The sequence below is a fragment of the Mchenga conophoros genome, linkage group LG20 (genome assembly GCF_057382185.1).
Source record: "Mchenga conophoros isolate Kocher_MC1m ecotype Shallow Benthic linkage group LG20, M_conophoros_male_GT1.1, whole genome shotgun sequence".
Classification (NCBI taxonomy): domain Eukaryota; kingdom Metazoa; phylum Chordata; class Actinopteri; order Cichliformes; family Cichlidae; genus Mchenga; species Mchenga conophoros.
The window spans coordinates 9,529,096-9,601,184 of record NC_140545.1 but is presented as its reverse complement, the minus strand read 5'-3'; the positions used below and the strand labels follow the sequence as shown (position 1 = coordinate 9,601,184).

Genomic DNA, 72,089 nt, shown 5'->3' with positions numbered 1-72,089 from the left:
GCATCCATATTATATGTTTTTATAAGGTTGTTTAAAGTGCTCTTCATTTTAAAGCATAAATCTGTTAAAGCAAATAACAAGCAATTAATAAGACAATTTGTGTTGAAGAGAAACCTGTGAAGGTTTTGTGTTTAAACTATTACGTGGGCATCTAGCTTTGACAGTGTCCAAAGAAGATTTCATGATGATAAATATGTACTTTGACAAGGACAAATTGCTGTATTACAATTAGGGCTGGCAGCAGCTACTCATCAGTCACAGACAACAGTTTTGATCTTGTGTGCTCTGCCATTCAAACCAAAACCACATTGACTTCTCGAAGCCATCTATGAACTACTTAGACACAAAGCAAGAAAGTTTTCTTTTTACTCAGGCATGGTGCAGTTTCGAAACACACACTTTCTATCTCACACTGTAGCTCTCTTTCAATAGTTTCTTTTGGTTTAACAGTCTGGCAGTGTAGGAGTAGTTTGCTGTGCTGTAGTTACAAATATTTTCAGCAGAAAGGGGCAGGAAAACTCTGAAGAGTACTTACTCAACACTAAATGGTGAAACTAAGCAACAAAGTGGAGCACTTACCAGATAAGGAGCTAAACTATTTTGCTCCTTAGAGTTTGTGAAACCCAAAACCTCGATTCATCATATGGGCATGAACCGTTTCCGTCAGATGATTACTGTAATTCTGGAACCCTTATATTATTATTATTATTAATTACTGTCTATAAATATAAATTGTAGTTGCTTTGATTTTTCTTTTTTTAATTTATTTATTTTTTTTACGATATAGCAAGGAAAGTATCAAATGGTTACACATTGTTATATACATGGAATCCCACCAATTCACCAACCAGGCAAAACAAAACATGATATTGTCTGAAAATAGATGTTTTCTCTCAAAAAGATCGTTGTAAAACCTATAAACATATAAATTATCCAGGTCAAATTGAGCCACATCGTGAAGGAACAGTATGTAAGGCTTAATATCCCTCTGATAAATGTGCAACCATGTTTATACTGTGTTAACTTCTGTTGTTCACTTAATGATGTTTAGTCTTCTTCTGTTATTTTTTTCAGTCTCTTACAATGTCACACACTTGACTGACACCAGCTGTCAATATGATAAACTGATCCCTGCAACAATGTAGTAAAATTTCCATTACTTTTATGCTGTTGGTGTCTGTTCTAGTGGAACACAAGATAAAAGATATAAAGAATATCTTTTTTTTTTTTTTAAATCTTTTATCTCTGCAGAACTACACAGTGGATAGAAAGCACTAAAAGGAATCACTAGTTGTAGACCTTAGCCATTTAAAGCTGTTGAGAATCTCCAAGTGACCTCGTGTCATCACACCAAAGTTCACAAACTAAAATTATTTTTCACAGTGATAGGAAGCAAACAAGTAAAAACACAAATAGACAGCAAATCTGGAGGGAAAGCAACAGTAAGTCTGCACTCTAACACGCACCCTGTCAATTAAATGTAACTGACATGTTTTCAGTGAAGATAAACCTGACCTCTCTGTGCTTCATCTACCCTGCCCCACCCACACATATCCATCTCCAGTTATCTCATGGGATGCCAAGCACACTGGCCTGCCATCTACAAATAAGCCTGTTTAATTACAGCTAAATGTTGCTTTCACGCAGATTCATAAATTACAGTCCATATTATATATAATAATCGCAATAAATTAGTTTGATCTCATATGATAAATTGTAACAAATATGACTTGTTAAGAACACACAAACACACACAGACGCAGACAAAACCATCTGTGAAAGTGGGCTGCTAAACCCAAGATTTCTGCACATTTTAAGATGCAAATTTTGTTTTATTTACATTATTAAAACCTTTGCAATTTATGTCAACATGAAATGTGTTTTTACAAAATGTGCTATTTGTTTTTGGAAACCACTTCTTAGATTTTGTGGTTATTAATTCACATGCAAAAAGGTGGGTATGTACAAAACAATGCAATTATGGATATGAAAGGATTTTCTTTTATCATTTAATTGAAAAATGCAGAAATAAAATATATCAAAATGATTAAAAAAACATATTAAATTTTAAATTTGTATCTGTAACACCTTTTCCTTGCTTTTTTTGGACATCATTGTGTTTACTTGTGTAATGCACCATTGCTTCTTTTGCAACACTCTGCAAGCATTTATGAACTGAGGAGCCCATTAAAGCTGAGCTTTAATTTGATACAAGATTTTTGCTGCTCAAAACATTACAGCAACTATCAGATGAGGCCACATATATAGCACGCATAGCAAGTATTTATATGACATTAGATTTAGGGAAAAATTGCAAATATATCCATTCATACATCATTAAATTCTCTCCAGCTTCAGAGATCCAGTTCTGATTAAGGTGCATCAACTACCACTGAGACAGGATGTAATTCAACTTAATAGACTCCCTGCTGAAGCATAAATCTCTGTGGCTTTAGAATTCAAATTCAGTTTGACTGCAGCTATATAAATACAAAAGTATTTTAATGCAGACTGAGACGGTGTAAACCAGCCTAACAGCCACACAACAGCTTGTGTTTTCAGCTTCACCTGCAGAATGGTGGTGCAGGGAAACATTACCATTGGGGAACAGCACATAGAAAGAAAACACTGAGCAGAGGTTGAGATAAGGTAATGTGCTTCTGGCTGCTCTATCTCAGTTCTGCCCTCCAGTCCAAAAGCAGCCTTCCAGTCTTTCATCTGATTGCATATGCATATCAGTGTCACAGACAAACAAGCACTTGTGCTGCCTACAGAGCTAACTTTGTTTTGGGGTTGTTTTTGTGTCTCTTCCATAAGATTGCGACTTCATGCGCTTCCAGCCCTCTAAAACAATACTCCCTCAGTAGGAATAATTTAATTTGTTGCGATTTTCCCACACAGAACATTATCTTTGTGAACAACACTTGAGCAATCACTCAGTAATTTTGTTCAGGCTGTCCAAAGAGATTAAGGAAATCACATCTTGGAGGAAGCACGACGAGTGCAAGGCTCAACATGCAGTCGCAGTGTACGACTTCTCCGAGCGCCATGCTTAATTTGTGTCACTCCCAAAAGTTGGTGGCGATTTCTTTTCCTCCACCCATTTGCAACGCCTCAAGAGGAGGGTGGTAATCACTGCAATTACGTTTCTCTAATTAAGGCTTTGCTTGGTGGTGTCTTAATGGACCGCACAATACTGACAAATTAATCCATGCTCCGATAATAAATCTGATTTGACAAAGCACAAAATCATTAACCTCATGACCCGCTGACAGTATCCAGCAAAGTGTGTGAGATGCACTGATTGGCTGCAGCTGGGTATAGGGCTCTCGCTGGCATCCATCACTGAAACAATTACATTTTTACTCGCAGGTCTTTTGTGTTTCCATGATATTTAACATGTTATCACGCTGTCAGCAAAGCAGTTAAAGCATTTTTAACACTTGATTAAACACTTTCTGTTTTAATCTCAAGAATCAACAAGAAAAAACATTTGCTTTTAGGTATTAAAACCTAACATAAATTAATAATAAATAATAAATAAATTAGTAAAAGCAAGAGTCAACAAGTGATAACACGAGGAGGTCAGATGCACAGGGTAGCAGGAACACATCCACTCTCACTGCCGCTCCACCGGGACATGGTCCAAAGTAAGGAGCTGAGGGTCATCAGAATTTCCCTGATGGCTCTTCAGCTAAACATCGTAGCACAGATGGTGGTGTAGCAAACCTAGAGCGAGGCGAAAGGCACAGTTACCTTTATCCATGTAGTTTAAATGCATCTCTAGAGACAATGATTACTGCAATTAGAACCACACACTGTTTTACTCTGTCTTTTAGAGATTTACCCATGGCACTTCAAAGACCAACACGTCTGTCTCACTGGGAACATGGCCATATGTGGTGGGAACCCAGGCAGATCTCATACAAGTGTCAAAATCCCCTTTGAACTCTGTCACTGCTGCTCAGCTACAAAATACACAGTTTTAAGATTGCCTACGACCATTCTGACCCCCACTGGTGGATGTAAAATCCATTTTAATAGATACAATATGGATCAAAATTGAAACAACTGTAATGAATCACCATTAGGAGCAAAATCTGGGATTTTTTTTTTTTCACTTTCTGTATTTTGGGTAAATTGTCTGATCTTCAGCTAAAAGAAAAGCACATCTAATTGTTTTTTTGACTGTCAAAAGTCAAATGGTTTGATCCAATTTAACCTGGGCCATAAAGATGATAATTTCTTTAAGGATGTGGACCTTGTAACAAAGGTGATCCCATCATCAGAGAATACAATTAATGGACAAAAGCATATGGAGACAGAGGCTTTGCCTGTTTGGATGTCAGGTCTGGGTTTCCTTTGACCCTACTAGCCTGAGCAGGAAAAGTTTTATTTTAGAGGGTGAACAGCAGTACAATTTCATGCCATTGTTCTCTTTTTGCGTCTCTCTCTCTCTGTTTTTCTCCGACTTGCTGCAGTACTGCTATCACTCTCTCCACCTACATGTTTACAGCACAGGGAACCCTTTTGTTGAAAGCTGTTAAAAGCAATTCTGGGAAATACAAGAAACTGCTAACTGTGGCAAAAGTTGACAATGGAGGCTGAGAGGAAATGGGTACACGAAAAATGTAAAACACAACAATTCAGCTACAGGATCACAAGTTGGATATCAGACAGCTCTGAAGGAGAACAATGTCATGGTGTCTGAGGGTGGTGTACCTGACTGTCACTTGAGCCCAGATCAGAAGGACAGCTCTCATCCATCCTGCATTATTACCTTATCATTTGACCCTGTTGGGAAAAGAGTTTTAATTCTGATAGGAATTAAAACTCTTAATTCTGATAGGAAAACATAGCATGATAAGTTGACACATATCATGCTATGTTTGCATTGTACTTCATGAAAACAGAGAAATTACAATGCACGAAGATGGAGAACACAAGCCCCAAACAAGTCCTGTTATATAACTGTATATAGGTAAGTTGAAATGAGCTATTTTTAGGATAATTAACCAGAATTTGATCACAATTCTTCATCTTCCACTGGACTGTAATCACTAATTTAAGCAGTGTTGTGCTTTGTGGGGAAAATGGCTTCATCTCCAAAAGCAGGTCATCTTTCTGGATGACCTGCTTTTTAGTCCACATCATGCTTCCCATGCTTCTCACAGTTTAGTCACTCTCTGTGTTACTGCTCGCGCCTGTGTTTCCTTTGGGCTCCAACATTTCGGTCCAAGTTTAAATGAACCGCCTCTCCAGGCTCTCTTCTACCTGCTACCTGCTCTCTGCTCTAACTAGAGATCACAGTGTTGCCTCAAGGAGTCAGATAATATAACCAAAAGAGGGGGTAGCGTGAGGACTCATTCACAAACTCAACAAGGATGAGGTGTAATATCACACAAGACTGAGGGGGGTATCTTATTGGTTTGAAGAGGGCACGCAGAAAGATGATTGGACTACAGCTATGATGCTAACATTGAGTTTTACAGCGTGAGAAAGTGGAAGTAACGTAATGGATAGACTAGCAGCCAAACACCTGGGAAAGCAGACAGCTGAATGATTACAGATCTTCCTTATTGAACGCACGCATAAGCTTCATCACTAAAAAGAGAAGGCAAGGCAAGGCAAGGCAAGTTTATTTGTATAGCACAATTCAACAACAAGGTGATTCAAAGTGCTTTACAGAGACATTAGAAACAAGAACAAATAAAAAGCATGATTTAAAATTGATTAAAACAAGCAAATAAACTAACTAACTAATTAACTAACAAACAAACAAACAAACAAACAAAACAGTATATAAAATCAAAATCAAGGAAATGAAAGGCACCACTGCCTCCCTCTGTCTCACAGTATGAGACAAAGGGAGACATGAAGAGAAACACTGGGGAGGCTATTACTACTACCGGTACTAGAAATGAAGAAAAATACCAGCAAAACACAGAAAAATAAAACTCATCTAGAACAGGCATGCAGTAAACAGAGCTTGGACTCTGTGATGTTACAAGGAATCAAAAACAGTTGATTATAAAGAAAACAAAACAGGAATCTAAAACTGAAAATCTTAACAGAAACTCAGACTAGAATATATAAACTAAGAACTAACTTCAAACTAGACAGCAAGGATCAAACAAGGACCATGACATAGATGGCTAAAACCTTAGCTTTGGTGATTAGGTTATAATTGGACTGGAAAGGGAAACAGGGAAGGAAATCCATCAAATCAATGATGGGGCCGCACAAACAGAGCAGTACAAAGATGCATATAGAAGTTACATAGAAAATCTGGTCACGTTTCCCTACCACATGGACCCCGAGTGGATGAGCATAAGTGAGCTTGGACAGAATTGGATTGTGGATTGTTTGATTGATTGAATCTTTATTTTGAACACGTTGAAAAGGTACAACAACATAGAATTAAAAAGAGACAAATGAACAAAGCAAAACAAAAGGAAAACAAGCAACCACAACTACAAATAACTTTCATGTTCAAAGAGGAGCAGGAAGAAGCATGAACTTATTTAATCCCACCCCTTTTCCACTACCTAGTAATCAATAGACTACAGAAATACCTCCTTGCAATTACATTATATGTTACATGTATTTCTCTCTCTCTCTCTCTCTCTCTCTCTCTCTCTCTCTCTCTCTCTCTATCTATCTATATATATATATATATATATATATATATATATATATATATATTAGGGGTGCAACGATATTCGTATCGATATTGAACCGTTCGATACAGTGCTTTCGGTTCGGTACGCATATGTATCGAACAATACAACATTTGTAATTTATTTTATCAATTTTCCTTCTGACGATGCTGTCTGTGTTGAGCGCTCAGTGAATCTGCATTTGACTACTCCGCCTAGGCTGCACTGTCGAGCGCAGATCCACTGAGCGCTCCACACAGACAGCATAGTCAGAAGGAAGAGCACAGGGCAAGCTAGCGAGACAGAAGTTAAGCTCTCCTTGCAACAGGCAAATTGACCCTCATTCAGATCTGGCGTTTGGAATTATTTTGGTTTTCATGTGACGTATGACCCTGAAGGTAAGCGAGTCATGGACTAAAGTAAAACAGTATGTTGGATGTGCCATGCAATGCTCAATTACATTGGTGTGAACTAGTGTGTTAGCGCAGTTAGCTCGTTAACGTGTTGGCCGTCTAGCCCCATGCACGGAGCGATCGGCGGTAGCTCGTTAACGGAGATTTGCCGTGTTGTGGCGTTAAGGTCATTTCAACGAGATTAACCTGAAAGCACTAGTGGGAACACAACGAATATGACTGCACATTTACACCGACATCATCCTAGTGCAAAGACAAAAACAACAAGCATGCTACTAACTTTAGCCGAGTCATTTAGACAGCTGTTAGCACATGATTCTCCTTATGCTGCTGAGAATATAGCCCAGAAGAAGCGGATAGTATAGCTTTTATTTTGGAAAGAGCCATTTCTCTGTAATAAACTCTCTTTTCCAAAGATGAGTGATTCCTCAATCAGATACAGGGCTTGCAATATCGCTAGCCCGACGTCCTGGGGCTAGCGACTTTTTCAGTCGGGCTACCAAAATCTATCTCTTCCCTGCCCGTCGGGCTATTGTAGGAAAAATATATGTCAATGCTTTTGCATTCTTTCAGAAATGTAGCTGGGTAATTATGTCATTGGCATCGGTGAGCCACTGTCAATATGTGACATATTGAAGTCGCGTTTGAATTTGCGCTTGTTTTTTTGCTTTCACTTTGCAATCGTGCGAACTGTGTATAGAGAGCGACAGCACTGATCTGTGAGTGATGATAATTTGTGCACCAATTCCTCTGACATCGTCTTATTAATCGTTAGCTTACTATGCAAACATGACAAGTGAAATCTCCCGCAGCAAGCTTAAACATGTGAGAGGTTGATCGCGCAGAGAATCGCTGAGCTTATGTGAGTGCATGTGTAAAAGCATTTCAGTTCTGCTGAGCCAAATAAGACAGGTCAGGGTGAAGAAGTGACAGCCAAAGAAAAGCTTACCACAAAACGGAGAAGTTATGACAAATCAGACTATAAGGCAAAAAGAAAGTGCAGCTTTATGGTTTCATGGACAAAATAATTTCTGTGGCTGCAATATGACGAGCTAAATAACCAGGGCTGCACATAAGTGGTCCGCAGGTGCGCATTCGCTGTCAAAATAAAAAACGCGCACAAGGGTTAGGGTTAAATTTAAAAACTGTACTTTTGAGTTAAAATATATATTTATAATTTTAATAAATGACAAATTAAAAATGCATGAACATTTTTTTTGTATCGAAAAAATATCGAACCGTGACACCAAAGTATCGAACCGAACCGAACCGTGAATTTTGTGTATCGTTGCACCCCTAATATATATATATATATATATATATATATAGAGAGAGAGAGAGAGAGAGAGAGAGAGAGAGAGAGAGAGAGAGAGATATTAGGGGTGCAACAATACCCATACCAATATTGAACGACAAAATAATAAAAAAATAAATAAATCTATCTGATGGAGAAATCACTCATCTTTGGAAAAGAGAGTTTATTACAGAGAAATGGCTCTTTCCAAAATAAAAGCTATACTATACGCTTCTTCTGGGGTATACTCTCAGCAGCATATTAAACATATCAGGTCCCCATAAGGAGAATCACGTGCTAACGGCTGTCTAAATGACTCGGGTAAAGTTTGTAGCATGCGTGCTTGTTGTTTTTGTCTGCTTCCACTTGTCTTTGCACTAGGATGATGTCGGTGTAAATGTGCAGTCATTATTGTTGTGTTCCCACTAGTGCTGTCAGTGTTAATCTCGTTAAAATGACATTAACGCCATAACGCGGCAAATCTCCGTTAACAAGTTACCGCGGATCGCCCCGTGCGTGGGGCTGGACGGCGTCAACACATTAACAAGCTAACTGCCTAGGCTGCACTCGACAGGTTCAATATCGATACGAGTATTGTTGCACCCCGAATATATACCCATACCAACATACCCGTGCACCCGCACACACATGAAAATATTGGACAAGAACACCCTATCAAATCTCAACCTCCTCCCTGTACCCTGCAAAAGTTGTGAGTTGTTGTGAGTCACTGGCTGTGAGAAGAGGAGTTTGGACCTTCCCTACACGGATCTTTCTATGGCTGCCCTGGACCCCTGTTTCTCTCCCTGCACTGTATACAGTATATTCCACCCGGTGTCACCATTGTAAATAAACCACCTTTTGACTTTTACCCAGGGTGAGTCCCGCACTTGAAACCTTGACACTAAGTATGGAAGAACGATAAAGCAGACTAAATAGAAAAGTCTTAGTGGATGAGAAATTTAAATGTAAAAATGTCATTTTTATAAACCTGTTCTATGTTTTCCTTTCCTATCTTTCACCTCTTTTCAAATTATAAATAAACAGTATTTGCATGGAGAGGCATTACAACTTAATGAATTGGGTTATATAAATCAGTCACAGGAATATATATCATAGAAATACTAGGGAGCCAAATGTATGACTCACTAACACAACACAGTCACATTCATTTCATACATTTTGCTAAGGTCTGAGCCTGAGCCAGTAGTCATAATAGGAACACTTTTGCATTATACAAATGTCATTAGCATCAGACTCCCACACAGTTTGCATAGTTTTGTAAAACTGGCCTCTCTTAAGAGATTGTTGCAGTCTGATATTTTACAATAAATGCAGCCTGTGGTGATGTTTGCAGCAAAGGAACGATGATCTTGGTTCCTTTCAAAGTAACCATGCTCTGCACTCACACACATACACTTTCTCAGTAATTCAACATGCTCCCAAGAGACGTTGACAGAGGAATGATCTACAGTGTGGTCTGTTTTGGGAATAGCACTTAGAACTCATCCTAGATATTGTTTGTTTGGTGCATAGTCAATACGGTGGCAGCTCTATCTCTGTGATTGATAAGGCTCTCAGTAGAGGGCCCAACTTTCCATTAGAATGCCTCCCACTGATTTATGCCGTCATGCAAGCAACTCATTTTCTTCTAATCCTTTGGGGTTTTTTAACCCTGTTTACAGTAGGACTTCCATCTTTTCAACCAAAAGCTGCTTTCAATATTCTTTTTCTTGTTCCTTTTGTCTTTCAACATGTTTTCACTCTTGGGAGGCAAATTAAGTGTTGAATACACTTCTTCATTTCATTTTATTTACTCATTTGTGCCAAACACGCCTCACTGTGCAAGGTAACATTGTGCGGTTGTGGCTTGCCACGCACATTTTGTTTGGCAGAGAGCCACAAGGGACGCCATTGAACAGCTGTGACTGGAGTGGTGAGTAGTCCCAGCAAGGCAGACGGAACTACCAGTGCTACAGCGTGTGTGCACGTCTGAGTGTGTGTCTGTTCGGTAACTTAGCAGCCAAGAGGCCATATGGACACTCTTAAAATTGTTTATTTATTCTAGGAAGAGCTGGGCTTTTGCTGTCATTAGCAAATCCTGTAACAAGTTCAGCTAATTCCATTGTCTCGCTGTGCCATTGTCACTGTGTCATCTCTGTAGTGAAATGTAACAACATGCAAGACATTTTTAGGTAATATTGAAAGGCTTTTAGTGAAAACTTTGTGTTTTTTTTTTTATATTTAGCAGTCATCTGTGTGAATGGAACTGCCCATAGAAAATTTCAAACTCTGCCCCCTTAAGCTCTTTTTGTCATCCACCAAACCCTCATTTAAAAAGAGACAAATTACAGCACCAAGAGTAAATTGCTTGTATGTCAAATTCTGTATGGATGTGAGAGTGTGGTGGACCACAGGGAGCTAAGAATTGTAAATGCATTTCAGTATATTGATGCATGTTGCTTCGCGACACTCTAAATTCATTGTGCACAGTTGTAGCTGTAAATGATGTGTCATGTTGCAAACAGCAAAATCCCAACAAGGAGCATTTTTTCCTTGATGCAGCAAGTGTAAGTGGGCAAGAGGAAACTAAGTTAATTACATTTGCCAGACGAGTGGTGAAGATAGGTGCATAATAGTAGCCTAATTGCTGATACTTGAATCATCACAGATGCAAAATCACACTGTCACAGTCGGGTTCACATGTTCAAACTTTAAATTCCAACATGCAACGTATTGTATTATGCTATTATTCACCTTTGCATTCTTCTTCATATTTCTTTGAAATCAAGCTGAACGTTTAACGCAATATTACAACTCTGCTTTTGTGCTCATCTTATGTTCTAGTGCTATCTATTTTCCCTGTAGTTTACACATCTAAACTCTACTCCTCCCCTGGTCACTCATGCAGCAATTATCACAGTATGTGATCATATCAGTAGTGCTTAGGGTGGCATGGTGGTTAGCACTGTTGCCTCACAGTGGGTTCAAATCCAGTCTGGGACCTTCCTGTGCAGAGTGCATAATCTCTGCGGGTACTCCAGTATCTTCCCACAGTCCAGAGACATGCATGGGGCTTAGTTAAGTAACATGACTGTAGGTATGAGTGTGAGTATGAGTGGTTGTCTGTGTTTATGGATCTATTTTTTTTTTTTAAAAACCTTGAATGGGCAAACAAAAACTTTCATGATTGATCTTTAGATTGGTTGCCTACAAGGTCTTCTTTCACCATGCAACTCCTCTGCCTTCCTCGTTCTACAAACTCTCTGAGGAAAATGAAGCCTGGGTAGCAGGAAGAACAGGAAGAGCAGACCATTTTTGTTTTATCCAGGAGGTATTGGTTGTTTTCAAAGGTAGCTGAAAATGGTTGATGCTGGAAAAGAAAAAAGAAGATGAGTCCAACTGTCTAAGGAAGTAAAGACAGTGAAGAAAGAGAGAAGGAGAGTCCTAAAAGCCAAAAGTAAAATAAGAGTGACCTATAGACAGCAGCAGAGAGAGCTCTAGAGCTCAACATGGCTAAAAATATAAATATTCATTAGCATTGTTTCTCAAGTAAATCACATAGAACCAGCCAAGCATGCAGGATGAAATGAGATCTTAACAATAATACTATTACTAATAATAATATTAACATTCATGTTGAATATTATGTGTACAATAAGCACAATAAGCATAAGTGTTACAAGAAACATACATTTGCTTCACGTCTAAGCGTCCTCTTTAAGAAACTTAGAGCAGTGGCGCCCCCTACAATCTCGAAGTGTATAGCTCACAGCATTTTCATTCACATGTGAATATCAGCTCTAGGCTTACAGGCGGGGAAGTTAATCCCCAAGCTTGTCAGTTGCCACATATTCCATTTACATTATAAATTCTAGTTAACAGTTGTGAACCAGCACTCCCACGGCAGTGCATCTTACTAACAGAAAGCCCACTTTTTATGCAGTGAATGCTCCTTGCAAAATTCTTCGGAGTGTTTTGAAGCTGGCCTAGCTTGCTTACAGTCTGCTGCTGGTTTTCTTTGAGATGTTAAATTCAGTGTAAACTTTTGTAATGACTGAGCCTACACAGAGGACTTTAAACTCTTTAATTGCCTGCAAGGTTTATGACGTGCTTTGTGAATTATACATTGTCTTATTGGAGATTCATATATTATGCACTTGCAATATTCCAGAGCTCATTTCTCATTTTATAAAGTTTTGACTCTTATGTCTCAAGTTTGAGACCATGTGTAAAGAAGTTAATATCAAGCCTAATTCAAAACAAAAATGAGAGTGGTTGTTTATGAGATTTCCCCTGCCACTGGAAGAACCGATGCCCTCAGGTGGTGTGTAAGTATTACATAACACACAATATAGGGCAGTGTGGGATGAAGCTAGGAAAATACTTGAGGCAAGAAAGCAGGCAGTGGCTTTCTCCAGGGACCCACATAAGAAAATTGAGAAATGCTCTTCGCGTTGCATTGAAATAGGTTGTTTGATTTTCACATAATTGAAAGAAAAAATATCCAGTAAAGAATGAAAACATTATTTTTTCATAAATAAGGAGCATTGCGAGGTTGTTGCTCTTATATCAAACTCTTTCCAGTAACTTCTTTAGCAAATATATGTCAAAAACTGTACACTAATGGAGTTGCTTAATGTGTTTGCAAAAGTTTTTGCATTCAAAGACACACAAGGTGTTGACGATTTTCAGTTTACTCATCCATTCTTTTCATCGTCTCGCCAAGACAATCAATGATGAGCAGGCTAAGAGGAGGAAAGTGTCCATGTTTTATTCACTCTCACGGAGTGATATCAGGCCTTGCTGGAAACCCCATCCCTCGTCCCAGGGGCAGAGTGTTGTGGTGTGCTAATGGATTTTGCAACAAGGACGCATCTCTGGGCGGTTTGGAGATGCAATTATGCCGGTAATGGTAGTGCCACTGCAAAATGAAAGCATCAGCAGGAGCAAAAATGATCATATACACAATCCCAGCAGCATGTAGCATGACAAGCTTAATCGCGTGTCTCTAATCCTAACCTCGAATAACATTCTCTTTACGCTGCTGGAAACACATTGTATTGTCCTGATGACCAAGAAAGATGACTATTTTGAGATTATAATCATCGTTTCCGACACCAGAACTTGATGTCTTGTAGTTGACTATGACAAGGTGGGTGTAAAAGGAAATTATGCTGAAATTTTATTGCACCTAAAGTCTATAATTCACGTGACAATCCATTTTCTTACTTATTTTGAGATGAATGTTTTGAGAAGAGGGCTTTTATTGTGAACAGATGATGGATTTCATTGTATTTGTCTCTAATGCAAAATGTACCCCGAGCTAGAAAAACACAAGAGCGAAAAAAGGTTAATATTTCACACTGAGGTTTACTTCACTTTACAGCATGTGAGAGACAGAACATATTGTGTAAAAGACCAAATACTACAGGCAACCTTCAAAGGCACAGAAGGTATAATAATTCTAAGTACAATAGCAGCAAAATGCCTGACATGAAGTTATAATATCTGATCAGCTTTGATGTTAAGTGCACATCTCCTCTCCGACCGTGTGTTCACATGATAAGCACTGTGCCAGTCTGGGAGCTCTAGATGCAGCCACCCTTCTAATCTGCGCACAATGTTTGTTTTCCAACTTTTGTTTTAATGGAGATAAAAATCAATACAAAATTAGGTCAGCAAAGGAGACTCGTTTTTATGGAACTGTTTTATCATCTGCTCTGTAAGCTAATCATCTGTGTATTTTTGGGACACTGTTATCTATCCTTTTCAGAAGATTTAATATGTATAGTATGCACATAAATGATCCACAGCCTACTACAAACAGAATTCAATTCCAGTTTAATGTTATTCAACTGCAGTTTAGCATAGATTCAAAATGATTTTAATTGTCTGGAAGTCCTGTATTTGTACAGACCTGTTTAATATAAGATATAATATATAATATAATATAAGTCTACCTACAAGAGCTGCTTGGCCCTTGGGAGGAATGGTCTGCCCAGCTTGAACCTGAATGGTGTTTTGTTGTCTGACTTCTGTGTTATCCACAGTGTGTGCATCACTAACACTTTGTTGGGTTAGAAAGATTTCTGCATGGGGCACCATAGGCCAAAGGTCAATGATTGATTTCCTAATAGTATCCTCAGATCTGTAGTGGTATGTTCTGGACACTGAAGTGAAGAGGGAAGCAGAGATATTAGCTGATCACCACCTTCTAGTAAGTTAGATTAGGTGGTGGGGGAGAATGCTGGATAGGCTTGGTGAACCCAAATGGACAGTGAGTAGGTCCTGGGAATTTCTTGCAGAAACCATAATGGGGAAGTCCAAGTTGACCATGTTCTTTGCCTCCATTGCTGAGGTGGCTGTTTAAAGCGCTGGAAACATGGTGGTTGATGTGGGTTGTGGTGGTAATCCCCCAACCAGATAGTGAACACCGGAGGTGAAGGGAGCCATCAATCTGAAGGAGTTCTATTGAGCATGGTTAGTTTGCAAGACTCCAGATGTGGCAAAGAGGTACCAGCAGGCAGGCACTGCTCTTGCAGTAGCCAAGGAAAAATCCTAAGTGGAGGAGATAAGTGAAGTCATGAAGCAACCCTTTTAGTTGGCAAACCATCACACAACTCAGGAGGGGGAAGCAGTGTCCTTCCCACACTGTATATAGTGAGGTCTGAGGGACTCTGTTGTCTTCAACTAGTTGTGAAAGGAATACTTTAATGAGCTCCTAAATCTCACTCACACAAAGTCCAGACACAAAGGGGTGATTTGCCCATCACTGGTGGAGGTCATCAAGATTAGGATATCAAATTAATCAGAACCTGAGTGGCAAGATTCACCCTGAGTTTCCCCGGATGTTGTGGTTGTTGTAGTTGACATGCCTCTACAAGATTTTGTGAAAGACAGGGACAGTGCCCCTGGATTGGCAGACTCGGGTGGTGGTACCCCTTTTCAGTAAGGGGGACCTGAAGGTTTGTTCCAATTTTAAAGGGATCACGCTTCTCATCATTCCCTCTATAACAGTCTATAACAGGTGTCGAACTCCAGGCCTCGAGGGCCGGTGTCTTGCAGGTTTTAGATGTGTCCTTGATCCAACACAGCTGATTTAAATGGCTAAATCACCTCCTCAACATGTGTTGAAGTTCTCCAGAAGCCTGGTAATGAACTAATCATTTGATTTAGGTGAGTTGAAACAGGGTGATATCTAAAACCTGCAGGACACTGGCCCTCAAGGCCTGGAGTTCAACACTGCTGGTCTAAGGTGTACAACGGTTGCCAGAGCCTGGTGCGGGACCCCACCAGGGTGGCCCTTTGTCACAGTTATTTGATTACTAGGCACAGCCAAGGGGTGCAGAATTTCATTGTTTTTTGGTAGATGATGTGGTTCTGTTGACTTCCTCGGGCAATGAAGCAGCTGAGGTTTTGGCATCTTTGCAGTTAAACGGCAGAGGATGGAAGGATGGATGGATGGATGTTATTAACCTCTGTCTCTCTTCCACAGCATGTCTTATATCCTGTTTTCCTTCTCTCACCCCAACCGGTCACAGCAGATGGGCGCCCCTCCCTGAGCCTGGTTCTGCCGGAGGTTTCTTCCTGTTAAAAGGGAGTTTTTCCTTCCCACTGTCGCCAAAAGTGCTTGCTCATAGGGGGTCATATGATTGTTGGGTTTTTCTCTGTACCAATGAAGCACCTTGAGGCGACTTTTGTTGTGATTTGGCACTATGTAAATAGAATAGAATTGAATTGAATTGGATCAATGGATGGATCAATGGATGATTTTGGCCATCATATAATATGCTCAACTCTAGCTACACTCTAAACACTGAACTGCATTATCTACTTCCAAGAGGGGTCGTAGTCCAGATACTGACACCTAGTGTTTGATGGAAAACTTCAGTCTGCTGGTGGGACTCAAGCAAGTGGCACACCACCAAAATGGGTCACTGAAAACTGCAATAAGGCATTGTGAAACGGTTCACAACAGACTGAATGCTCCCAGAGAAATATGATTACCATAAAGGGAGAGCAACAGTCTTTGATTGCGACCATTGAACTCCTGGTACACAAAATTACTATTCAGTTCAGAGAAATAGTCTACCTACGTTGTAATTTTCTTTCAGTTTCGTAGCAATACTACAACAAAACTATAAACACTGTATTTTACAAAACCCAAACGTGAAATTCAGTTTAGAAGAGAAGCAGCATTTTTGTTTTCTGTGTGTACATGATACTCCATAAATCAGTGAGAGGTGGAGCTGCAGATATTCTTAAGTGCTGAATGGAGTTTGAGGTCTGATGCAGAATGCACACGAGGTGTAATTTATTCTCTTCCAGGCTGGCCAGTTTCAAGACAAAAAATAGCAGTTGCCCAGAAGTTTTATCATTTTATCTTTGCAGGGATAAAATTACTTCCATGTCGAAGTGGGAACCCAGTTTTACACCCTTTTCAACAGACTACACAATTACTGTCAAGGCTGCAGTCAGAGCAGTGAAAAGTGCTGGAATACAACCTGTTCTTGGCTTTATCTTGGTGTAAAGTAGCTGAAGGAACTGTCAGTGAAACATGAGCCCTCACAAAGCTAAGATGTGCTGGAGTTGTAATTTTTAAGTTCGTTGACTCAAATGTAACCATGCGTAAAAGAAATGGCAGTAAGTACTGGTACGTGCAGCCTTAAGTAATGCTATAGAAGCGGTTGGCATTTTCTCTGTTATTCAAATAATTAACTTTTTCTGATAAACTAACACTTTCTTACAAGTTAAATTAGAGAGCATCTTTACTGGAATATTTTTATTTTTATATTGAAAGAGAAATGTTCTGAGAAATGGCACTTGACTGTAACAATACCAAAACTTTAAAGTAACTTTGATTCCAACTTTTATACAGTAACCCAAAGTGAATTCAATATTCACTTTGGGTTACTGTGAATAGAAGCGATGGCTTCTATTCACAGTAGAAGAAGCCATCGCTTTTTATTTGTTCATACTGTGATAAAATAAATCAGTTTGTACCCTAAACATTACTTTGCATAAAAAGTAATTTTTAGACACAAGTGTCTAAAAAAAAAAATCATTTGTGAAAAAAAATAAAATTTTTTGAAACAAATTAGATGTGACGCACCAAACTAGCCTAAATAAGTTTGGTCTTGCAGTGGACTGTTCATTTGCTGAGGATAGCTTTTTAGGCCTGTCCTTCTTTTCTTTTGTTCGCCACTTGTCCAGAACTTTTTTCTAACGACACACTGCACAGCATGCTGAGTTATATTAGTTTTCAGCTAATAGCTCTTTGGGAATCTCTTTGTTGGTGCAAAAGTACTCTATGTCTGTCAAAATGTGTTATCTTTATCCTTTTTTGTAGATTTGAATAAAGAAATGGAAGAAAATTATATGTTTTAGTAGAGGTTGCTAGTAACAAAGTGCCTAAAGCTGTAACCCCAGCATTATTTGGACTGAGCCCTAGTATCGTGTCCAAATTGAAGGCCAAGTTCCATACAAGATGACACTGTAAAAAGATCATTTCCTCACCCTATCAGCACTTAGCACCTAATCCCATATCCCCACAGTCTGGGAGCGAACTCTATCCTCCAAAATGACAACACTCGCTCCCACAGAGCAGGGTCTATCGGAGATCATCTCCAAAATTTAGAGAGGAGGACAGGAGAGGATGGAATGGCCTTCAGTCCTGACCTCAATCCCCGGTGAACATTTGTGGGATCAGTTTGGGCATAATGTTCGTCCCTGAGTGTCCAACACATAATGAATGATGTTACAAGTAGTATAAGCTTCTTCCCCACACCCTCTCATGTCTTTCACAAGGCTCAAGATGAACCTGATTGCATCTATGAAAAGCACACTTTTCCACTGGACCTGCCAATTCTGGTATTCCGTGGCCATCTGTGCTCCATGGTGCAGTGAGCACAGGGCCCACTAGAAGACTAGCTGTACAACCTCTGTAGGGTCCGGATATTGCCTCCTGCTACCGGTGTTATCACAGACCCTGAATGTTGTGGAAGTTTTCCATTAAATAAAGCCTGCAGACGAGCGGTGAGCGGTAGCTAACATTCTTTAAAATGAAAAGAACAGAATTAGAATGAGAAGAATCGAATTTGAATGAAAACAACGGAATTTGAAAAGAACGGAATTTGAATGAAAACAAAAGCATTAGAATGAAAGCACGGGAATTTGAATGAAAACAACGAAATGTGAATGAAAAGAACAGAATTTGAATGAAAAGAACAGATTTTGAATGAAAACAAAAGAATTTGAATAAAAAGAGTAGAATTAGACTGAAAAGAAGAGAATTTGAATGAAAACAACGGAATTAAAATGAAAACAACGGAATGTGAATGAAAAGAACAGAATTTGAATGAAAAGAAGAGAATTTGAATGAAAAGAACGGAATTAGAATGAGAAGAATCAAATTTGAATGAAAACAACGGAATGTGGATGAAAAGAACAGATTTTGAATGAAAACAAAAGAATTTGAATAAAAAGAGTAGAATTAGACTGAAAAGAAGAGAATTTGAATGAAAAGAACGGAATTTGAATGAAAACAACGGAATGTGGATGAAAAGAACAGATTTTGAATGAAAACAAAATAATTTGAATAAAAAGAGTAGAATTAGACTGAAAAGAAGAGAATTTGAATGAAAACAACGGAATTTGAATGTAAACAACTTAATTAAAATGAAAACAACGGAATTAAAATGAAAACAACGGAATTAAAATGAAAACAACGGAATTTGAATGAAAAGAAGAGAATTTGAATGAAAAGAACGGAATTTGAATGAAAACAACGGAATTAAAATGAAAAGAACGGAATTAAAATGAAAAGAACGGAATTAAAATGAAAAGAACGGAATTTGAATGAAAAGAACGGAATTTGAATGAAAAGAACGGAATTTGAATGAAAAGAACAGAATTGGAATGAGAAGAATCAAATTTGAATGAAAACAACGGAATGTGGATGAAAAGAACAGATTTTGAATGAAAACAAAAGAATTTGAATAAAAAGAGTAGAATTTGAATGAAAACAACGGAATTTGAATGAAAACAACGGAATTAAAATGAAAACAATGGAATTAAAATGAAAACAACGGAATTTGAATGAAAACAACGGAATTTGAATGAAAAGAAGAGAATTTGAATGAAAAGAACGGAATTTGAATAAAAACAACGGACTTTGAATGAAAAGAACAGATTTTGAATGAAAACAAAAGAATTTGAATAAAAAGAGTAGAATTAGACTGAAAAGAAGAGAATTTGAATGAAAACAACGGAATTAAAATGAAAACAACGGAATTTGAATGAAAAGAACGGAATTAGAATGAGAAGAATCAAATTTGAATGAAAACAACGGAATGTGGATGAAAAGAACAGATTTTGAATGAAAACAAAAGAATTTGAATAAAAAGAGTAGAATTAGACTGAAAAGAAGAGAATTGGAATGAAAACAACAGATTTTGAAAGTAAACAACAAATTTTGAATGAAAACAATGGAATTTGAAAAGAACGGAATTTGAATGAAAACAAAAGCATTAGAATGAAAGCACGGGAATTTGAATGAAAACAACGAAATGTGAATGAAAAGAACAGAATTTGAATGAAAAGAAGAGAATTTGAATGAAAACAACGGAATTTGAATGAAAAGAACAGATTTTGAATGAAAACAAAAGAATTTGAATAAAAAGAGTAGAATTAGACTGAAAAGAAGAGAATTTGAATGAAAACAACGGAATTTGAATGTAAACAACTTAATTAAAATGAAAACAACGGAATTAAAATGAAAACAACGGAATTTGAATAAAAACAACGGAATTAAAATGAAAACAACGGAATTTGAATGAAAAGAAGAGAATTTGAATGAAAAGAACGGAATTTGAATGAAAACAACGGAATTAAAATGAAAAGAACGGAATTAAAATGAAAAGAACGGAATTTGAATGAAAAGAACGGAATTTGAATGAAAAGAACGGAATTTGAATGAAAAGAACGGAATTGGAATGAGAAGAATCAAATTTGAATGAAAACAACGGAATGTGGATGAAAAGAACAGATTTTGAATGAAAACAAAAGAATTTGAATAAAAAGAGTAGAATTTGAATGAAAACAACGGAATTTGAATGAAAACAACGGAATTTGAATGAAAACAACGGAATTTGAATGAAAACAACGGAATTTGAATGAAAACAACGGAATTTGAATGAAAACAACGGAATTAAAATGAAAACAACGGAATTTGAATGAAAACAACGGAATTTGAATGAAAACAACGGAATTTGAATGAGAAGAATCAAATTTGAATGAAAACAACGGAATGTGGATGAAAAGAACAGATTTTGAATGAAAACAAAAGAATTTGAATAAAAAGAGTAGAATTAGACTGAAAAGAAGAGAATTGGAATGAAAACAACAGATTTTGAAAGTAAACAACAAATTTTGAATGAAAACAATGGAATTTGAATGAAATGAACAGAATTTGAATAAAAGCAACATAATTTGAATGAAAACAACAGGATTTGAATGAAAACAATGGAATTAGAATGAAAAGAATGTAATTTGAATGAAAACAAAAAAAATAGAATGAAAGCACGGGAATTTGAATGAAAACAACAGAATTAATCAAAACACACAAAGAACAGACAACCAAGCTTGTGGAAAGCCTACATGACCGCGGGGCAGACGGTCAACAGAGTCTCCCCCTGATCTAACATGGCTCTCAGTTAAATACCTTCTCCAGGAACAAAAGGCAGTACACAGCTGTTTCACACCTTAACGTTCACACTCCCTTGCTACCTCCCAGAGTCCTCAAAGAGACAAAAGATTCTTCCTGTGGAATTGTCTGCTTCCCCCAACTTCCTAACTAGACCCTCACCATTTGTCTTACTGTATGAGTGTAAGACATGTTAAAATCCAGTGGCACCAAGGCATTATACAATAAAATAATGTGATTAATACATAAGTAAAAGAAATTCCTATACATGACCAAATGCAAAACGAGTGAAAACTGGTAAAAAAAAAAAAAAAAATGTCAGTGGGTTCCAGCTGTAAAACCATTCCTGTTTGAGGGTTGTCTCATTGTTGTGCACCTGTGGTTAATTTGATTAACATGAAAGCACCTGAAACTGATTAGCAACCCCCTCTGATACTTAACTGACCAGATCAATATCCCAGAGAGTTAACTGGCTATATGCTGCTATACTGATTACATTTGTTCCTTTATTTATTTATTTATTTATATAGATATAGATATATATGGATAATGACAATACTAAAATTTTAATAATCTATTTTTAGAGTTTTAATTGAAGGACACATCTGAAGAAAAAGAAAAATTGGACTCAACCCACATATGAAATGATCACAGGGAAAGTAAAATTGCTTCATTCCTGTCATTTTGGCGAGACAGCCGTGGTACCTGAGGCTGCCTACGGGCCAGGTCTGCTCCAGTGGAGTTTCCCCAGGGCGTCTTCTCGCCACCTGTTCTCCCAGATGTGATGGAGCTCCAAAAGCTCTCTTAAGCATTTTCCTGTCTATAAGTAACAGAAAAGAACTTTCTATTTGTTTGTGTAACTCAATATAAGACATGACTGAAATAAATAACTTGAGAATAAAAGAGGGAGCTCAAGGATGCAGTTATTTGGCAGATGCAGGTTTATTTCCAAATTTGGGAATCTGAGTTTAAAACAAAGCAAACTAAACTAAACTAAAACACAAACAAACAAACAATGATTTCCTACTGTAATGATTTATATTCTATATTTAAAAATATTATGAATATTATGAATATTTGAAGTACAGACAACATTTAAAATATCGAAACTGAGAAACTGTATTGTTTGTTTTTTAGTAAAAATGTCTGCTTATTGTGATGCCAGAAACACATTTCAAAAAGTTGGGACACAGGGAGTGTTTACCACATTGTTGCATCACCTTTTCGAACAACAGTCTGTGTTTGAGAACTGAGGAGGCTGCCACTAGAGTTTTAAAAGTGAAATGTTTTCCTAATGGTTCAAATGAGCTACTAGAAGTTTGAGGCCTTGTTTGTCATATTTTTTTCATTTTACGATCTTCCTTTGTCCATCAAAGGGTGACAGGTCTGGACTTAACCACCGTGGACTTTCGTGCAGAGCCGTGGGTTTGCAATAGATGCAGAATGTGGTTTGTGGTTTTCTTGTAAATAACCAAGTCTGACTGTTCCCCTCCTCTTTAGCAGGGAGGATGCAGTTTGTGAAGATTTCTAGAAAGGATTTAAATTTTTGATTTGTCAGCCCACAAGAGTTTTCCACTTGACCTCCATCCATCTTAAATGAGTTTATGACAGGAGAAAGCTTTTGTACCTTATATGTGCATTTTTCTTTGCATGCAGAAGTTTTACCTTTTTTGAGGATGCAGCAGTCTTGCTGAGCACATACAGTGTTCTCGGATGTTTTTGGAAGTTGTTTTTTTTTCAGCTTTGTGGCTTCAAATGATTGTTTATATTTACTTTTTTTTTAAATGATACTATGTACCATATATGATGAAATTGCCAAATTCTTTACAATCTTCTGTTTTGTTGCAGTTTGCACACTCACTCTTTCCCCACTTATTTCTTTTTTACTTCAGATCATGTTACCAATAAACTTAATGTATGTTTCACCTTTTCCAATTATTTGGATCATTGTTTCTTTATGGCATTTGTTCCTGGCATTAAACACAAAATAAATACATAATACAGAGAAAACGTATTTTAAAAACAACTTTTATTTACTTTTATGATACTGACAAACACGATCCCCTATGATACACATTATTCACAGCAGGAATTCAATCTCTTGAGTGTGAAAACAGTGCTTGGCCTATACTCAGCCTGCACTGTTAGACTGGTTATATCAACTGCCTTAATATGCCGGCAATGTGAAATGTATGTTTTTCTCAGGAAAGAGCAACCAAAGAAACTGAAAAGGTAGAGCAGTGAATTTCCCGTGATTTGTTACTTTTTCTGCTGATGATTTGTTTTCTTTTGTTTTCAGAGGAAATGGTTTTCAGTTTTTCAGTCAGGAATTACACGGTCAACTCTTACATGCTGATCTTTCTTAAAACTATTAAAACTGCATAATACTGAGAAAATACATGTATTTTTAAAAATCTACTGCAGAATTAATCATTTTAAAGCCACTTTATGCACTCCTGTCCAGATCTAATTCATCATTCTTCTTCTCCCATTGTGAAAGTTTCCTACCTCTAAAAGTAGTCCAAGGTAAAAGAAAATACTATTTTCAGGCGACATCACAAGCAGTTCTCAATGTGAAAACTTATGGCTCTGCTAAAGTTTTTTTAATTCTTAAATTTCTGCTTAATAATTTCTATTATTTATAATGCTTTAAAAAGTTTATATTATGTCAGCTTTTACTCACAAAGTAATGAACAGAGTTAGATTCAGGTGTTAAAGTTATTGAGTTATTGAGTAATAAAATCTGATAGGTAGATTAGTGCATATTACTACTGAATGAGTTCATTTTTCATGTGCTGCAGCCCGGTGTTGCTTCCAGTGACTGTATGGAATGACTTTTTTAGTAATAAGAAGATAATTTACATCCCACTGCGCATTTACACCTTCACCACCACATCCTTTTTCCTTTTTATCTCTTCATTGCGTTCATCCAGATATAAAGTTAAGGTTGCTGCATGTAGCCAGCTACAGAAGGGACCAAGAATTAACGAATAAAATCCACCTTTTCAAAATGAAAAATCACCAGATTCAAACTGATTCCGTGCATTTTGTTATAATGTTAATGTGCCACACTAAGAGATGGAGAAAAACAAAAGGAAAGGGAGAGGACGATACAAGATACCTTTGAAAGGTGACATTGATAACCTGGACTTTAAAATCTTACATGTAATCTCCTTATTCATTTTGGAGCTTGTAATCAGATATTTAGTCTGCACATGATGTTTTGCCGAATCGTGATTTTGTGAAACATCTTGTAAAAAAAACCTGAAGTATACTCATTCTAGCTAAACTGGCCAGTTTACGATCATCTTCTGTTATTGAGGCTACATCAGGAGAAAAAAACATGAATTTTTATTTAAGGCAACAATGCTGACTTGATACATGTACTGAATTGTATCTTTTATAGCAGCTTTATCTCTAGCAATGGAAAATTAGCCATGCAGCTGCTGTAACATCTGCTTCTATCTTGTTGAAATCAACTGGCAAAATGGCACAGGACAGCCTTACACAAAGAAAAATAAAGAGTAATTCTTTTCCCCAACCTGCCAAATTCCATTTTAACTCCTGGTATATTTTATGAAGATGACAACAAGAGACTTCACTCCTTCATCTACACAAAACCATTGTCTCTATTCCTGTACATATGACTCAAGCTCTATTGAACTTGTGTCACAAGTTCATTGTGAGATGTGTGTGACTGATAGCTGGTGTGGTTCATTTGATGCCCACAGCTACTTTAGTTACCAGCGTCAGCAGCTCCTGGTTCTGGCACCTGTAGGAGCTGCCCGAATTTTCAATAAATGAAAAAGCAAATTGCTTTTCTGCTCTAAGCTAACTTCCAAACAAATTATCACTCTCCTACATTTCTCTCACCAATGTGACTAATGTTAGAAACTTTAGTGCTGTGAAGTAAACACATCATTAGATATGTAAGCTATCATTATCTAACAAAGGCAATTTCCAAACTCTAGAGTCTGGTCCATAATTGTAAGGTCTGATTCCTATTTCTTATAACTGTTTCAATTGTCAGTGTAAATCTATTTTGTAATGTATTTTTTTTTTTATTTAATTGGGCTTCATTTCCCTACACATTAAATCACATGAGTCAGTCTGAGTCTTAAGTAAATTGTTGGCCCATCTTTGGTTCTACATGGGAAGTCATCTGCATTCACCCTGGCAGCTACGACTGAGGAATAATTACATTTGCTTATGAATTACTCACTTCTATTCTCTATTTAACTATTTAAATATTTGCCTCCTAGACGTAATGTACTAAGAGTTCCCACTGTACCTTACAAATAATTCAGGAAGTGCAAAATAGTACTAGGTAATAGGTCATTTATCAGTCGCTCTTTGTGATTACACTAATAGCCATTGTTCGGAGCTATTTCAATGTGGTTCACCTGTTGCTGTCTCGTGTCTTTAGCTTTTTACAATGTTTACAATACAATGAGCGAAGCCGAGACACTGCAGAATAAATTTGACTGGGCAACTGCTTAAATTCCTTTAATCACCCTAGCATCATCTCTAATATTTATGTGTTATAAAATGTAACCTAAATTAGTCATTTGTCATCACCATTAAATGGTGATGACAAATCAAACCCTTATTTTGTCCCAAAGCCTTTATGAACCGAAGAACCAAAAATGTGACAGTTTGTTTATGAAGTCACTATCATAGTGCAAAGCTGACATTTCCCCAGCAAAACTGAGTTCTAACCAATTTCTTTCTTTCATCATTCCAATAAGATCCGCTCTGCACAAACAAGAGGCACAGGCTTGCTTTCCAACTGCTCATTTTCCATCGTTATAATTGAAGGAGCCCTTATTAAAATGTTGAATGTACAGGAAGAATTTATTGGCAGCAAACTCACAATAAATGGGAAGATGTCCACCCATGCAAAAAGGGAGTAATGAAGCCAATAGAGTCTGCGCGTCCAGCTCGTCTCTCGGCTCCTTTCACACTTGCTGCTATGAGGCTGGACAGGGCCCTAATGGCAGCTAAGGGACTGAGCTCAAACACACAAAGAAGCCAACCCTGCGTTGTAACAGGGAGCAGGCTTATTACTGTGGGCATTAGTCTTTCACAGCACAAATCCACGGGTGAATGGGGGTGAAATATTCTGTATGTCTGCCTCAGATGTGTTTTCACCTGGGGAACAATTCAGCCTTTTTAGCCTGTGGGCCAAAGCCAGCAGGTGGGTGACACATCCGCTGACATACCTGCTGGGTAATGGTGGGAGGCTTAATCACAAGCTGAAAAACAGTGATATTGTGAATCACATCCGTTGTTACAACTATATCAGAAGAGGCCCTGGTGTACATTGTGCCTCCTGCCTGAAGACAGTGACGAGTCACTCTGATCTCAGCTATAAGTTAGAACTGATTATTATGCAAATATGCGGTCACATACCGGGGGTTATCCCTTAACTTTCTTCCATGGAAGTGACTAGCTATTCATTACTGTATAGACCGACATCACCATTCTTTACTGTCTGCCGAAGAACTTGCAGACTTTCCAAGATAAAATGTGACCACAGCAAAAGTCTGCATCCCATTTCTGTCATGCTGCAAAGTACAAAAGCAAAATATACATTTAAGAATCATACTCAGTTGCGTTGGGTTGTGTCTGCAAGCCCAAACTTTATTTATGCACCAATCTGTAGACCTTTCCAGAACCCCCAAACTATTCTACACGATAATTTGAAACCTACATTTGTGTCACTGACGCTGTGTTTACGGTGGTACTGGAAGAAGCAATATCTGTTGTTAGTGAATGCTTTAAGATATTTACTGTTACTGCAAGTCAGCTTTGGAGCCAATTTGTTCCTGACTGTCATGATTACTGGAAAAAAAAAACAACAAATCAGTAGAAAAATTTACAAAGAAAACTTTGTGTGTGGGTATCTGTGTGTGTGGCAACATTATGACTACTTTGACTATGTGTGGGCAAAATGTTTGTGCTGTTTGCTTGAACAGCTTCACTTTTCTGTGTTCAAATTTAGTTGAGCAGAAAGATTAGCTTCAGTCACGCTTTCACTGCAGATCTGCAATGATTTACAATCAATGTTCAGTCCTTTATGCTTTCCTGTGCACCAGTGCCCACTGTGGAACCAGTTGCACACATTTCCACCAAATGCTAATGCCAAAAGCATTAGCACCAGACCATGCATACTTCCCCAACTTTTACTACTTAATGTAATATTACACAGTCGGGTCGGGAGCCAGTCAAACACCCCTCCTGTTTCTTTTCTTAATGAAAATTACTTGACTCTGCTGGACAATGTCTGTAATGAGGTCAAGGTGAGATTTGACCGAGAACTCAGGACAAAGGAAAAGAACACTTGATAGATGTGTTAAAGCTGTATGTCCCAAACACTGCAAAAACTGCATCTTAGATACTTTGCCCCTTTTTGGATTTATCCCAGAAGGAAAAGTGGGCTAAACCCCCAGTTGCCCTGTACCCCTTGGTGCAAGTGAACCCCTTTCTATATATTATATCATATATATAGAAAGCACTTAAACGTACTGAATCTTTTTTAAATGTAGTATAAAAGTGGGTAAAGTTAATTTGTGACCCTAAATTGCCCTCAGGGGTGAATGTGACTGTGAATGGTTGTCTGTCTCTCTTTGTTAGCCCTGCATCAGACTGACGACCTGTCCTGGTTGTATCCCAGCTCTCTCCCTATGGTATCTGGGATAGGTGCCCCATGACCATGAAAAGGATAAGGGGAAGAAAATGCATTGTCACAGTCAGGAAGATACTTAAATAAAAATCTCTTCTCTTGGTTAACCCACATTTTAAAATTAGAATTATAATTAAAATACAAAAATAAACATTTCTCTTAAATAATAAGAATATTGTCACATACCTTTAAAAAAAAATCTCAGTCCATAATAATAGTATTTTCAAAATACCACAAACTCAAAAGGTTGGGCACAGTAGTTTGAGGTTATTGTCTTACACCTTTGTCCCAGAATTATGACTTTGTCACACCTGGCCTTGAACTTAAATCCCTTCCCCTGTGGGCAGATAAACAGATTACAGTAAGTGGGGTCTTAATAAAAGATAACCCTGCTGACTTGTGAGGAACTTCAAGAACTTGAAGAAAAGATTAACCTACCTGACTCAAATTTTGACCAAGACCAGGCAAAGACTTATGCTCTGTCCTCAAACAACCCTGCAGAGTCTCTGTATTTCACCCTGAGAGAAAGGCATGAACAAAATAAACAAGATCACACTTGTCACACTTCAATGTTTCAGATCATCAAACAAATTTAAATAATAGTCAACAATATCCTGCATAAATACAAAATGCAGTTTTAAATGAGGATTTGTTAATGGAAAAAAAAACTCTCCAAATCCATTTGGCTCTATGTGGAAATTGAAACCCTTCAACTCTTAAATCCTGAATTAATTGTGATGAACTACATTTTATGGAAAGCTGAGTTCAGTTTCACTAGCCACTGCCAGACCTGCTGGATCGAGAAAGCGCTTTAATACAACCTGTCTGACAAAGTGAAGCACATCATGCTACAATCTTAAGAAAGTCATCAACATCCATCAGTCTGGAAAGGGTTGCAAGCTTTGTGACTCCATCAAACCACGGTGAGCACCATTATCCCTAAACAGAGAAAACTTGGAACAGTGGTGAACCTTACCAAAATTAGGAAATGAATGACTAAAAAATCCAACATGAAGGTTTTTTGAGTGGCCTAGTCAAAGTCTGGACTTAAATTTAATTAACATGTTTGCCATGACCTGCTTGAAAACCCTCCAGTGTGGCTGAATTAAAACAATGCTGTAAAGAAGAGTGGCCTAAAGTTCCTACACAGAGATGGGAATTGATTACAGTGATTACAGTTCCTCCTTCCAAGGATGGCACAAAAAAAAGGGGTTATCAGGTTTAGGAGGTAATGACTTTTTCACACAGAGCCAGGTAGATTTATTGGAAATGAAATCATCAATTAAAAACTGCATTTTCTTTAAAAAAAAATAAAAAAAAATAAGCAAAGAAACTTTAAAATCAAGAATTTTCCCAGCACTGTGAATGTTTCTGATCATTTTGCTGACGTTCTTTCTTAGAAGCGTTTGCTCATCTTTCCCATCACAGCTATCCAGAAACGTATCTCCATTAAAGCCCCAACCAGGAAAGCAGTAAAGAGGCTTCTACAAAAAATCATTTGTCTGATGTCATCACACCGATGCCTCAAAATGAGCGTTAAAATGCTATACAGCTGCAGGAACATATTTAGCAATCATTCAGCCCTGGTTAGAAGGAGTAAGTTAAACTCTGCGCTAATCCATCTCTGAAAATCAAACCTCATAGGCAGTTACAGGAAAAAGTGCGATGGAGGATTTTGCCAAAGAGAAGCTGTACGAGTTATAAACATAAGTGTTCCTGTACTTTTTTCTCCTATGCAGACGGTGACTGATTAATCAGCATGTTTAATGACTACGTGACAAAAAAACTGCTTGTGGTTTTAGTCAGACTGTATTCGTATTGAAGACAACACAACCACCTTTTGTGAGTGATCAGTGTTGGAATCAAGCAATCAAGGTAGTCTTCTGTAAGGCTGAGTATTAGGATACTCTGCCTTCTTTAGGTATCTATGTTGTTTGGATTTTATTATATATTTGATCTTTTTTTTTTTTTTACCACACCTGCTTTCTCTCATGCATTATTCAGGAGGAACTGTGATTAATGCCACACCAGAAAAAAGGAAACTGTTCAGTTTCACTAACAGTGTCGCTTTGTCATACTGTATGTGGAAAACTAGCTGGCTGGCAACACAATCTTCCATTTATAGATAAATTATAGGTATCCGTGTTATGGCTCACAAAGTGACTTTGAGCTGCATAAAAAAAATGCATTTCATAGATTGAAGTTGCTGCTTTTCTTGGAATGTGTCAGCAGTTTTAATGGCATCATTCATAGTGAATTATATTTGATTCACAAATCCATTTTCTAATTCATTTTTACTGTCTAGGACAGAACAATCAATATCCATGAAGATGAATTCTTTCTCCCAAAGACATAAACATGCACAACAGTGAAATGTGGGCCTACACTCGTTATATCCAAAGTTCACTTTCTAATAAGTTCATATTCTTTAATATACTCAGATATCCTGCTTATTCTCTGTGTGATTCCACCTTTCTGCCCTGATCGCCTTTATTTCTGAATCTGTAGCTGCAAGACTGCAATACATTTCACATTTATTTCGTGTTCTTTCTTCATTTTGATCAATAAAAGATGCTTTTGTTTTTAATAAAAGGGGTAAAAACAGGAAAATCATTTCAGCAAGCTTTTGAAATTGAAAAGCAGCATCGACCTCACCTTTAATATATGCCCAGAAGCTCTGAATAAGTGTTACTTTTTATTATGCTGCAATTCAGTAAAGCTTGAATTTTCTATTCCATCCCATGGATGAACAAAAATTACGATACATGAAAGCTATTTACTAATACTCAGTTAAAACTGACATTTTAATGCTGTGTCCACACACTAATTTAAAGACGCCGTAAACAAAAGCCTTTAAGAAATCAATACAGAGTCAGTTCGTTTTAAAAAGGTCCCCGAATTGTTTTATGGGTTTGGTATTGTTTTTGAATCTATTGTTTTTATAGTTTTCTTTCAGCCTGGAATATCTGCCACCTTTTCTTTTCTTCCTCACTTTTTTGATCAGTGACATAAATCACTGTGGACTTGATGCTACCCTCTGACCTCACCACTTATATCTTGATATTTTGCTTCCAAGGAACTTCACTTTTTTAAAGGATATTCTTTGGACATTGGCTGCTTTTTCACTTATTTTCTCCCTGCCATTGCAGTAAAAGTATGCCTGCATGGAAAAACACACAATGGGACACTATCAGTCATGGACTGGTCTCACCAGAGCTCGTACTTCAACAATACTGCAGTACTGTAGGATCATCATGATAAAGAGCAGACCAAAAAACATCCAGAGGAAACAGTCACTTTGGGTCAAATGTTGGTTGTCTTGGAATAATAAAAGAAGCACAGACTATCCTTCTGCAGCAGCTTCATGAAGAACCACGCCTTGCTAGAAATATTTCAAACTGGTTTCTTGTTTTCAGGTTTGTCAACACTAAATGGCACATTTCAGTTTTGTATATTTCTCTACACACTGCTAAAGTGGAAGTTTAAACTGATGATACAAGCAAACCAAATCCCAAAACAGCTGTCCAGTAAATGTTTAGGTTGGTGGGGACTGGAGAATTTCACACTTTGCAGTTTTGTGTGATCTCCTGAGGTCAGCGCCTGCCACTACACATTATTTCAATCCAGTAAGGTCAATGGAGAAGCATCAAAGACACTATCTGGTATTTCCTTGGTTACTGGGACAGGATATGCAACATTTCTGTGTCTATCATACTGTTTTGCTTTTGGGTTTTCTTGCAGATTCACAAATAATCTAGAACTTTACAGCTTTCTGTATCCTGAGCTTTGACAATTTGGAAGCAGAACGTGAAAGATCAGGATTTACTACATGTTCTTCCACCACATTCAGCTTAGGCAAAGGGAACCATTAAGTTTTCTGTAGAATGGGTCAGTGGGTTGATAAGAAAGATGTAATATTTCACCAGGTCTCCGTGTCCTCTACAAACAAGGTGGAAGCTAATGGTATCCTCAGCTGTTGTGCAAGGGCACTGTCACTCCAGGGATTAGATCCCTGGAGTGACAGGGATCTCTCTCCAGATCTCTCTGGACTCTGTTCAAAGGAACTGGATATTACTGTTTATCACAGGGTGCTGGTCACTGTTTGTGGGTTGATGTGTTAACTGAGTTTGTCTTTGTTCATCAGCCAGTGGGGGTGATTCCTCTCAGGTATGATGGGACGACTTCTTGGACAGGATGTCATTTGGACCCTATTATGCAGGCCGGATGTTGTTTCATCTCCACCCAACAACATGAGTGAGGTATTGTGGAGGTTTTCTGTGCTGAGTGGGGGAAACCACAGATAGCACAATTACATAATGCTTTCATCCTTGTTCTGTATGCTCACGCTCAGTCGTTGTGCCAGCTCATCTTCACGGTGTTCAGACATTAAAGCAACACACAGCTTTCTGGAACTCTGACATGTTACTGTAAGTGTGTTTAAAAAAAAACTGCTACCCAACAATGTCTTGTCATTTCATGTAGCATGCTGTGTAGTGTTGCTACTCACTACAACATGCTTCCCACCACAGCATTTGTGGTAGATTGGAGATGATGTATCTGGGTCTGTACTGGCAGATGATACTTGTTGTAAGATGTAAGGATCTTTTTCAAGATGTGAAAATCAGAACTTTGTTTCATCTTTAATGCATTTTTGTCAAGGTGGTGTATTTGCCACATATGATAAATTCTTTGCAGACCTTTAAATATATTTGTTTGATCCAGCACTTCATCACCAAGTTCTCCATCGACTCGTTTTTCAAGAATTTGATTAAACTTTATTAAGTACTGTTTATTTCATATTTTTAGTCCCTCCAAGCAGATCATGTGTTTATTTATAAATTATATTATTATTATTCTATTATCCCACAGCTGACACATTTCTCTATCTATTCTCTATCTGTTTGCCTTCCCCTTGTACTGTCTAAATGAGTAACATTTGACACTACAACATTAAAATAAAATAATACTATGGAGTTAAAGTAAAGTCAACACAGGGTTATGCTTGCAGCATGTGAGCAATCACAAACGTTGAATACTCACAGTGAAGTGGCTTGTTTGTAAAAATAAAGAGATCTTGGCTATTATAAAATGCTAAGAGGTTAAACACATGTTATATACACTATGGAGGAACACAGTGACTGCAGCCCAAACAGCAGAGTGGTTGAATGGACGTGCGAAAGATGGGTTTATTTAGACTGTTATACAGACTGAGACCAGGTTAAAGGCAACTTTTTAAAAAATGAATTCAAACTGATTACGTAGGTTGACTTGCAAATTTCATGCAAGATCAACAAGTGCAAGGATTTAATGTTGTATCCTTTGTAAATATCACAGCCAACATTATCAAGTAAACGAGCTTCAATGATTTAGCTTCTTTATAACCACACTGGCCAACGTATGTGACGTAGAGAAGATGGAGTTTGGAAACGTTAATAACTTCTTTAGTACATCAGCATAGAAAGCTGCAACCATGATGGAGAGGGCGCAGCAGCTCTGACCATGTCAGATCAGCATCTATGAGAATGTCTAAATATAATACATCTAACCAGCTGTTTTGCCAACACTCCACCTTCATTTTTCATTCATATTTTAATTATGTCTGTAGATATTGACAGTTAAACATATCACACTGCTCAAGTCTTTTTTTTTTTATAAGCCTGTCCCGTTTGGATCTTTGGCCATGTCTGAAGACCAAAAAAGATGCCTAGTGGAGTTACTTTACCAAGTGGATCATCATGGACTTGCCATATTGGTCCATTTGATTGACCTTATGTATTTATTTTATTTTATTTTCAGTTGTTATATACGGTGGCCCCTAGAGACAAAGCACGTACAAACTCCAAAACACATGCAAATTCCAAAACACATGCAAACTCCAAAACACTTGCAAACTAAAGAACACATGCAAACTCCAAAACACATACAAACTCCAAAACACTTGCAAAATCCAAAACACTTGCAAAACCCAAAACACGTACAAACTCCAAAACACTTGCAAAACCCAAAACACTTGCAAACTAAAAAACACATGCAAATTCCAAAACACGTACAAATTCCAAAACACTTGCAAAATCCAAAACACTTGCAAACTAAAAAACACATGCAAATTCCAAAACACGTACAAACTCCAAAACACTTGCAAACTAAAAAACACATGCAAAATCCAAAACACTTGCAAAATCCAAAACACTTGCAAACTAAAAAACACATGCAAATTCCAAAACACGTACAAAATCCAAAACACTTGCAAACTAAAAAACACATGCAAACTAAAAAACACATGCAAATTCCAAAACACGTACAAACTCCAAAACACGTACAAACTCCAAAACACGTACAAACTCCAAAACACGTACAAATTCCAAAACACGTACAAATTCCAAAACACGTACAAATTCCAAAACACTTGCAAACTCAAAAACACATGCAAATTCCAAAACACAACGGAAGTGCTCCAGGACGCTAGGGGCAGTGTTGAGCTCGATTTGCAAAATAAACGGCAAGTTTGTCTGTATGGGACGGTCTAGTCTCCGTCGCGCTTCCCAGGTTGCCTAGCAACCGTGATCCTAACCGCTGGAAACATGTCATACAACTTGGTTTGACAGAAATGAGGGAGAACATATTTTGTTCATTTGTTTGTTTGTTTCTACATGACCTTTGTGTGATTTGATAAGTATCTGAGGCTGAGACCACAGGACAGTAAAACATGATTTTTGGGCTTCATTTCTGTACTGAACAGTCATTTCAAGATTAATTAGTAAATAAGAATTAGCTGATGTTGTTCATGAGACTAAAGTCATATCACTTTGGTAATGTAAATATAATATGGCCAATATTCTAGTTATTATATTAATCATTATTAGCTATTACAGCAGTGAACATGAACTCTGTGTCAAATACTGAGCTTCAGTACAGATTCAAGTTGCAGTTATTTATATGTCTTATCACCTTAAATCTTCACTCAAAGACAAGTATCTTTGACAGTGCATATATAGGTGTATCATATATAAGAGACAAATGTTGTTCCTTCATGCTGGCATTACTAAATTTGGCTCATTGCTTACATATATTTATAAAAAGAAAATGTACAAGCTGTGATAACTGTTTCTGATAAAATGAAGAGTAGACTGATATATGAAATATTCCTTTATTGGGTGAGAAAATCAGACCATGTCATAACTGCTTTAAGTCATACAGAATAGATATCAGAGCCTTAAACAGGCTGGCTTCTGCTAAATGGGTCAAACTGGGCAGAAAGTCTACAAACACATAACATCCTTACAGAATATGATGTAACACTATAGATCAACTTACCTCAGAATATATAAAGCATATAAACAATTACAGCAATATGATGCAACAAACACAGCAGTGCTACTGATCCAAAATACTCAAAGCTTCATAGAACTGAAACAAACATTTGTTTTTAGCTCCATTCTGCTGCTGATACATACTTTAGGTTTCTGAATATTACACTTGTTGCTGCCTTTCATAGTGTGTAACTTGAAGGCCCTGAGTACTTTCTCCCACACTGAAAACACTGGAATGATAAAATTATTTGAACATTACCTAATAAGACTGATTCAGGACAGACAATTAGTTATTTTAAACTTTTCTAGCAGTCCTTCACAAACAGGGAACAGTCTGTCTATTCTCTCCATCTGTCAGCTGCTGCTGGCTCTTCCTCACACACTGTTGAGTTTGTCCTGGTGGATCATCAGGGGTGCAAAGCCTCACAGATGATGTGCAGCAGTGGGTCCCTCAGTCTGTCCTCACTCTGGACACTTGCAGTTGTCACACATGGAAATCAAATGTGTGATAAGCTGCAGGATTCAAACACAAGTGTGACTTATAAACACATGTTCATATTTTTATTACACAATCACAGAGAAAGAAACAGAGAGAGAGTGCAGGACAGACAGACAGGTGACAGTCTCAGGTGTATACACTGCTACAAAACAGCACAAAAGAAGGAGGATTTAGTGTTTGTGTTATTACGAAACAAGAGGAGTTCCCAGATGGTACAGTGGACACACATGTGTGACTCCTGTGATTAAAGCATCTTTCTTTCAGCTTAACGAGTGAACCGTCAGCTCGTTCAAACACACGTTAAAGTCCGTTTGGCTCGACACCACCGAACAGAGGCAGCAATATAACATAGCTAACATTAACAGTGCAGTGAATCTTCCTTGTGCTGTGATATTCAGGACTGCAAACCGAGCAGCATCACTGACTTTCAGCTTGTTGTGTTTGTGGATATATGACTGACTTTAATTATCCACAAAATCATCACAATCTCTGTAAGATTAAGATCGACTATATATATTTTTTTAAAGTAAAGGCTTTAAAACCAAGTTAATTCTGAAAGTACAGACATGACTAATGTCACATAACTTTCCCGACATGTGGCCAACAATAATGGTTTAATGTTCTTCATTAAAAAAATATTTGCGCATAAATAAGTGACATAATATTCAGTACTTACTTCTGAAAGTTTACACTTCCTCCGCTCCGCTTCCACCGTTTTTTTTCGGCAAAATTATCCACACCACCACCGCACTATGAAGTCTGGGATATGTTGGGCCATGAAGGCTACACCGACCCATCCTTAAAATTCAGGGAAATTATGGACGCATTTGAGGGCCGCATTTCGAGCAGCCTTTGAATTGGGAAAGCCTTCTCTTGTCGCTGTGACGTAATCGGCCTTAAAATGCGGCCTTTAAGGCTGCAAACCCCAAATCCGGTCATTGGTACTTCCTGGCTTGTGTAGTTACTAGGTAACAAAAGCTCAACACTGCCCCTAGCGTCCTGGAGCACTTCCGTTGTGTTTTGGAATTTGCATGTGTTTTTGAGTTTGCAAGTGTTTTGGAATTTGTACGTGTTTTGGATTTTGCAAGTGTTTTGGAATTTGTACGTGTTTTGGAATTTGCATGTGTTTTTTAGTTTGCAAGTGTTTTGGAATTTGTACGTGTTTTGGAATTTGCATGTGTTTTTTAGTTTGCAAGTGTTTTGGATTTTGCAAGTGTTTTGGAATTTGCACGTGTTTTGGAGTTTGCATGTGTTTTTTAGTTTGCAAGTGTTTTGGAGTTTGCAAGTGTTTTGGAGTTTGCAAGTGTTTTGGAGTTTGCAAGTGTTTTGGAGTTTGCAAGTGTTTTGGAGTTTGTACGTGCTTTGTCTCTAGGGGCCACCATAGTTATAGACAGGACAGACATGACTGGGGGATAGGACAGGGAGAGAGAAAGAATGAAAGAAAGAGAGGGAGGGAGAGAAAGACAAAATAGAGGGGAGAGAGAAAAAAAGAAAAGCAAACAAACAAACAAACAAACAAACAAACAAACGAGAAAGAAACCCACCTGGATCACCTGTCTAGAGAAGAGAAAAAAACAGAAGAGAAAACAAACAAAAAAAGAGCAACATAATAAATACAACACCATTGCAATAAACTAGCTAACAGTAGATAACAGTAGATGCTAAATATTAAATGTTATTGTGCAGTACGCAAGATCGGCAGTGCACAATGTGCTTTGAGGTAGCAGACAAGAAAGGTGTAGTTTGTGTCTGTGAACACTCATGTGTATACCTGTGTGCACATCTGTGTGGATCAGCACGCTTGTATTCAAAAGGTTTCTCCATGCAACTATCTGCTAAGGAGTGTGGGGAGCGATAGCCCCGTCCCCCAGGGCATGAAGCATGTATGGAGGAGATCCAGGCCCCAGACATCCAGAGGGCCCAGAGTACGAGGACCCAAGGAGGACCACCAAACGGGCAACCGTGCCACCCTCCTGGGAAGAGTTGAGGAGAGCCCCAGACAAGGGGTCACCCAGCAGCCACAGAGCAGAGGCCAGAGGGGGTTGTAGTGACGTGCCCGCGGGCTCTGCCGGTGGCCAGCTGTGCCAGAGAGGAGCAAGCCCCAGGTCCAGAAGCAGGAGGCCTGAGGGCGCCCTACCCCTGAGAAGGGGCCCAGCCGGGCCACAGGTACCAGGCCCCGCCAAGCGGCCACCAGGAGTGAGCCGGTACATACATGAGCTCCCAGCCCCAGACGCCAAGAACCACCAACGCACCAACATCTGAGGGCATCGGCCACTGGCAGGGAGTGTGGTGAGGGGAGATAGGCCTCCATACCACGGAGAGCCTGAGATATTCCATGAGAGGTGGAGTCTAAGACCCGACCTGCCATATAGACACAGACGAACAGGTGCACACAGACACAAACATGTATTCCCACCCCCATATACACATAAGCAAATATTCGGCACTCAACCGACGTGGAGACAGACACAAATAGACACTGTACACACATTCACACTCCCCAAACATACTCTATATCCCAGGTTCAGGTACCCTCGCCCCAAAGGGGCAAACCATACCTAGACCCAGGACATGTAACCCTTTTCCCTGGGGTGGAGGCAAGCAGACCGCCACCTTATCTGCAGTAGCAGGGAGGCCCCGCATCTCAGACCCCAATCTGACGGCCAACACCTCCTCCCAGCCCCGACGGTTAACAGAGAACGGGGGTGAGTGAAGACCCCAAACCTCCCTCCGCCCACTCATATGTAGTGTTGCTGCGTGTTGTACTAAAGTGCATTTAAAACACAGGAGGGCATGGTGCTTCCTGCCAGAGAGCAGCACGGCTCCTCCCGAAAACCCTCAGTGTCTATATGCATTTAAAATTGGGGGTTGGGCACCAGCGCCAGAGGTGGGTTTGAATACACAGACCATCCTCTGGATGCCGTCTAACGTGCCCATCCTCAAGGCCCTATATGTATGTGTTATGAGAGTATGAGTAATGTGGAAATCTAGGTCACGGAATAAAATTAAGGCACAGGCGGCCAGAAGGGGACAGAGGGGGAGTGCCTCCCCTGCACCCTGGTGACACACCTGCACCCCAAGCCCTGCATGTGCAGGTGGCTGGGGCCAGCTCCCCCACTGACCCCAGTAGGCACCCCCACACCCTGGAACCCACCGGCGCAAGGTGCCCCAGGCCCATCCGGACCGGGGACCACAGCAGCAGTACTGCCCAGCCCCACAGAGTCCAGGGCAGCCCACCCGACCCCACCGCAGAGAAAACTGCACCCACCCCATCATCCACTCATCTCCCAGACTACACAAGACAATAGACACCCAGGTTGAGTTCATTCTCCACTGCTCAAGTCTTTTAATTCAGCTGTTTTTTATCATTATTAATATATTTAAAAAGACTTTAAGGAATTCTAGATGTGGGCCTGTGAGCTAATGAACATCTGTTTTTTCACAGATCTGTAGGACAGCCACTACAAAGAATATGATGCTGGACATTCAACAGAATATAAATTATTTAAAATTAGCTCAACCTTAAATGTGCGCAGCAGTAATATCATTTAATCTAACACTGATGGGGAACATTTCTCTGCATTTTTACTTTTCATAATGCATTTTGTTTACATTTCAATTTAAAGGTGTTTTCATTGTGGTTTCTCATTTCTTCATAATCTACATAAAGGAATGGTTTTAAAAACGTCCCACTGCTTGTCATTTACAGCTAATAAAACATAATTTTGGTAATATAGTAGATTTTTAACTATAGCAGTAATAATATTTTACAATTTTTCCGCCAAAGGAAGGACTGTAGAAATGTGAGGATGTCCATGTAAAGCGCAGACAGTCAGCTGATCTTTTTTTTTTTATCTTGTTAAACTGGTAAATCGTGGAGGAAGATGGTTTTTGTTGGGGTGGAGGTGGGGTGGGGGCATCATCTCTGCTTGCCTTTCTGTAAAGGCAACGCATGGCGCTGTCATAACCACTTAAGTGGATTGGACTCAAATGCAGAACTCTATACTAAAAGTTTATTCACAAGCACACAAGGATGGCAATAGTTTAGACAAAAGGTCTGTGTTAGTGAAGTCCGAGGTTCCAGACAAACAGACAAATCCACAGTTCCTTCTCTCCTCAGAATCTCTGTCACCAAGCACAAGTCCCAGCTCTCCGGTTTCCAGACAGAAGACAACAAGGTAAATAGCTTTCACAGAGAAAAAACATAGCAAAAACAACAAGCAAGGGAACCAGCTTCAATCCTGCAAAGACTGAAGGCAAACCACCACACATGAAATGAGACGATGAGGAGCAGGTGAGCTCATTACTTCCAGGTGCGTGGAGCCAAAGGGCAGGAACCCAAGATGTGTCCCAACTCTGAAAAACAAGCACGAATTTAACTCCCAAACAAAGACAGACAGAGGAGAGGAGAAAGAGAGAGAGAAAATGGTGAGCCAGCACAGGAGGACTGAGCGACCATGACAGAAAGACAGCAGGTTTTACACACTCTTTAAAAACAAGATGTGATCTGACGTGTGAGTGATCTTCCAGAAATGGTGACATCATAGAACTCTTCAGTCAGTAGTGTGTGGTGTTGCACGTTTCTCTTACTTCTAACATAACCTGCTCCAGAGGATGTGAGGTCTCCAGTATTAGTTACCACGGTGATGTAACTTTGGGTAACAGGTGAACCTTCATAAGCTTAAAAACTTAGAATTAACCCTAAAGGTATTCTGCTGCTCTCTCGCTGTATTACGGTTCTGGGTAAGATGTATGGAGGATAACGAGTGCCAAAATGAATTAAATAAATACATTAAATAATTATTTAAGTGTCATTAATGGATTAAAATTGGAACTAAGTAAAGAAATACATCATTTCTAAAATAAAAAAAATATAAAATGCCTTGATATTTAATTGTTTATTTTTGTAATTAATGTAATATAATTTTGTAATTAATTATTAACAAAGTTAATTATTTAATGTTGTATAACAATAACAACTGTACAGTTTCAAAGTCAGGTGTGTGAAGCTAGACTGGGTTGAACCTAAGCAGTGTAATGCAGTGATACAGAAACGACAAACGCTAACAAAGGTTCAAAGTTAACTGTGCTACTACTCACTAGACCAATGCACTTAACTGAGTGTCTGTCAGGTTTGGCAGGTTAGAGTCTATCTTGGGTCATATTGAGACTGGAGGACATAAAGCTTCCACAGACAAATGATTTAAAGCAATTAGAAGAAATGGTGAGCACCTAATTCCACAAAACCACAGCTGACATGATCAGGTGAACACAGATTTTTTTTTCTTAATGAGCAATTTTCAGGTCTAAGCCATGCTTTCTCTTTTTACTCTCACTGCGTGCTGCAGTTGTCCTTACAAACTAGGTACTGTTGGCATATGGTGAAAAAGTTAAGTGATTGCTCCTGTAGTAAGCAAAAAAAACCATGAATGACTGAAATTCAGCTGCCCTCCTCTCAAAGGTGGTTTCCTTGTGCAGCAGTGCACTGCTGTCAACACTGTCTGCAACTTTTTAAAACTGTCAAAACAGCAACGCCTTCAATTAATTTTTAAGGAATAGGGTTCTCCCCCCACACGCCTTAGAATATCACAGTAGAACTGCTAATCTCACTTTAGGAACAAATTTACCTGTACAAAAATAGTCAAAAAATTAACAAAGAGCATGATCCTGGTCATAATTTGGGTCAAGGGTCGTCCAGTGTCTTGACGGACAGCCAATGGGATCCTCCGGCTCAGTGCTGGTGAAATTTTTTGGTGTCTTCCACTTGACTTTTGTTTCATGACCCTCAGGATCATTTAAGAAATTCCAAATGACTGTCTTACTGCTCCCTCTTCAAGAGGGAGCTGAGTGTAAAAGCAAAGCTCTCAATTTACCGGTCGATCTACGTCCCTACCCTCACCTATGGCCACGAGCTGTGGGTAGTGACCGAAAGAACGAGATCGCGGATACAAGCGGCAGAAATGAGCTTCCTCCGAAGGGTGGCTGGCCTCTCCCTTAGAGATAGGGTGAGAAGTTCGGCCATCAAAGGGGCTCAGAGTAGAGCAGCTGCTGCTCCACATCGAAAGGAGCCAGCTGAGGTGGTTCGGGCATCTGACAAGGATGCCTCCTGGGCGCCTCCTGGGTGAGGTGTTCCGGGCATGTCCCACCGGGAGGAGGCCCCGGGGCAAACCCAGGACACGCTGGAGAGATTATATCTCTCGGCTGGCCTGGGAACGCCTTTGTGTTCCCCCGGATAAGCTGGAGGAGGTGGCTGGGGAGAGGGAGGTCTTGGCCTCTCTGCTTAGGCTGCTGCCCCTGCAACCCGGCCTTGGATAAAGCGGATGAAGATGGACGGATGGATGTCTTACTGCATCCCACCTCAGCAGCAATGGCGCGTTGCGAGAGACCCTGCTTATGCAGTTCAACACCCTGACCACATTCAAAAAGGGAACGTTTTTTTGCTTTGCCATCAGAATGTCATGACAGTGTGACTACCTGACAGAAAATGACAATGAATCCACATTTTTGCACAGATGTGGCCTTTTAAAACCATGTGGTCTTAAACTTTTGATCGGGACTGCATGCGCTAAACACCTAACCCAGAAATTACATCTGAGTAATCAGAGTAATCTGTTTTATTCAAAATAAATGATCTCTGGTTTAAAATTGAAAATATGTAAGCTATAAACTCATAATTACATTGTTCCACAGAAAACAAGGACTTTTGTGCACCTGCTCTTTTGTTTTTCTCTTTTTTTCTTAACTGCAATTTTTATTAATTCACATTGAATGTTTTATGAGAACTGATCCTTCTGTATGTCACACATCAATGTCTTAATGTGTTTTTTCAGTTCCATCTCTGTTGTTTCAGAAAGTCATTGTATACTGTGCATTATCCTGCTTATACAATGCTGACTAATCACAAGGAGAAATTTCAAATTGCCCTTCATTTCTCAGAATGTGAAGATCTAGTTCTTACAAGAAACCAATTACTACCCAAGGAGTGGAAGCATGCCAGTTTCTGTGAAAGCAAGTTTGTTCTCCTGAAATTATTACTCATCATTCGCTACATTGTGTTTCCCTGTCCATTACAAAGGTTGCCACATAGATGTTTTCACCAGATTTTGGAGTAATTAATTGTGGAGCAGAAAAAATAATGAACCTGAACACCCCCACTCCCCATCTACTGTAGGTCTGAGTTTGCTTTGTTTGTACTCTTGAATATTGAGGGAAATGATAAACTGGAGCCAAGGGGACACAAATGGTTATTTTGTTGTTGTTCTGTGAACTCTAGTTGGTGCTAATCATTTAAATCCCACATCATTTAGTATTAGTTTGGAAAACATTTTTGCATTTTGGCCTCTGGAGAGATTTGCTCCAATTTTTATCAAGATCTGCTACCTCTCCCAAATGCAGTTCTGAGCATAGTGTGTAAGGTTGACCTAGATTTTGGTCAACAAACATTTTAAAGTAACGTTTCATATTGTCATGTCAGAATGAAAATTACATTTCTACAGTCCATTTTAAACATCACAGCCTATTTCTGAATGTCAGAGGAAAAGGCAAAAGTGGCCGAGGGTTTTTTAAGATTAGCAGTAACACCACTCTTTAGTTGCCAGTTTTGCTTACATATATAACATAACATGTGCAGCAGAGACTCATGAAGGGTTTTTTTCTACTTGCTTTTGTGGCTTTTTAGTCTTTAATGAGACAGGAGGTGGAGAGAAGACAGGAAAGCTGGGGAGAGAGAGTTGTAGTAACTGTCTTTGGTGCAACAGCCTGATGGTATATGGGTTACCTGCTCAACCCAGTGAGTTACACCATTGATTCCAGTATAGCTCTGCAGCTCACATAAAGCTCTGCGGTTGTCAGGCAGGAAACAAAAAGTCAGAAGTCACGTTCAACTGCATGCCTTCCCTCTCAAGTCCTGCCTCCTCTTTTCTCAGTATGTTAGCATTAATTAATTCAGTGTCAGATAAGTCGGCTTTATAATTGCTACGTTGAGTATTCTGGGATCTGAGCCACACACTTTATAATTTATAACGACGAGAGAGTGCATCGACTGGAGGGATCAAAACTGGCAGTTACCCAGTTAATGCTTTGTTTTCAACGTGACCTCCATATTTGCGGTCAGCAAATATAAATTCGATGTGAGCTCATTCACGAATGCTGACGTATTAAAGAGTTTAAATATGAAGTTTTTAGATTGAGCTTCTGCTCTCCACACACTATGTTGTGAGTACTTTTCAGAAAAGCTGCTGACATCAACATTGTGTGGCTCGGGGTAACGTTGCCATTAAGTACAAAGACAATGACACAATTTGGTTTATTGATCACAGAGGATCATTTTTATTGTGATGCGCAATGCAGTTGTGTGTGCTAGTGTAAAAAATAATATAATTTGCTGTGTTAAGTCATTGAAGGCCTGTGTAAATATATTAGCCAATTAAATAGCAGGTACTCTGTACTCAGCAGCTTACACGATTAACAGTAACATTTTTATTCTGATTAAATTAACACTGATTTCTCATCAAATAGTTAAGTGTATAAAATCGTATAATAAGAGGCCTGTTACAACACCATCTCTCTGAAGCAGGTGTCTTACCATATGCTGCCTCAATTACACAAAAATCTTTAAAGACTTCTAACACCGCTCATTATAATCTGTATGGTACTGTGCCCTCTCTCTTCTCCCTGACCCTGATGTTATTTATAGCCAAGCAGAGACTCAAGTGCCTGGTATAAAGGAGAGAAGTGAAATTTCATGTTGAGGGAGGCCTGGAGAGGCTGTGAGATAGAGCACCTGCAATTGTTTTCACATGATTTTCATGTAGAACAGCATCAGACCCAGGCCAAGACAAGAATAGGTCATTTTCTCCATGTATGAGCAGCTAGGACCTTAAAATTATTGTAATTCAAGATATGAAAACAGATAGAAAAGCAGATTACTGGCATTTCATTTTTGTTTTTTTGTTTGTTATTTTACGCTCTGTTCATTTTATATGCAGTCAGCACATAAGCAAAAGCACATACATGCCGTGTTTCTACACAGGTTTCACTGCCCTGAGTGAGGAGGAATTTCAGCACCACGGACAGCACCGCTGCAGTAGGCCTGAAAGCATCAGTCACTACCAACCTGTAAATCAAGCCTGCAAAATCACTACAGTAGGACAGGAAAATGGAAGAAGTGTGTGGAATTGTGTGTTCATTGCATCAAGTCAAACAAGTGCACAGTAAAAGTACAAAAACATCAGAAACTTTGGCATTTTTGTAAAATCAAGTAGAAAAAGGGATAAATTACTACACTCATCCAAAACAACCTGTCCATTCATACCCGTATATGTCATAACCCCACATTTATCCAAATCCTACAGACTGCTACATTAAAGTTTTAATAAAGTTAAAGTGTTTTTGCTCAACGGTGTTATCTCAGCCTGAGCTTTTACACTACCACCCTTTACCAGGAAGTCTGTGTTTCAAACTGTGTTATGGAGTTTTATAAGTTAATAGGAACCATACTGTAGGAGCCACTGATCTATATGAAGGACTAAAAGCCAGCACATCCCATCTGCTGCTGCTTTGATTTTGACCATTCTGTTTTAATCGTTCTCTTGTGAGTCCTCCAATTTTATGGAAGTACAACATTAGATCATTGGAGAGCCCATTTAAACGGTGCTTTTAAGTGTCCCCCTGAGTTTTTCCATCAGTTGGGAAAAAAAGCCCCTGAATTTGCATTTAGATAATGTAACATTATACCTCTCCATTAAACCCAAGTAACACCACTACTGAACAACTTCATGCTATCTTGTGAAAATTTATCAAAGCGTTTTAGTTAAGTGGCTAATGCTAAAATAAATATGTGGCAATAAAAAGGCAACATGTGACCCGGTACATGAGACCGCCCTTTTTTCTTAGCTTCACTGAAACAAAAAGCACGTTTGTCCATAAAACTGAATCAGTCCCGTCTAATAATTTTTTTTACATTTTATATTTTACATTTATATTTATTATTGAAGCTTGCACCAAGGGAGCGGCACTCCAATTTCGTTGTACTCTGTACAATGACAATAAAGGCTATTCTATTCTATTCTATTCTAATGAGGACATCTTTGATTTCGGGGTGGAGATGCCTGCTGTTATATGAACTGTGAGCTTGTCCACTCACATCACATCACTTTCTTTCTGAAGGGTAGATGAACCTTTGCTGACCCTCGTCTCTAGAGGCTGACTGGTGGATTGCTGGCTCTGGATGGTGATACTCAGCCCTTTGCCCTGAGCCGGGACATGGAGTGTCTGTAGACTCGGGGCAAAGGCATGGGGCTGACCACAAGGAACGCAGAGTAGTATTAACGCCTGCCGTGCCACAAGACAGTAGGGTGCAAGATCAGTGTCATAAATGTACCAGGTGCTGGCAAGTGAGAGAGGTAGAAGTAAGACTGTGAGGTCAGACAAGGGTGCGGGGCTTGGAAGAAATGTCAGTTCATCAACAGGCAGGGGGAAAGCTGAAATCAATAGGCCAAGAGACAACTCAACTATGTTAATGTAATTCATGTTAGACTCTTAGATTTCACAAACAGTCTAGTGAGATCAACTTCTCTAGTGAAATAAATGAAACCGTGTGTGTGTGTGTGTGGGGGGGGTACCATTAGAAACAATATTATCATATGGTGATTACTCTTGTACTGCTGGTTAAAAAGTTAATGAAAGCATTGACTGAACCAAAATATTTAAGCTGCAGGTTGTAAAAGTAAAGAATGAGCTGAGAGGAACACAAAGAAGAGGGACAGAGCTACAAAAAAAGTACAAAGTAAGTACAAAGTAAGAAAGGTGTAGCAGAAGCAAAAGTTGTTTTCTGTCACAAGGTTAAAAAAAAAATCAAAGTTTAGGGCAGATCAATCAAAATATCAATAGTATCGATACCACTGCTGGTATTGTTAATGGATCAATACTAACACAGTAAGATCAATATTTTGCTTCTATCCGTCAAGTTGAGCATGTAGGAATTGTATCAAATAAATTTGTTATTTTGGAAATGAAAAACTGTACTTCAAACACGCTCTATGAAAAATGTCTGAACCTTTTTGTGTTGACTGCCACGTCTATTTTATTTATATCCTACAGCACATTTAAACAGCAGAGGCTGACACAATGACAGGCACATTTACATTCCAGGCCTCCGAAAAACACAGTTTCAAAATACATGCTTTGTATTGTTCTTTGCTGTGCTAACATATTACTGTTGAATAAATTAGTTTAACATTTAAACCTATTTTCTGCACATTCCAGCACATAAAATAAAATGTTTTTTGTGTTTACACTCACTCTTTCAAATAGATGCAAGTAAAACACAGCAGAACATAAATAAAGTCAAAGACTCAGCGGTCCTGTTGCTCTATTTTCACCTATTAAGCAGCACTGCGGTAGCGGAGGTTTACCCTGGTGCAGGTGTGCCAGTGTCAGTTGAAGAATCCGCGAGTTTCTCTGTGAGTTTCTCTGTGAGTTTCCCATTACGTCGTTGCGCACTCGGTGCTTGCTTGGAAGTTTAGGGCTTTTTTTCGCTGTAAAAAGAAGTTTTCTTCCCACGCACAATGGACGCTAATGTTTTTGTCACTTTTTATGGAATCAAACTCAAAGTAAGGTCAGTACTTCCACGCTTTAAACGCTGCACGCTCATACTCTCTCCCACAATCGATATATGATCCATTGTTGATCTGCACACAGCTGTTGTCACTAACAGCGCACTTGCTTACGTCACTGTCGTGAGACATTCTCGCAAAAAAATATCACGGTTTTAGTAACGCAGTAACGCAGCGTTCCTACGGGAAAGTAACGGTAATCTAATTACCGTTTTTGCAATAGTAATCCCTTACTTTACTCGTTACGCGAAAAAAGTAATCAGATTACAGTAACGCGTTACTGCCCATCTCTGCAGGTGAAGGTCCTGCACCGCTGCATCAGAGACCAGGCTTGACGGGGCCTAATTTTTTTCCTGTAATGAGGCTTTGCTGACAGCAGTAAATGCAGAATGATGCCAGCTGAGAAGTTTTCATTCCAGATTGGATTTTATGGAAATGTCCTGAACTGCCTTTACTCTCTGCCTTTAAAAGAAAAGTTAAAAAAAAAAATTTAAAAAAATACCTGAGCTCTGACCCCTAGCCTGATAAGGTGGACACACAGTCGAAGGCCCAATTTATCTCCAGGGGACCTGGTGCCCACTCATGAATATTTACCATATTTCTAAAACAGTGCGCTTAGGGCAACAGGACTGCACTTTGTAATCAGTGTTGAAGCAATAGCTTAATAACATCAATTTCATTTTTGTCTCATAGCCTAGTCTGATTGGCTTAAAATGAATTTTCTGCATGTAGTCAGTCACAGGAAATCTGCATATGAAAATGTGCAGACAGTCAGCCCCAAGATAATCTTCCAGCGTTTGTACATTTAAAAAGTACAGTACATTTAAAACTGACACACAGTTTTAAATGTACTGTAAATGCAATGTGTAAATGTGAAAGGACAAGGCAGAGGCGGGAGGCCACTTTGTAGTGTCTCTGATGTCACTGATAATGTTTCTGTACATCCCAGGCTTGCTAAGTGGCAGCGCACTCTGATGTGCAGTGGTTAAAAGCAAGGCGGATATTCCTCCAATAAGCCGAAGGAAAAAAAAGAAGGAAGGACTAAAACTCTTGGCTTTGAACACAGTACTCCCAACCTCCGTTGTGCTGCCTTTCTTAATTATGCCAGGCTATTCTGCTGACAGACAGAAAGTGCACCGTGACACCCAATCAGGACTCCATATTTCATTTCCCCTCTCTCTCTCTCCTTTTTAACCGTTAGTACATTAAACCAGAAATCCGGTGGCTGATTTTCAAAGAGCCTTGATTAAACCCAGGAAATGGGACATGATTTCCCATTTAAAATTCATAACAGGCTAACACTTAAGTAATTTAAATCCCCTTTACCGTTTGAGCAGTTTGTATCGGCATCAGATTGAATAATTTCACCTTAACTGCATCAATCCATTTCATTTCAATTTGATTGCAGGAAAACTCAGTCAGAGGACCCTTGTGTGTTTTCTCTAAAAGGCTTGGCAATGAAAATACAAGCTTCTGAAATGCCCTGCTGCTTGTAATTCAATTTGCTTGACCTTCCAGGGTGCTCTAATTGAAAAAGGCAGTTATATGAGTAATAACTTTATTAGTGTTGAAAACCTGGTTTTGCTAACCCTTTCAAATATGCCTCTCTGAATAAAACTGCGCATATTGTCTCGTATAAATCTGGGAATCTCTGGCTGCTTTGGATGAAAGGCTGTGATGATGCAATCTCCTTCAGAATTGCCGGGTGGTGTTGTCGGAAACTCAAGGAAGTCCAGTGCCGCTGAAGGTTGAAGTTCAAATGAACAGCGGTCTCAGTTTTTGAAGGGGGTCTTCTTCTTGTTGCCAGGCAACATCAGTTAAGGCAATGTGACATTGTCTGTGACCTTACAGATACAATGTTCCCTGGTGAAAGGGAAATTGTGAATTCTACACTGGTTATGAAACAGTCCAAGCCTGTTCAAAGCACAAATAACTGCGTTCTTGGTTTATGTAACAATATTTTTTAAAATTGCTCAAAAAGCAGCCAAAATATCAAAAACCAAAATGTTTCAAAATGCATAAATTAGCTTCCAAAATGATGAGAAAGCGAAAGCTCTGAAATGCCAGAAGCTTTTTTAAATTTTTGCTTCTGTACATCAGAAGAGTAGGTTTTAACCTCCACTGTCGATGGTAAATATTTCCTTAACTTTGTGGCTGTTTCTTTGGTGTGATCAGTTTTGTAAACATTTAACACAAGATGAAGTTTGTTTTGGATTCCAGCAACTAACAAAAAAAAAATCTAACGTACAAGCAGTAATTTCTTGTCATAGCAATACTGCTGCAGACAGTAAAACAGTATCCACAGCAGTGCACCAAATGTCGCCAGGAAGAAAGCATGAAGTCCTCAGAGGAGGCGAGTGGGCTCGGCCCGTTCACCAGTATCAGGGGCTTATCCTCCTATCCCATATGGAAAAGATATATATAAATCTTATAAAGTTTGTATCTGTCTTGTGTGAAACTTGTATGAAAAGTATACAAGAGTGAAAACACATATAAGATCCCTTGGAAAATTATATAATGAAACTTGTATGTTTTGTATACTTACTAAAAAAATATATGAAAGTAATGAGAAAGTGGCCACTTTCATGAGTAAATCATATATGTTTTTACTATTTCTTTTCCATATGGGATCTCATTTGTCTCCAGTGAAAGTTTCTAAAACTTACAGTGTATTGCAGTCACTGCAGAGGTGGCTGTTGGTGGTGATCATCAGCACTCCACTGTGGGTCTTCTTCAGCTTAGAATTCTTGGTGAATTTTGATGAGGCTAAGCTTTTTTGCTTTTTTCGGTATCCAGAAATGAAGGCAACGCCAAATAGCAAACTGTAGGCTGCAGAGCCAGTAGGTGTAGCAACTCACTATCCAACAAGAGAAAAACTAAAATAAGTGTTGGAGGAGGGATCGTGCTGAGGAAACTTGGAAAAGCGTGTTGTTGTGAAAATGATAGAAGTAAGTAAAAACAACCGTGGGTTAAATTGTGATTTAGACGTGGAATCAATGCAGTGGAGAAGTTGGGGTGAAAAATAAAAACAATTCTCTTAAAATAACTCCTAAGTAACTCTGTGGTCATCTGTGCAGAGGTGGGACCAAGTCATTGTTTTGCAAGTCTCAAGTAAGTCTCAAGTCTTTATCCTCAAGTCTCAAGTCAAGTCTCAAGTAATGTCAGGCAAGTCAGAGTCGAGTCTCAAGTCACTGGTGTAAAAGTCCGAGTCAAGTCACAAGTCTGAAACTTTGAATTTCAAGTCCTTTCGAGTCTTTAAAAAAAACAAACGAAAAAATAATGTTGCAGTTATGCTAAATGTAAATATTAGACCATGTAATTTTTAAATCTGTGTTTTTCTCAACACATGACAAAATAGTGAACTTAGAAAATATACACAAATTGTGAAATTGCACCTCTTTAAAATGCAGCTCAATTAAACTTAGCTCCAAGAATAATTTTCACCGACAGTTCTGAGATAAGCTGCATGTTATTCTTGGATGCGGTTGTAGGACCGGCTTTAAAATCGCATGACAAAAATATCATACATATTAAAAAAAACTGAATCACCAACGTAGCCTGGAAAACATTTGCTAGTTAGATGAAGTCAGCTATCTCATCTTAGCATATTTATATGCATATTTATAATCATACGGTTCTTGGAGTGAGTGCACACACTCATGAAGTTTAGTAACTTCCGGTCACTGCAACAAGCCCAGGTACAGTTTACCGACGGATGGGTGCAGGACCTTGAAATGCACCGTGTAGAACGAAAGACCATCGTACGTATCATAAGTTTACCAGTCTCACAAATCGTCGTCATAAATACACATTCGTTAACCGTTTATTAATAGGACCTTTGAGCTCAAGGGTAATTAATTAGTAGTGGAAATAATTTCTGGTACCCATCACAGAAATGTAGCAGTGACAACAATATTGTATGCTGTAATCGTACTGGGCAATTAGTGATACAAAAAACCTGTTTTATCCTGTGAATAAAAGTATGTGTTTTTGTCAATGTACCATAATAACAGAAGCGAAACACAATATTGTGTCAGGACAATTCACTATTTATGCACAATAAATAAAGGAGCATAGCGCGACAATTTCTGTTCAGCGCCAGACTTGCTTGTAACCTATATCACTAATTATGTTATGAAAATGACGTATTAAGTACTAAAAGACACTGACCTTCGTGTAAATGCTTGGAGCAGACTAACCTGTGAGCTGGAGTGTTCTGGGACGTTATATTTGATCTTTGAATGGCTGCAATCCAGACCATCCGTCGTGTCTTTGTTACTTTGGAAACATGGCTCGAACAATTTCTCTTCAACGACGTAATCCGATAACAACCGATCTCTTTACCCGTCGGCTTCCCGTGGCTGTCATGTGACCGGCTATTGCAGTTAATAATACAACAGCTTCTTGACATTTTTGTGTTTCTTTTTATCGCTGTATAACTGATTTTAATTGAAAGCCTGCGTGCGCTAGTACCGCTTGCCACGAGTTCCCAGAATCCTTTGCGGTTCTACCCGTGAATGACGTCACATTTTCAATCGCTATATAATATGCATGTTAAATTTTATATTTGGGGTAAAATATCAAGTCTTTTCAAGTAAACCGGTTCAAGTCCAATTCAAGTCCCAAGTCATTGGTGTAAAAGTCCAAGTCAAGTCACAAGTCTTAGAACATTTTTTCAAGTCAAGTCTAAAGTCATAAAATTAATGACTCGAGTCTGACTCGAGTCCAAGTCATGTGACTCGAGTCCACACCTCTGCATCTGTGGACTTCTAACAACTAACTGGTGATGTGAAAAAGAAACTTATAGACACCCACAAAGCAGGAAGAGGCATTAAAGTCAACATCTACACTGTTCAAAGTGCCATCTGTCTGCTGAAGCTGATATTAGGCACCTTGGCCCCTGTCACCACAAGCTTGGAGAAAGAACACTGTTCCTACTACTAAGCGAGGGGTAGCAATGCTGTGCTTTGGGGTTGTGTGACAGCTAGAAACAGTGGACAGATGGAAAGAAGAAATCCTCGCACAGGATATCAACCAACCTCTGGGTGCAAATAGAAAAAGTTTATCAGGAAGCAAGTGCACCCCTCACTCGAAAATCCTTTAAAATATGTAAGCAGATATTTGCTTTTTTGTGCAAGCCTGAGAAAAGTTGGGAAACATTTTAAAACTTGAAGAGATCTGCAAGAATGAATTGGTGAAAAACCTCCAAAGTCAAAGCCTTGAGGTATCTACAAAAAAAAAATTTGCAAGCTGTGATATCTGACAAAAAAAAAGGGATTAATAAGCAATGACTTTGCAGGGTGCCCATACTTTTTGATGTTTAATCCAACATTTTAAAGAGAATTCCATAAAAATATCCAGAAAACAAAAGCAAAAATTCATATTTGAAGACAGATCCCTCTTTGATGTGCGTCCGCTGTAGAGGTTGCGCCTCTTTCTCCTTTCTCTTCAAAAACATCCGAGCACAGAGTTAGCCACAGCAGGGGTTCGCTGCAACCACAACTTTATGCTCCTATCAGTATTACTACAGATTTGTAGTAATCATTACTGAACTGCTACTGCAAAAACATTTCCATCAAGACTTCTCTTTGCAACAAATCAAAGAGTAATATGACCTGCGATGAGTCTTTTATGATCAAACACACTGGTTCAGGCACCCATAGTGGGGCTGGCCTCAGAATAAAATCGAAGAAGCCTGTAGCATGCAGAGATCATCCCTCTGCTTCTATAGTGGATCACTGCTCTTTGATTTCAACACAGAGTTTGAGACGGCACCTTCTGGTTTATATCAGAGCAGGTGGGGAAACTACATTCCCTTAACACTGCAACATTTTAGTGCCATGCAGAAAGACATCCACTCATTTGGATCAGACCTCTCATTTACTGCTGGTGGCTGTGCAGCTATGAAAGGGAAATATGTTAAAGTTTCAGTGTTACCTTTGATTCAGACCTTTCATTTAACAAGGCCCAAAATGTAGTATCCCAAGGAGCATATTTCTATCTGCAGATTCTTGCAATTCCCTTTCTACCTTTTCTGATGTGCTGCAGTAAGAATGCCCCACGCTGCGGCAGTCCATCAAACTGCGGTGGTCTCATTCCTAGACCACTGCAGAAAAATACACATATTTGAATCCCCGCGGATAGGATACACGAGGACACTTGAAAGTCCCATTGCCCAGTCCTCAATTTCGCATCGTCATTCACTTTATGTAACTGCTTCTGTCATAAAATCTTTAAGGGGGCACTGGCCCACAATACATCTATGGTTTATTATCCGATACACCCACAGGAAACTTCCTTTAATGGTCTACAGGAATTATTGTTAGCCAACATCCAAGGCAGACAGCTGGGAATGGAAAATGTTCTCTTCTCTTAAGCCAGAAGGACTAAGAAAAAAAATCAATGCATTTAGCACAGCTTTCAATCTACTTTTCCTCCCACTCCTCAACAGCAGTCGGCGTAGCTCTGCTTTTTTCTTTTCTTTACTTGAGCTAATTTACAGCCTCAATTTTGGTTTTTAGCTGACGATCCAGCTCAAAGTCATCAACAGCACAGGAGCAGATACGGTTGACAAAGTGTTCAAGGAGACTTACTGTAGAGGTGACTACTACCATTAACGAACCACTGACCCAGTTAATAGAGGATATGTCTCCTTATAAGTATAGTACTGTGCAAAAGTCTCCAGTCATCCCGATTTGATACGTGGACTGGTACTTGTGTCCTGCTTATCTACTCAATTTGGGCACTCAAAGCTCTATTCTACTACAATTCTCATTCGCCCAACCACACACACATACATACAAGCACTTTTTTCTCTTGCCCAAAAACTACAGGAATCAAACCACCAGCCTTCTGATTCAAAGACGACCCGCTCAAGCTCTTGAGATAAATTTCGCAAGGAAAATAGGTGAAATATGTACAAACACACGGGGAAACAAAGTCAAACAAAGAAGCAACGAATAAAGTAAAAACTGAGCTGTTTAGGTTGTTTTTAGCGAGTATTTGGTACCACCAGCTGTATTCTTCAACACAGTCTGAACTCTTATTTGATCAAATGCTGATTGATCACCTCAATAAGACCTGCTGACACTGACTTTCAGTCCAGTTCTCGTGTAACGTGGCATACCTCAGACGTCTCTCCCTGTTTCCCTTCTACTCAGGCTATTTCTGATGAGGCTTCAGTGAACAATAAATGGATAAATGGAGTCAGATCTGGATATTTTACTATTTTTAAGTGTGTGACTTTCAGATACTGTTCATTGATACTTTGGTATTTTATAATCATTATTATTATTATTATGTGTAGGTTCAACTAAATAAAGTGGAACAAATTATGTTTTAGTGACAGACTGCAAATAAAAAAGATACAGTTTAAAATTGGCTCTTTGCTAAGCTGTCAGTGGTTCAACTCTTGAGTGATTCAAAGATCAGTTTTAAGGAAGAAAACCCTGAAAGACCTTCAGAAAACCTGGAGACCTATTGATCAAGAGCATCATATAAAGAAATGAGGGGCGGCTCAACATTTTTGCACAATACTGTACATCATTTCATTCGTTTAGCCACTTATCATTAGTGCTACCTGCAGTACACACTTACTGTATAAAGAGCCATAGAAATATACAACACCGTGATAGACCTGTTTGAAATGGTACTGTATGATTTGTAATCCAAAATGAGTTTTCATATATTTTTTCCTACTGATGTGTCCTGTCAAGTGCCACCAAAAGAAGCTATGCGACTAAAAAAAAACTTAATTTCTCATTCCCCTCTACGACATCTCTGAATTACCACAGCAGGAGGTCCTGCAGCAGAGGGTGCAGGTCAAAAAGACTTGAGCTGTAGCAAAATGCAGTGCCATGGTTACTAATAAAAATCCAAGCAAATATTCATACCAAGTAGGCTACCAGCCTCTATTGCATAAATGCTTCTTACCTTGCCAGGGCTGACATGAATGATTGATGGTGAAGCATCAGGCATCAAAATACAAACTATGAACCTCTATGTGGTTTCTTGACATTTAATAAACTCTTGCTCACTGTTTTGTGTTTTCTCTTTTATCTCCACCCTGTAGCAACACGCCCATCAACATATCTCCTCGCACTTAAATGGCCTTAAAATACCCTTGCCCCCATCTTCCTCGGTGAACAGTCAGTGTTAGTTAAAACATCGACCCGGCAGCTGAGGAAAAGAAAATGTTTGTCTTTTTATATTATCAGATAAAATTAGTCAAAGGGGTTGCTCGAGGGACAGGTCAACACTAGCCGTGGATGAAACAAACAACAATCTGATAAGTTTGCTCCGAGAGTGGTGCTGGAAGAATGACTGAGGGATGATTTAAATCAAATGTGCTTTATTTGTGTGCTAATAAAACTGTGATAGTTACAGCCGAGTTCAAATTTTGGTCAGGTCGTGAAATAGTCACAGAACTGCTCGGGTACCAACAAGAGAGCAAGCAGCTACATCAACAGCTGCACTGCACTGAGGTGGCCACTCTTGGCTGGTTAAGGAAACAAGTCAACTGCAGTAGATCCGTGTGTGAAAATCCCCAATAGACACAAGCATGTTTACCCCTTCACAACAATCATGAGGGCAGAACATGTGTGACATTGTAGCCTAATGTTGCCAGTAACAGTTCATCTCCATGTTTGTTGTGGGAAGTTGGCACTGGTTTGGGAATGGTTTTGTGTGTTACATTTGCTGTGAGCCAATGGCTGCGATGGGGTTGGATTAATTGAAGGCAGGTGTATTTGATTGTGCTGATACTCTAGTCTACTTACTAGCCCAAACCCTGCTGTGATATTTTGTCACTCTGTGCAAGTTATATGGCCAGATCTAAGATGACTTGATTTAAATATGTTAATGATGGATAGTTTGCTGCTCTGTTAATTGTTTAATGAAGACATGGTGATATTTTGCTCTCTGTGCAGGCCAGGCCCTATATGCTGCAGCCAAAAGGCAGAGTTGGGTTGCTGACGCTGATTACTTGCCTTCTACTTACAGGGTGGTGGGTCTTGGAGGACAACTGCTGATCCCTGTTAAAGTGGTCAACATGTAAAGTACATCTGACTTGTACTGTGTGTTTTATCCCTTTTGCAAGTGGGACATGGGACTATTTTATCCTTTCATTTTTTTTATTTTTGTTCTAATAAATTATCCTTTAGAATTTCATCGGTTCGTTGGTCAACTGTTGCCCACGGCTGAGACAGTTGGTCAGACCTAGAATCTGTGTGTTACAGATGTTTGAAACTCAATCTTGAATCTTTGGAGCTAAAGATAGGGGCGTGGCCACTTTGAGTCACAGGTAGAGCAGGTTAAAGCCTTTACCTCATTTGATGAGAGAAATTCTGCTCTTACTCTGCACTAATTGTCAAAAATGATGCATCCATGCATGAACAGCAAGATCACAAAGACTATATACAGCAACAGGTGTGAACCACCAGTTGAAATGTAACACACAGGTGAATATTTCATTCAGAAAACCTCCACTTACAAGTTACCTTTACCAAGGTATTTGTTGTTGTTTTGTCTACAGTGAAGTGTATATATTTGAGTTGTTTCAGTTTTATTTTTATTGACTTTGCTTAACTGATGTATGTGTCTGTGTGTGCTACTAATTTATGCAACTTTACATAATTGCATTTTTAATCTCAAAGATTAAATGCATAAAATAAAACTCGTTGCAATAAAGGTTTAAGAAGTGCAAAGTTATCATTCCACAAAACTTTTGGATATTACTTTGTAGTTTGTTCTTGTTTCTTCCAGAGATTTCTGATCATTTCTCTTGACTTCTTTTAAGCATGGTTATGTTCCCAGGGCACAGAAAGTAGCTTAAAGCTGTCCTATTTATCAAATGTAACATTTTTAGTCCCACTTATAACTACTAATTAAAGAAACAAGACCAGTCCTATTTTTGGTGGTCAACACATTTGAAAATGGAGCCAGGCTAATACAATATATAAGTCACAGCTGATCCACTTACACATCAGAGCAGCATCACATCAAGTCCACAGAGAGGAGAAGGAGAGAAACTTTGTCTAAGTCCCCATTTTATTTACAGTGTAGAATTTATGCAAATCTATTCACTTATTATAAAAGCCATTTCACAGAAGTACACCCTTGTACCGTTTCCAGGGTTAGGGATGAGTTTAAGTAGCGCACAGGTGCTACTAATCAAATACACTTGATTAACTGATCACTAATAAGTGAGCACCTGTTCAGAAGCCTCTTCTCTAAAAAGAAATTGGCAATGCAGCTTAGGTTTGTAAACTTACATCTCAACAAACCACAAAACCTCTGCAACAATATGCTTTGAACACACAAGAAGATGTTGGGCTACTATCCACAGCTCCACTTTTGGCGAAAACCAGACACACATGCTTGATACCAACTGTCGAACACGGTGGACAGCAGTCATGATTTGGGCTTGTTTAAGAGGCCAGCTTTGCTACAGCTGAAGCTTGGCTGAAGCACCAGGACAAGGATCCAAAGCACAAAAGAAAATCTACAGCAAAATGACTAAAAAAAGAAAAGAATCAAGATGTTGCAATAGCCCAGTCCAAGTCCAGACCTCAACCTGATTAGAAATCCTGCCGCAGTATATCTTAAAAGAGCTGTGCATGAACGAATGCCTGCAGTAAAGATGAGTGGGCCACAACCGTGTGTCTGAAAAAGTCAAACAGTCATGCATTTGGTTTTACAAGCTACTGAATCATGAGGTGTACTCAGTTTTCTTTTTCACACTACTGTGTTTTATTTTAGTTTTGAAAAAAATATTTCAGAATATCAGAATTGAAATATAAAAGCTACAAAAATAATCCCATTTCCTTTTTTATTTAGTATAATGACGGTAATTTTCTTCACAAAGTGCTAGCATTTTGCTATGGTGTTTGGTAAATTAAAGACTCATAATGGCACCAGTTAATTATAATAAACATTGAGAGCTAAATCAAAGAAAACCATATGTGTATTAAAAGCTATATAATCAAAATGACTGGGGTTCTGGTGGGTGACGGGTATTAGGTGGCTAATGCTAAACACTTTCTGCTTGTTTATCTAGTACTTATAGAACTTTATTCACTGTTGTAACTAGAGATGGCACGATACCACTTTTTTATGTCCGATACCGATATCATAAATTTGGATATCTGCCGATTCCGATATGAATCCGATATAGTGTGTTTTTAAATCAATAAAACTGTTTTTTAAATATTTTGCTGCATTTTGTATAAGTTCACACTCAAGTTTAAATAAACAACAACACTAAAGAGATTCTGTTATACCTGTAAAATAATTCATAGTTCAGCAATACTGATCAATCTAATAAACTTAAACTTACTCCATCCTTCCTATTCTGGTATTTTAAAGAGTACTTCGCAGAAATATTAAGCAACCTAACTAATAGGGTTGCAAACTCCCAGCAAAGAAAATAGGGAACCACCCCCCACCTCATGATGCTTAATCGACGTAATCAACTTTAATTTGATGCAGTGTGAAAAAAAATGCACAGAAATAATTTATTTTTCAAGAATAATTAAATAGATTCAACATCTTTCTTCTACAGAATTGCAGACTGCACAGGTGGTACCTTCCCAAAGGAAAAAGTACTATAGCTTACTAGGGTATATTAGACTTAGCAGTTACTATATACAGTAATGGACTTCTATATATTTTACATCAGATTAAAACTTTGGGTGTAACATTCAGATAATTCATTATTAAAAACTAGACATTTTAAATGAGAATAAGAAAAAAAAGTATGTCTTTGTGCCCCCTTTTCCCTGTTCAAGCCCTGTCGGCCCCCCTGGCTAAACTTTGCTAGATCCGCCCCTGCACAGTTACCAGCAGTCAGCTGCTTAGAAAAGGATCCTGGTCTAGAAAGTAATATTAAATAAATTCTAACAACAGCTTATCAAGCTTAAACGTGCTGCTGCTGTTCAGCCGCTGGTTTCCTCTTTCTGGCGCGAAGTGGGCGATAAACAAACAAGAGAGACGGACTCGTGACAGAAAAGCCGATCAGCTGATCATTGATCAGTTTCATGATTGAAGTAGCAGCAAGAAGAGGCAGTCGCTCCATATATCGGTTGTTAAGCTTAACGCAGGAATGCTTTACAAACATTCAGAGATGAACTTACACACTTGCTTTACTTCTCTCTGGGATAACTTCATCGGAGATGAAATGCTGGTTTGGTAGCACAAATACACACACACTGCTCCTACATGCTGCGGTTATGAGCCGAGTTACGCCATGTCGCAAGTTTTGTGAGGTGCTTTTTTTTTAATTTAATGGATCGGATTACATTTTTTATTTCTCTCTGATATCCGATCCAGTAATTTACGTCAGTATCGGACCGATACCTAATATCGGATAGGTCCATCTCTAGTTGTAACCCGTTCAAGGTTCTCTATTCTTTATTCTTCATTCTTCATTCTACTAAAAAAGTGAGGAAAATGACCTTTTATGAAACCCGTTAAAGTCCATATTCATTCTGGACTATCAGGTTAATGGCACCCATTGCAAGGAAATTCTCCCCTATTGATTAACTCTCTGGTAAGTCAATTCTGACCTATCTCTATATGAAATTCGATGGACTGATTGTAAAGGTTTCACACAGATAAGTAAAGAGAACAAACGTGATTGATCTATTTTTTTTAAATAACTAAAAGGTTATACATGCTGGTTTATTTGTGTTTCATGATATCAGAATGGGGGGAGTCTTATACAAGCTCTTGAATTCACTAAAGCCTCAGAGGAAAGGAAGAATGGCAAAACAACTGAGCTGTATGTGTAAGGCTGCCATCTACTGAGAACTGTCTTGAATTTGGACAGATCCAGGTTTGCAGTGGCAGGAACAGCGTCTGCTCCCTCAGAAAATCATGTTCCCTCTGTGCTCAGCAGTCATGGCTGAGGGAGGGTCCTGCTGAGACGAGTAATGAGGTAATTGAATTTCAGTTCATTAAGAGCTCCTTCTTGCACCTCATGTCACAATTTCATGTTTATTAAAGAACCTCGACTGTTTACATAAATCCCCATGTCAAAAGCACTTCAAGCCTGCTGCTTGAAAGCTTCAAAATTCGTGCAGTTCGAGCCACACCCCAATCAGTGATGCCACAGCAGACGTTTTGCCTTTCACAGCTACAAAAAACCAAAAAACTGCCGTGGCATCGTTCATCCAGGTGTGGGAAGAAGTGAATCTTTGAATTTTCTTTATTGCAGTATTTCTTTTTTTCCCCCAGTAGGGAAAAACCATCATTAGCTCCTTTGCTGTAATGTGTGTGTTTTCCGTTTCAAGTGAACCGCAGTAATAATAACAAACTCTTCTCGCCGCTGCACGAGTGCCGATCCAAACCAGCGGTGTACATGAGGAGGAGGGCTTGTTGCTAGGTTGCATATTCCTTCAGTTACAAAGCTCTTTGATACCTGCGTCGCTGTATGCTTTCACAGACATGCACCCACTTACTTGGCTCAGGCCAGGCACCTACACACGCACACATTCACAAAAGACCACACTAACACAGAGACATGCACCAGCAGGTAGGCCTGCTTTTTTCTCCCCACCCTTTTTTCCTAAATCAGGGCAACAATGGGCACGCTTCCACCCAGCAAACCATCAAGGCAGCCTTGACTTCGGGCAGCAAGACAGGACCCGTCTAACCACACTAACAAGGTGAGCAGACAGTGTGAGTTGTTGTGGCGGGTGTCTGTGCTCCTTCAGGAGGAACTGACAACAACTGGACTGGCACCACTAATAAGGTGTCAGTGCAGCTCTGCCCCACGCTCAGAGAACAGCCATGCAGCTCACACCGAAGGGCCTGCTGCACCAACCAGGATCCAGGCATTAAAACCAACAGAGGGAAGGGTTTTGTTTTTTTCTTTTCCACACTTTCACACAAACAGAAAACACCACCCCATTCCTATCGGAGATGCTATGCACTATTTTGTGCCAGATTAGGATGGATGGGAGGAGGAAATCTTTTCCACGCACAGGCAGAGACACGTGGGACAGCTCACCAACAGACACCCGCTGTGAGGGCAGTGAATGGAAAACTGAAGTCACTTGCCGCGCCATTTAAGGGATAGGGTTGGGTTTTAAAGCCTCTACATGGGATGGTGTGCAGCTGTGCATGTGGAAGGAATCCACTGATTGGTTAGAGCAAAACAAAACAAAATTGGCACGTTTTTTTGTTTTTTTTTTTCTTTTTGAGGAAAAATCTGATGTTATGTTGAATAAAATCTGATTAAATAATTTCTGATTAAGTCAGTGGTTCATTTATGGGGCAGATCAGACGGCCGGTCGCACGTTAGCCTCAGATGAACTTTTGAATGCATCGACACAGAATGGACTCAATTTCTAGTCTCTCAAAATTTCAGCATGAAACAGGAGGAACGTGTGCACCAGCCAGCACCTCGTCCGTATGGCATTTAGCTTTTGTATTAAGGCAAACTTTAATTAAATATAGGAACCCATCCATGTCGGTGGTTACACAGCCTTAAATGTGTATATTTGTAAGCTGTGACCATATTAACATGAAATGCATAATACACAAAGGATGTTTTTGGGTTTTTGTTTTTTTTTTTGCTTTGAGAAGGTAAAGATGAAGTGCACTAGGCTTGGCTGCTGTCTTCGTTTTATTAGGCTTTGCCGCGCTGGTGAGGCTTACTTTGCAGCCTGCATTCTAATGACAGAGAAAGCAAGGATGAAGGAAGTATGGAGGGGGGTGCAGAGGGTGGAGGGATTGTGTAACTCTGTTACATAACACAATATGCACAGCCTTCTCTCCGTCTCCGGTCCTCCTCTCTCTCTCTCTCCCTCTCAGCACCTCCAATAGAGAGAGACATGGCAGAACAAGCAGGAGGGAGAGCATGAAGGGTTTAAAAGGGTGCTGGTGTTAATGAGGGCGATGTGAAGAGATGTGCGCCTCGCTGGAAAATCATACTTCATTACGGCGCTGTTTCTAATAATGCCAGTGATGAGGAGAAGTTGTTTGGGAGGTGAGGGGACGAGGAGTGCAGACCCCCGGCTTGTCTTAGATTAAAACTCGGCCATCAAGTGGCATTCAAGTGGGTTTGCTGGGTAATTAAAGTCGATAAAATGTTATTGCTTTCACCCTCGGCCCACCTTCGGATGGCTGGGGTTGAACTGCCAGGCTTTTTGGATGAGGACAGCTCACTAGTGGGAATCAACCTTGACACCTTAATTGCAGATTGCATGCATTACTTTGCTGATTATGAAACAAAGCAAATTTACAACATCATTTACTACTTTTCAGGCTGCTTTGCACCCAGTTTATAGCTCCCAGTACTTTTAAGTTTAGTGCATAATTTAGCAAATAAAAATTTTCTAGTCAGTTTTGTTTTGTTTTGTTTAGAAAGGAAGCTGGCGATTCTATTCAACATGTTTGATTCCTGCAACGTGACCTCATTTTATTGTAACAAATTTCATTCAGACTTCTTGGTCACGCAGTCCAGAATAAACAAGTTTGTATGAGAAGACTGAAAAACACTCAGTGTTGCAAAGTTTTATTTTCTTGAAGAATAATCTAATACAAAATGACAAAAGAGCCAGGAAAGTTTCAGTTTCTTTCACACTCTTAAAGTATATTACAAAGTACAGCACAGTCAACATTTCCACTGAAGCTTCTACTTGTTTTTTCAAACAACTTTCACTTCATGAATAGTTTACTTTCACACAGAACGTCTCCTCCGTCTTCTCCTCCAGGTTGTTCACGTAGACCAAGATGTCCACTGATCCGGGACTCTGGCTCGTGGCAAACCGCAGTCCGATGGTGTAACTCTCTCCCCCTCCAATCTGAACATAGTAAAAATAACACATAATTTTATTTAGATCTTTATCTTTTTTTTCTTATTAAAGCTGACCTGTCTGCCCATTCACATGTTTAATAATAAATCCATCATTTTTGTTTTGAACTGCATTGTACACAAGATAAAAACCCTGAATAAATGGCAGTCACTGAGACCGATTTGGCAGCACGGTGTCTCAGTGGTTAGCACTGTTGCCTCACAGCAACTGACATGGCTTCCTGTGCTTGCTCTGGTTTCTCCCACGATCAAAAACATGCTGTTAATTCCATCGGTGTGCCCTGGACCATAGCTCTGGGTTTAACTAGCCGCTGGTCCCCAGGTGCTACGCTGTGGCCGCCTGCTGCTCCTAATGCTTAGGATGGGTTAAATGACTTTCCTGACAGGGATCAATAACACTGTCTGATGTTATCTGTTAACATTATTAGAGCTGTAAACCAGTTATAGATGTGACTCCCTTTTTCTAGACTAGATCATTTACACTAGATTAACCATATATACTTCACTGTGCTCATGTAGCCACGGTAACAGAGCCAGACTTCTGAATGTAAACCCCCACTCATTCTTCTGAGATGAAGACAATGCCTCAGAGTGAAAAAATACGTATCCTACAACACATTTAAAAAACTGAAACCAATATATACCAAAGGTGACATCTCACAATACAATATTATCACAATACTTCACTCACAATATATATTATTGCAATATACTGCAATAATATATATTGTGAGTTACTGATAGTACAACAAATAGTTGTAAGAAATTATTGAAAATCACATATCTGTTGCTGTCTACATAGACAGAAATTCACATTTAACATAATTCTATTTACTTATTACGTCAGCAACCGTTCTATATGAATATAACCAGATTATTACCAGCTGGCAGCCAGTTGAAATGAATCCCCTCAATTCAGACTGATGGCAACATGTTTGGAAACCTGAGCATTTATAAATGAGACAGCAATTATTTGCAAACCTTCAACAATCTCTCTGAGAGTGACTGCAGCCAGCCCAGGTCAGACTGCGACTGTTTGCAGAAAGGTCACCTCCTATCAGGTGACCCAGGTATCGCCTTGTGATTAATCTTAGGCTCTAGGCAACATTTAGACACCAGAAGTTGTTCAGCTGTTTTTTATGCTTTAACTTCTTTAATACAATTTATTTGGTATCTGTGTATCAATACAACGTTGCAATGCACAATATTGTGATACTGTTCTGTATTGATTGTTCCCTTACCTCCTAAGATATACAGAGAACCTACTTTACAAATTAAATACAACTGCCATGCAAAAATAGTGAGCTCTGGTTCTTTCACATGGAAATACGCATCTAAGTGTTTAATCGCATGTTTTGTGACTCCGGTGACCTCATTTCAGTATCCAATTAGTTTCCTTCTTCCATGCAGTAATTAGATAATAAACAGAGTGTATTTCAGTTAGATTTGAAGGTATTTTACTGATCTGACTCAAAAATAAAAACATTTCTCAGGACAAAAATGACCCATATATGGAGCAAATGGTTATCCACACTGTTTTAATGCTTATCATCGCTGTGGGCATCTCCTTTTCAGGCATGTCTAAAACACAATTATTAAATGAGGAAGCACCAGTTGTTCTAACCTCCTGACTGCCTCTGTGGAAAGTCTAGTATTAGAATTTTTTATTTGTATGTTGTGATTGTTTTTCTGTTCAGGCATCACAGTGAGGTAGATCTTTAACAGGTGTTTTTTTGTTACTTTCTCACTACTGTAGATTGACCAGAAATATTTCCTTCTACTCTCTGTAATAGCCAACAACAGAAATATGGGTCAATTTAAGGGATTTATGCTGTAATCTTTCCCACAAGCATGGCAGTATTGATCTCTGCTTCGCCTTTCCTCCTGACAGCTGGTTTTATCACAGTGAGGTAGTTATGTCAAAAAAGAGAAAAGTGTCTCCACATTTGCCTAATGCCACAGGCATGGTAAATTCTTTATAAGACACCTGGAGCTTCACTGACAAGATGGAAAAAACAATGGGCTGTTTTTCACTTGGCTCACCCTTCCTGTCTAATTGATGCAGTGTCTTCTGGCCAACAACAATGAGACTCTTTAATAGTTTATGTGAAAACAGGCTCCCCTCGCCTCTCATTCATTTATTTCTTAATTTAAAATGATAGTTTCTCATTTGTTTTAGCATTTTATCACACCTCACTAAATTAAAGGCAATGACAGCAGTGTTTCATGTCTGAATGTGAGCAAATCAGCTTTTAGAGACACTGAGGCTGACCGCACAATAATAAAACAGCAGCACTAATGACTTTGTAATATTCTTTGCATTCAGTTCTGAAAGCCGACAAGGAAGCCATTTACGGAGGAATGAGCGGTCAACATAAAAGACTAGAAAGTATTGATGTCTTGTACTCACCTGTCAGGATGACAAGAAAGTCAACAGTATTGCTTTGTATATTCACGACTCATACACTCATATTTTCTACAATAAGCCTTTTGGTCAAAACAGTAGCGTTGTTATGCCATAACCCATTTATAATTTTGACTGGGAGGGCATGAAAGCTGATGACAGGGCCTGATACCAGGCTAAAATCTCCAGAAGAAACTTGGGGAAAAAGATCCAGTACAATAATATCTAACCGCTTGCCTCCTACACGGCAGCTCCATCATATCGGCTGTAGATGAAATCTCCATCAGAATGTCAGAAGACTTAACTGCTTAGACACACAGGAAGCACTTTAGCCTAGTTTTTTTCTAAAATCTGTCAAAAAGAGTTTCGTTTTAGTCAAAGTGTGTCAGATTATACGTGGTCAGTAGCACCGCTGGTTAAAGCTAATGTTATTGACATCAGTTACACCATCATAGCAACATATGTACCATTACTCCGTGAAACAAAACTATCTGAGCAGCTTTTGTTAAGGAGGAGGGTTCTTTCCTTCTAGTCACTAATTAAAGTATTGATTTTACTCTTAATGGGGGTAAGAGACGTGGACGGCCTCCAGTCTCATTTTACCTGGAATTTATCCTCTTTGAACTGGAGCAGATCTGGATGGTCAGAGCGAAGCAGGAATGTACGGCTGCTGGTGTACGGATTGGTGTAGGTGATTTTTCTGGAACTGCCACGTCCACCGCCAACTGGAACGCATACTTCAAAAGCCTGCAAATACACACACACACACACACACACACACACACACACACACACACACACACACACACACACACACACACACACACACACGTTATAGCATCAAACCTTCTTGGGCACAGAGGAATGAGGGAGGGATTGAAATGTCTAAAAACAAGAGCTGAGAAAACTGCAGGATTCATCCAAGTGCACCAGATGATTTGATGAAGTATCCAACAAAAGGAAGCCCATGGCTGCCTACAGTGAAACTGCAAGAGTAAATGAACTTGAACAGTTTGTAAGTGTGATCTGAATGTGATTTGATACTTCAAAGTAATGGTACAAAGCTGGCAGGATAAGCTGGCTGCCTGTGAACTGGTGTAATGAGCATTTGTACAGCGGCCACAGTGGATGGATCCGCATGTTTCATTTGGCACAGATTTTACACCTGGTGCTTCCCTCACTTTTATCCAGTCTTGGTACTGGCACTAAGAGTACGCTAGCCTATGATCCCTTAAAGCTGGGTTTGTGTTCCTGCCAATCTCAAACCAGGGGTATTTTGCATTTAATGCAAATGTGTTAACCACTACACTACCACTACCACTAATGAGCATCTGTAAAGGGATGTCCACTGAAAGAAATACTTTCCTACAGTGTTTGGCATACACCTGACAGCAAGAAGATCCTGGATTTGAATTCAACAACTGTCTGGTGGCTTTCTATGCCGAATTTTCATGTTTTTTCTGTGCCTACATGGGTCCTCTCCATGTACCCCAGCTTCCACCCACAGGTCATGCTCATTTGCTTAACTGTCAATTCTAAATTGGCTATAAGTGTAAACGTGAGTCTGTCTCTCTGTGTTAGCCCTGCAATAGACTGGCAACCAGTCCAGGTTGTGCCCTGCCTCTCACTCTTTGACAGCTGGGAATCCAACCTAGATAGGTCACCACACAGGGAAGACATGCAGCCATCCTATGGCCAAGACTGGCTTCAGATGCTTATTTCATGGTTTTAAAGTAATGTTTGGCAATCCCTGACTTAAAGCAAGATAACTTTATGCAATGTGAGATGATAAATAACCACTGCAATACCCTTTAAGCATTACATTTTCTTTGTTTTGTTGTCAGAGAAAATGTGATTGTTGTCAATGACTTGATTGTTTAGCATTTTAGGAGAAGTGGATATTTGATCAACTTAAATTGATTTCATTTGATTAAATGTATATTTCTGCTGTGTAGTGCATAAGAAATATGTTCTGTACACAACAGGCAAAAGAAGAATTTAGTACTTTACCTATAATGCATAAAGCATAATCCAGTCAGCCAGTTAGGTACACAGTCAATTGATTAGACATTTGATTGAGAAAGGCAGAGAAGAGCATTATTAAAGACAATTGGATCTAAGCACTGGGCTGCTGCTCTTTATAAAGGGATTGGGAATGTTGAGCTGGCCTTGGGAAGTACCCGGATGATTCAAGTATTGAATCTGTTACAAATACAAGTACTATAAAAATGAAATCATGATGTCAAATCTTCTGTCTTCCTCTTAAATATTTTTTTTATTTCATACACTGATATCCTTCAAACGCATGTCCAGAATCCTTCAGAGCCAAAGCCAGTTTGCTGGTAGATTGTGGTGTGTTAGGTTAGTAATGGTTACCCCTGCTGGAAAGCTGCAGATGATAGCTGGTAATCTTCTTTCCGCATAGGCAGTATTACTCCCAGTGTTATGTAAAATTGGGGGTTCCCTTTTAAATCACTAGAGCTTCACAAAGTGATGATAAAATGAGAGGCAACCATAATGCAGTTTATTAACGCAACACTGTTGCATAAGGAACACATTTGAAAGGCAAATTTAGGTCATTGACTAAATGCACACAGTGCTCACAATGCTAATGTTACGAGTACAGAGCAGGAGAGTCCAAAGAGTTGGAAAATCCCAAATCCCAAAAAGGTTGATAATGAAATATACTCTACAACACTGGTGAGACAAAACTAGGTGGCACAAACACTTTTATTGTATTGATATTGTGGTAGATTATTGCCGTACAAGTTACCAAGCTAGGCAGCTAGCTGCTTGGTAGACACTGTCCTGCTTTTCGAAAAAGATGAATGACTGAGCTCCTGTAGGTGCCTGGGAAGGGTTAGCATGTTACCTTTAAGCAGAATCAAGCTTCTAGCTTTAGCTAGTGCTTTTTTCAGAGAAATGCTTTTTGTTATTTAACCAACAGCAGTGCAAAAATGATTAAAACATTGTCCTTTAATGACTGGGAGGGGGAGCGCTCAAGTTCAAGGGAGACCTTTAATTAACACATCAACCACATTTGCAGCAGAGCGGTGTCATGAGCAGGTCTGCAAATCTGACGCTTTCGTGCTGTAGTGTTTGGCTTTCAAACAGACACCTGGAACTGTATTTAACACACTGTTCTGCTGCTGCTGCTGCTGCTGACACAGTGAAGAAAAGGGTAAAAACCCGGGTTGCCAAATGTGCCCCACTGGATAATGATGGCCGATACCCATATGAGGAAACGATAAAAACACAAGATTTTTTTTAGGGTCCTACCTTGGACAGCACAGGACGGTGAACATTGAGACAGAGCAGCCACGCGGTGACCAGCCGCTGCTGCTCCACATCTACCGCGTTCACGTACAGAAAGCGGCTGCCAGCCTGCCATGGCTGCACCTTCAGCTGGAGCTCCTGCACTGCTGCAGGAGGCAAAACAAACACACCCGCTGGGTCCACCTAAAAAGAAGGCAAAGGCCATTAAAGTTTATTGGGTTTGGCAAGTGGACTGAGAAATGTGTCGACCAAGTGACAAAAAGAATGTGACAGTGTTCAAAGAGAAGAGATACATTTAATAAGAAATGGAAGAGGGACAGAATTAATGGAAAAGATGCTTAACAGAGTCAGAGGAAGGTAAAGGAAGTGTGCAGATTAAAGGAGAGTGGGTGAGAGAAAGGGTGAATGAGGTTCAATAAAAAAAGGGGGGAGGCAGACAATGAAATGAGAGAAGTAGAGGCAGGAAAGTGACAGAAATAAGAATGTGGGAATGAGATTTACTGTGCAGCTCCTTTTCAATCTGTTGAGAAAAGCAAAGCTATTCACTGACGCTGAGCTTTATCCTGCTTTATAGAACTCCTCCAATGCATTCCACTGTGAGCTAACCTGCCGCGAGTCAGATCAAAGCAGCTGCTCATGCGTACGCCGAAATCTTTAAAAATACATCTGTCGCTTTTTCAGCCAGTACCCTATTTCTAAAGGTAAAACATGTTTGGGTCATACTGTATGCACCCGTGGTGGTTGTGACAGTCTATCACTTCTCTTTTTTTCTCCATGAATGCTATAAAATGCCCTTTTATTCCAACTCTGAGGAAGAAGTATTGTCATGCTCCCTCTACTCTTGTACTCAGTTATGAATAAGAAACAATCTATTAAAAATAGAGGGCAATGTGACACTCCTGGAGCATATTTTCACATGTTCAGAGTGCATAAAAGCCACTGCTAATTTTTTTCAAATTGTATCAAACTGGGTCCCGACATGATCTGGCATGAAGACAGGAAGTAACGAGGGAACCTAATAAAATGAAATGAAACCCCATAAAAAGACCTATTATGCTGTCAATCTGCATTTGCATGTTCTTGACAATGATTCAAATCTTAAACTGGAGGTATTATAAGGGAAGGAATTGCTTCCATTTTTTTTCCTTTTGCTGCTAAGAGAACAATTTGCATTAAATCACTTTAGATGAGCAACTTCAAAATTGCTCACGATAAAAAGATCATTTGTCAAGAATAAATCCCTCAACATTTTTTTTTAGATAAGTGAGATTTATGCATTTTTTTTTGTCCTGTATGTTGAGTGTCGTCTGCATCAGTCGGATTTTGTCCAATTGAAAAAGAACACAATACAGTAAAAGCCTAATTTTAGTTCGAACATGCCACTTTCACATATAAAAAATGCATCCAGACCCAAGCACCCTTGATGACTAAGATGCTGCTCCAGTCTCTGAACCACAAGCTAATGTTAAGTGGCGGGGGAAACAGAGAGTGACAGGACAGGGAATGTGTACGGGTGGTAGAGAGGGTGTAACGCATAGTTCATCACCACAGACTACTACTGCTGGTTGCATGCTCTTGATCTCTTTTCAACTTGACTCAAAACAAGAATTATATATTCAGCTGAAGTGGTATGAACGCTGTATTAAATAACTAGATTCCTGGGACTCATAAAGAATTGAACGGAGCTCTCCACTAGAGGTCTTCGTGGGTCTAAAACCAAAACCGGACCGATGGAACTAAATGAGCCCAATGTGCAAAAATTAATTTTAAACATTAAGTGCAACAGGATCCTAAAGGGACCCACATAAAGCCTAAGGGAAGCAAGACCTCATCCAAAATCCAGTTGACTAACAGAGAGTCAGAACAACATCAGCAGGAGCACGATGCTCCAGCACTTAAAGGGCAGCTGTCATCCAAAAAAGCAAAAATACATGTTATTTTTCTTTCACTTCACACATCTGCCACAAAGCAACAATTTTCTACTGCAATGGTTGTGATGCACACAAGATCTGAGCTACAGAAGAGGGTCAGTTTGGCTATGTCTATTAGACAAGTGGATCCAAGTGGCACAAAGAAGCTTTACCGACCTGCTTTTTTTTTTTTTTAAATGTGTTGTTACTACATTATTTTTTTGTAACGGACAGCCAATCAGAAGAAAGGCGACTTAAACTAAAGGGGATGGGAGCTAAAACAGCTTGTTTCAGAGAGAAAATGAACACAGGGGTTGCACCAAGGCCAGGTATAGAGTAAATACAAAGTCTTTTGAGGAGTGAATCATTCAAAGGTGCTTTAGTAGAATCTAAGAATAAAAATGTGCAGTGTGAAATGAGCATAAAAAGCCCACTTTAAAACATTTTTCTTCACTTTTTTTTTTTTTTAATCTCAGGTTAATAAAATAATGACTTCACTAGAAGACATGTGAGTTGATTTTAGTTTTGATGAATCTTTAAATCTTGATAGAGGCCTGAATCCCACGCTGCAGAGAACATGTGCACATTGTTTACTATTTCAAAATAGTGCGTTTAGTGACAATCGTACCTCAATCTCGCCGGGGTGTGATGAGAAACACTTGACCTTACGGATAGCCTGCGTTCCCCTCAGAACGAGTGACTGACAGCTCCGCTGGCCAGTCACACAGCTGACGTCCACACGCTCCAGGAAGTGCACGTAAATCTGCCAGATCTGGGAGGGCGCTGCCATCCACTTATCACTACAGAGGAAAAACATCATCAAGAACAATTAAACTAAGGCCCCCTGGAGATGCAGCCGGTGCAGCACGGGGTAAGAGATGAGGAGGGCTGATCTACGGCTGTGCTAGCATTTTAATAAGCAGAGCCATCAACATCATCCTCACACTGCTGAGATGAAAGGAATTCAGTCTCAGTGGCCCTAGCTGACTCAGAGTGGGAGGCGATGCAGTCACCTACTCAGGTCTGCTCTGAGACAACAGCTCTCATAAAGCGTTTGTGGTTATTTGGAATAGGATTCAAGTGATATGGGGTTTTGAGGGCAAACACGTCATCTGGAGGGTTGAAGCTAAAATATTTTCACAGTGATATCGTCAGATATTTTTTTTAAATGTTAGAAATCAAATCCAGATCAAATTCACAAATGTATTTGCGTGTAATTTGCTGGTAATCGGGTTGGCTGCTCGACACTTGGGTGAAAAATTAAAAAAAATGCTCAACCACTAATGCAAGGGGGCCAAATGACTGTGTTACAGCACTTGGGACTGGTTTATACTGCAGTATTAGAGGACAGTATTAGACATGAAATGAAGAAGCAATGTGTCTTCTGCAATATATTTTATTAGTAAAATAAATTAGCTATACAGTATGTGCTCTTCTTGATGGAAGCACGTTGTAATATAAAGATTCTAAACCACAGATGTCAAACTAATCTTACATCGAG

The 72,089-nt window shown here is 39.2% G+C and overlaps 1 protein-coding gene and 1 long non-coding RNA gene across 6 annotated transcripts in view; both read right to left on the bottom strand.

The window, feature by feature from the left end:
* Positions 1–27,716: 27,716 nt before the first annotated feature.
* On the bottom strand, positions 27,717–51,438 carry LOC146550371 (uncharacterized). The gene is made up of 3 exons (XR_014890240.1): positions 51,381–51,438; positions 28,196–28,275; positions 27,717–28,094 (listed from the first exon to the last, which is right to left on the bottom strand). It is a non-coding gene; the product is annotated as an uncharacterized LOC146550371 (long non-coding RNA).
* An 11,244-nt stretch (positions 51,439–62,682) lies between these two features.
* nphp4 (nephronophthisis 4) overlaps positions 62,683–72,089 on the bottom strand; it is a 171,823-nt gene continuing 162,416 nt past the window's right edge. For all 5 annotated transcript variants that reach the window (XM_085259409.1, XM_085259410.1, XM_085259411.1 and 2 more), the window contains 4 exons: positions 71,217–71,388; positions 68,682–68,861; positions 66,006–66,149; positions 62,683–62,987 (listed from right to left, as the gene is read on the bottom strand). In XM_085259409.1, the coding sequence (XP_085115535.1) occupies positions 62,847–62,987; positions 66,006–66,149; positions 68,682–68,861; positions 71,217–71,388 (637 nt within the window). In that variant the 3' untranslated portion in view covers positions 62,683–62,846. The remainder of the gene's footprint in view (positions 62,988–66,005; positions 66,150–68,681; positions 68,862–71,216; positions 71,389–72,089) is intronic.